This window comes from Chionomys nivalis, chromosome 12, assembly GCF_950005125.1.
Source record: "Chionomys nivalis chromosome 12, mChiNiv1.1, whole genome shotgun sequence".
Classification (NCBI taxonomy): Eukaryota; Metazoa; Chordata; class Mammalia; order Rodentia; family Cricetidae; genus Chionomys; species Chionomys nivalis.
The window spans coordinates 77,016,613-77,088,701 of record NC_080097.1 but is presented as its reverse complement, the minus strand read 5'-3'; positions in this window follow the sequence as shown (position 1 = coordinate 77,088,701).

Below are 72,089 nucleotides of genomic sequence, written 5' to 3'. Positions count from 1 at the left end.
GGAGGGACACCTCACCAGTGTCTACACACTTTTCTCCTACTTCATATGACAGTTCCTCCTCCCAGAGTTGCATAGGGTTCTCTGATTGAGTCACTGTGGAAGACCCTGCCCCTGCCTTTGTTCTCTGTTTTGGAAATTTGTTGCCTCCCTCAGCTTCCTCATGAGTCCAAACAATATGGCATCCTGTTGCTGGTTGCTTTTGCTCTACTCTTTGAGAGCCCACCGCCCAGCTCCAAATAAACACATGGACACTCTTTAGTTATGATTGTATGACCTTGACTTGGCTTATTTCTAGCCAACTTTTCTTAACTTAAATTATCCCATCTACACTTTGCTTCTGGGGTTTTATCTTTCTCTAATCTATATTCCTTTCTTTACTTCTTACTCTGTGGCTGTGTAGCTGGGTGACTGGACCTTTGCATCCTCCTCTTTCTTTTCTTGTTCCTTCTTAAACTTTCTCCTTCTCTTTATCCTCTCTGCCTGCGAGCCCTGCCTGTTTCCCTCTCTTGCCCTACTATTGGTCATTTAGCTCTTTATTAGACCAGACAGAGTAACACAGCTTCACCAAGTTAAGCAAATACAACATAAAAGAGTGAAACACATCTTTGCATCATGAAACAATTGTTCCACAACATATAAAAATGTAACTCATCTTCAATTGATATTCCACAACAGCATCCTCCACCCAGCCAAGAGGAAGGAGGGAACTCAGTGGAGGGGAAGCATGACCTGAAGGGTACCTGCCTTCACTGGGCACTATACAGGCTGACTCAGGTTTGGTGTACTGGTGGAATGACCTGGCCTAGTTGCCTCCCAGGATCTACATCCTACTGGGTTCTACTTCCTGGGTCCCTACACCTGTGAGTCTGACTCAGAGGGAGAGAAGAGAATAGCCCAAGACTGAGAGTGGGGTAGCTGTGGATGCAGTGTTCAAACAAAACAAAGGAGTCTCAATACAGATGAGGGATGAGGCTTGAGGGGGTGCTGGTAGGGTAGCTTCGCAAGGGTGTACTGATCATGCTGTTATGAGCACTTCTGCCATCAGGGGCCCCTTACTGGACTCGGCCAGACCGTATGGATATGAAACTGCTGGCTGTGCCAGCCACCAGCACTGTACGCTTCCACTGTGCAGCTGCTGGCAACCCCACCCCCTCCATCTCCTGGCTGAAGAATGGCAAGGAATTCCGAGGGGAGCATCACATGGGGGGCATCAAGGTAAGTCTGCGAAAGGGGCACAGATAGGTCGAGCCTGAATACAGAGGGTATAGCCCATATCATTTGTCATTGATCAGCCTTGACAAAAATACCTCTTGCCTGGGTAGGGGCATGAGATTTTAGAAATAGAAGTAAAGTAAAAAGTAATAAAACTGAAACCATAGAAAAGTACCAGGAGGGCATTCCAGTGAATACTGAAATTTTCCCTGTTTAGTTTTCCTTATATGTTTATATTCAAATACAAAAGGAGAAGGCGGCAACAAAAGACTTTTTTAACTTGATACAAACTACATGTAAAACAGTTAATTACTTTAACACTTTGAGGTGTCAAGTCATTAGCATTTTGTTGTTTAAGTAGCGAAGCCACTCTAGACCAAGTATCCTGAAAGCAGTCACTTCCTAAGTAACCTTATATTACAAAAGAAAGAGCAGAAGTATGTTTGCATAGCCTAACTATCTGTCAGGATGAAAACAAGCTCACATTTTTGGGCATCCACAGTCACTCACCTACTAAGTTTACCTGCAGCTTAGGCACCAGCACTGGAGCCTGGTCATGGAGAGTGGCTACTATACCTGCATGGTTAAGAACAAGTTTGGGAGCATCCAGCAGACTTACACACTGGATGTACTGGGTAAGAGCCAGACTGGGTGACTAAAGCAGGTCAGCCTCAGGGGGTTGGACCCACTGCACCTGACCTGTCTGTGTCTTACAGAGCACTTCCCACATCGGCCCATTTTGCAGGCTGAGCTGCCAGAAAACCAGACAGCCACCCTAGGAAGTGATGTAGAGTTCCACTGCAAGGTGTACAGTGATGCCCAACCACACATCCAGTGGCTGAAGCATGTTGAGGTGAATGGCAGTAAGACAGGCCCGGATGGCAAGCCCTATGTCACTGTACTCAAGGTGGGCTCTGTTGTTGGCAGCTGGTTGGGTGGATGGGTTAGCTGGAAGTGCCTTGCCCTGGTCCTTAAGTCCCTCTTTGGCTGAGGAATACCTTGGGACTGGGACCCATGTGTTGGAGTTTCTGTGAAGGGGCACCTGAGTCTCAGAACTTATCACCTGTTCTGAGCTGCAGGCAGGCTCTGTGTTACTTGTGCCCTCCCGTAGGACTTGTTTCCCTGTTTGCTCTGAGGCTTGGGTCTACAGAAGGCTTCTCTTGGGTGATAGTTTTGGTGCTCAGGACAGGAGGATGTCTGCTGTACTAGTGCCCTCTGACATCAGAGGACTGGCTGTCCACTCTCCCGCTGCCTGCACTGTAGCACTAGCTCCACCCTGCCTTGACGGACTCTTCCTGCCTCCCTCTGCCTGGAGCTTTGCTTCATAGCCTCAGGTGGGGGCCACGTGAGAGAGAGAGAGAGAGAGAGTTTGGGCTTTGCAGCACAGGAAAGAGAGACTTGGAGGTCTGATGGGAGAGAGGAACAGGTGTTGGCAGGAGTTGGTATCCTGGCTGTTGGGAGAGACCACTAGGGCCATGTCCAGTGTACCTCCCACTGTGGGTGTGTGGTTTCGTGAGCACAGGCTGATGTGATATGACCCTTGGGATGAAAATTTGAAGAGTATGGGTTCCCTTTCTCTCTCTCTCTCTCTCTCTCTCTCTCTCTCTCTCTCTCTCTCTCTCTCTGTGTGTGTGTTTCTCTCCCTCTCCATGTGTATATGGGTGTGTGTGTATGTGTGTGTGTGTGTGTGTGTAGGGAGAGTGGACATGAAGGAGGCCAGTCTTTGAAACCACACCCACCACTGCCTTTATGTGCCTCACTTCAGGCAGCTTTCCAGTGCTTCCTTCCCCAACCCATTCTTTGGCATCTCCCTTGCCCTGTCTTGTCCTCATTTTCTTCTAGAGATGTCCTGGATCAGTGACAATCTGAAGGCAGATGCACACCTTTATCTTTCAGTGTGTCAGAATGGGATGGGGCAAGAACATTTGTTGAACCATCAATTTCATAAGCATGGCTGAGAAGGCATTTTGGTGGTATGTTCACAGTCCTCAAGTAGGTGATAACTGACCCACCTCTGACTCATCTTCTGCTTCTGATGCCTTGATAATACTGGTAGCTCCCAGCCAGCACTGACTTCCTACCTCCTTCAAAGCCCCTCAGGTCTGTGCTGTTCTCTTGCTTAGAAGTTTTCAGAACCTTCCAGGGGCTGAGCCCTGTGCTGCTTCAGAACATCAACTTCCCACCATTCTCTGGCTGACACCAATTTCCTCTGGTTTTCTCTCCATACATCTGTCTGCCCATCTTTTTTCTGTACTAACTCTGCATGTTGCTTCTTTGTGGCACCATGCTGCCCAAGTGCCCAATGCTTACCTTGGGACAGGGAACTATCCACCAATAGAGGGACTGGTTTTATGCTCTGTGCCTTGGTTCAGGATGCAGAGGGCATCCATTGCAGTGGTAGAGCTGTAGGTGTCAAGGTGGTAGCAGAGGTGGCATTTTCCTTGAAGCCTGTCTGATCATCTCTGTGTGGATGGTGCTGTGGTACCCAAAGGGATGTGCTGGTGCTTGCCTATTGATTTCTGTTCTCTCTTTGTAGACATCAGGCGTTAACACAAGCAACAAGGAGCTAGAAGTTCTGTCTTTGCGCAATATCACCTTTGAGGACTCAGGGGAGTACACCTGTCTGGCAGGCAATTATTTCAGATTTTCCCATCACTCTTCATGGCTGGAGGTACTGCCAGGTATTTGTTGTTGCTGCTGCTGCTCCATTTGTCCTCTTATGGTGCTGGCTCAGAACATAACAAAGCTGCCAGGGACAGGGACAGCAGGGGTGCACTTATGACTTACTGCAATCCATCCTGTGGTAATCACCCTGGCCTTGTGCTTGGTATGGGAGTGTCACCCTTCCTCATCTTGATCTTGCAAAGGCCTCCCCCATAGTCCTCTAGTTGGATTTCTACAGTCTAGCCTTGAGGCTCTGGCATCTCCTGGGAGCCTTGGTGGTGGTGTGGATGCTTCTGGCTCTGCCAGGCTTCTCTCCTGAGTCTGGTCCCTGCTGACTCATAGATATTTTGGGCTACCAATGTGAGTTGGGGACATAGGTAACCAAACTCTGAGTATCCCAGTAGCTTTGCTCCCCAACAGGTACCTAGAGCTCAGGGCAATGGGAGGTCCCACAAGGCTGGATGAGGCCCCAACTTTTATGTCTTTGCAGCTGAGAGAGAGCTGGCAGAGAGCAGTGCAGCTGGCAGGTTATCTGCAGGCACCATCAGCTTCTGGGTGGGCTTCTCCATCTTAGTCTTGACTGCAGCTGTGACACTCTGCTACCTGCGTAGAGTCTCAAGAAAGAACCTGGGGGCTCCCAGTGTTGACAATAGCTTCTGCTTCACACCTGAGCAACAGGTAACTGAAAGTAGATACCAAGTTTTGATCTCTCTGTTGTACCTTGAACGTCCTAAATTCCCAGCAGTACCTGTGGCCTGCTTAGTACTCATTTCTCTGCAGTCAGATGAGCTGACCCTTCCATATTCCTATCCTCCACATGGATCCCAAGTTACTCAAAACAACTTTGAGTCTTCAGTAACCACTGTTTTAGCATCCCTCTTCTTGGCTCTACATACTGCCTCACATGGACTTGACCTTGCTACTCCTGGGAGTTACACCACTTCAATCCTTTCCCAAATACCAGCATCCATTGTCTGGCACCAACCTGTCCTCAATGATTCAAGCAGGTGACCTCCATGAACTCTGACATACCCTTGGTCCACATCATCCACCCAGTTTCAAGAGAACATACTGTAATGGCCAGTATTTCTGAGCTTGAGCTGCCAGCCAACCCAAAGTGGGAAATATCTAGAACTCAGTCAGTGCTGGTGGGGTTTTATGTATACTTGGAGGAGGTTCTGTGGCTGGGGGCTAGATGGCTACCAGGCAGAGGCCTGTTGGAGGTGGGGTCCAGGGTGAAATTCAGGTTACTCTGTCTTCATGAGCAAGAGCCCATTGCCAGCTATGAATGCAGTGGCACAGGGCCATGAGGGCTGGCGGTCCTGGGCACATACTCACTGCCTCTGCTTCTTCAGACAGGCTGACACTTGGTAATTCTCTAGAAGGCTGCTTTGGCCAGGTTTTTATGGCAGAGGCTGTTGGCTTTAACATGGACAACACTGTCAAGCCTGTCACTGTGGCTGTGTAAAGGCTGAAAGGTGAGGAGGGAGAGAAGTAGCGCAGGGCAGTGGGGGCTGCAGGGCCACCACCTGACATTCCCGCTTTCAACACAGATGGTGCCAATGACCAGGACTTGTTGGACATGGTGTCTGAGATGGAGATGATGAAAGTTATTGGCAAGCACAAGAACATTATCAACCTGCTGGGGGCCTGCACACAGGGTGGTAAGTACAGCAGGTGGGTGGACAGTTAGATCGGGACCCCTGAGTCACACAACATCTCCGAGGTATCTGTGCTTCCAGGACCATTGTATGTGCAGATGGAGTATGCTGCCAGGGGCAACCTCTAGGAGTTCCTGCAGGCACAAAGGGCCCTAAGCATGGAATATGATGGTGACTCCAGGCTGCCAGAAAAACAGCTTACCTGCAAAGATCTAGTGTCCTGTGCCTATCAGGTGGCCCGAGGTACCTGGCTTCTCAGAAGGTGAGCAGAGCTAGGGCACAGGCGAGGTAGGGTCTTTCTGAATGGAAGAGTGGATGTCAAGCTTGCTTAGGCTAGGGAGCTGTCAGTTTAGCACAGGTTCCTTTCATGCCTCTTCGGTGTATTCACAGAGACTTGGCTGCCAGAAACGTGTTGGTGACTGAGGACAATATGATGAAGATTGCAGATTTTGGCCTGGCCCGTGATGTGCACAATCTGGAATACTACAGGAAGACCACAGATGTGAGCCCCATTCCAGGGTGGTTTGGGTACGGTGCTCCACCAGGGGACACCTGACAGCCAACAACTCTCCCTCTGCCTAGGGCCGGCTACCTGTGAAGTGGATGGTACCAGCTTCCCTGTTTGACGGAGTCTACACCCACCAGAGTGATGTGTATGTGTCCCAACATAGGATGGGGATAGCAAGACTCAAGTCACACCTATCACAGCCTTTAGGGTTCTTGCCCACTCAGGCTGTATTCTGTCTTCTCATTTGAGACAACAGCATAGCCCTGCCATGCCTCTCATCCACATACCCTTCCTTGCCCATTGGTAACCTGTCCTGTTGTAAAACTGCTACAGTTATTGACCAGGAGTAACAGGCCTCTGCCCTCACTCCCATACAGATGGTCCTTTGGAGTCCTGCTCTGGGAGATCTTTACACTGGGGGGCTCACCATATCCTGGCATCCCAGTGGAAGAGCTTTTCAAGCTATTGAAAGATGGCTACCACATGCACAAGCCTGCCAACTGCACACATGACCTGTGAGCAAAGCATTTCTTACTTACTCCTCTAACTAATCCCTGGGAGTGGCTGGTTTCCTACCAGGGCTCCTGGTAGCCTTGGGTGAGGTAGGGATGGACAACAGGCCAAGAAACCACAGGCTGTGCTGGCTGCAGCAGGTGGAGGTTCCACTGAGATCTAGAAAGTGGGGATTTGTGAACAGGGTCCCTCAGTCCAAGGAGCATATTGGGGAAGGTAAAGTGTTTTTATTTTTCATCCCCAGAGATAACTCTGAGGGACTTCCTCCAAGAGATAAGCAAGTATAAAGAGGTAGGAGAGTGAATTGAAAGGCCTCAAAAAGTAACTGGAACTCTTAAAGCAACAAGGCATGGAAGTAACAAGGAAGACAGCCAAAGATTTTGTGCAGGAGGGGGTTTAAATGTTCCAGACTGGGAACAAACCAAGTCTGATTAAAAGGAGTATGTGTGTCTTCATCCCCAGAGATGCTCTGAGGGATGCCCTCTGGAAGATTAGCCAGTAGGGAAGAAATAAAGAGGAGGCAGGAACGTGAATTGAGGGCCTCAAAAGATAGAATGTGTAGAGATATATGTTATTGTGTTGATTGTGTTGTCTTTTGTGTTCTGGACTGGAGAAAGACATTTGATTCTGGGAACTGCTACAAAAGGTATTTTGACTTTAAAATACAGGCCTAAGGATTTGATACTTTGGAAAAGAGGTTCAGCTTTTGTCTCCACAGAGGATGAGAATCTGTGGATTCATTGCACATTTATGTGGTGTAAATCACTGAGAACTCCTGAAATGTTGATGTAAAATACTACCATGAATGCAGCGCCCCTGCTCAGCAGGAAGTAGCCAGACAGGTTGATGATGCCCAAATTCCCTAAAAAATTGATAAAGTGGGGCCCCTTCAATGGTTCCGGCACAGGAGCAGTGAGCTTGCTTCCCCGAGTTCTGCTCCACTCCATGCAGCAGTTTGGATCCAGAGTGAGTGCGGCTGGGGCCAGAAGGCAGCTGGAGCAGAGCTTTGCCACCACAGCTACTGCTGCCAGACTTGCTCTCTCACAGACTGTGCAGACAGCTGAGACTGTCAACCAGCTTGCTGAAAGAGTCAGCAATGCATTGGACATTCAAAATGATCTTATTGGAAATATTCAATTGGGCATATTGACCTTGAACCAAGAAGTAGCTCTGGTTCAGGAGCAAGTGGATTATCTTTGGACTTTTCAACAGTTGTGAGTTACTCATGCACTGTATTGTGTGCTTCTGCTACTGTTATGGAATTCAACCATCATATGAGAGGGTTTGGAATACTGCTTTTGTTAATTTTACCATCCAGTTAGTGCATGCTAGATGGTTACAGTGCTGGTCTGGCTCCTTGGCACTGTCAGTCCTGGGGATACTTGGTTTAGGGCTATGTGTCTGGGTAGCCACAGATGGGCAATACTTTGGCAGCAGGATGCTACTTAATACAGGGAATATTAGATGGCTATTCCCCATGACAGGCAAGGTATTATAAAATAAAATGGGGGGAGTTGTTGTGATCCAGCTGCCCTCACTCCCCCTGACCCACAGGGGAACTTCCTTGTGGTCTGTTATTGACAAGGATGTTTGTGTTCTTTCTGGCCAGTGGGTCTCCACAGAAGGAGAAGAGGTATAAAAGGTTGCTGGGCAAAACAAAGGTTGCTGTGCTTCCACCTGAAAAGAAGCCTCTGTGTCTCAATCCCGGCACCCCCCACCAGTCTCAGCTATCCAGGCTGCGCTGGCTGCAGCACCAGTGACTGGGGTTCTGAGCATTTGGTCTATCACCACTGTCATCGAAACCTCGCTCGAGCCTGGGGAGAGAGTACATTGGGGCAAGGCATTGTCAGCATGGTGTGTGGAGTGGGGTTCATAATGGGAGAAGGACTATGCACACAACCATGTGCATCAACTGTCAGGGTCACAGGTATAATTTATGTCATCTCTTTTTATTAATTGTTACATGCATGTGTGTGGGAACTGCAGCCCCGAGTTGATATCCCTGCTCCCATTTGAGGTGCTTATCTGCAAGGAAAACATAATAAATTCCCTCTGCTCCTGGAGCGGGGGAAGGAAGGAATTTTGAGTGCATGGTGACCATTCCTTGATCCCTGCCAGGGTCAGGTTACAGTCCCTTCGCAGCCCCCTCCTCATTTGGTGCCATGGTATAAAACCAGCCCAGCAGACTATTAAGGAAGCTGTTCCACCTCAACCTGCTGCTCTGTGTATTCATTCAACCTGGACACCCTCCACTGAGACTCTTGGTTCCAGCCCACGCTGGTGTGGCATCTGGAGGTCCCAACCGAGATCAGAAAGTGAGGTACAGTGGACTGGGTCATCCTGTACACCAGTGGGGATGGATTGGGGAGATATATATTAAAAAAATTAATTAAGAAATGGAAAATATCCCAGGTAAATGGGAGTTAAAGTTTCAGTTAAAGAGATTATTGAAAGAGCAGGGGACAGCTGTAAAAACTAAGACTTTAGAAGATTTTCTTAAAACTATAGAGACGTGGAGTCCCTGGTTCGTCACCAGTGGAGCCCTCAATATTTCTGAATGGGAACAGGTCCACAGGGATCTTCAGAAAACGTTGAGAAAGGAGGGGCCTGAGGTCCTGCCAATGGCCACATTCTCCCTTTGAAGACTGATCAGGGATACTTTGCTTACAGAGGAAAGTCTGGGTTAAGCAGGCTTTGGAAGCAACAAAAGAGGTATTATCTGAAATTCAAGAGAGTGAGACTAAGGCTTCCCTTTGTTCTGATAATGCCTCTGATGCAGAGGCCAAACTGCTCTCTCAGCCTGCTGAGGGGAGGCCCAACAAGGTAGAAGAGAGAAAGATTCAAAGAAAGCAAAAACCTCCAGACAGGGGGAAAGGGAAGTGAATCCTTGGACGGAGTTCCCAAGCAAAATTCTTCTGCGCAAACACGCCTCTACCCTTTTTGTCTGATTTTGACAAAAGCTTGGGGGAATCAACAGGTTCAGAAGAAGAAGTTTTGGAGGGAGAAATCGCAGTGCTACAGCAGGAATTATGCAGGGCCCGTTTAAAAGAAAAGACAAAGGAGACCTCTGGGGAGCAGGACAAGCCCCCTCCCTATCCTCTTTCTGAGCAATTCAGGACCTCTCCAGTCCCTCCCATTTGGTTGGGCTAGGAGGAGGCTCCACTAGGAGGAGGCTCCCCATGGAGGCGTTAAGTGCTGCCCAGTGATTGCCCCTGTGATAAAAATTCCTGACCCTAACAATCCAGGGCAGGGCTGCCAGTCTTCCAATTTGTCAAATGTATGTTGCAGCTTGTTTGGATCCACTTAGGCATAAGTTTTCCTCCTTCCATGTTGTCCTTTATTTGGATGATATATTTCTGGCAGCACCAATAAAAGAGGAAAGTTTATTAATGTTTGCAGAGTCACAGACCTTTCTGGAGGGACATGGGTTCATTTTGGCCCCAGAGAAGGTGCAGATGCAGGCACCCCCATTCCTATCTGGGCTTTCAAATCCAATTCATTGGGCTTCAGCCTCAGAGACTGCAGCTGGATTGCTCCCATTTACAGACCCTCCATGACTGGCAGAGATTATTGGGAGATGTTGAGTGGATCCATTCCTCCCTTTCCATTCCTACAGGAGCTCTTAAGCCCCTTTATGACATGCTGCCTGGGGACCCTTCCCCTGCCTCCCCCAGGATCATGACTCCAGCGGCAAAAGAAGTCCTATATGCCTTGCTTAATGCTCTTGAGCGAGCATATCTCCGTGGCCTTTTTATTTCATGGTCTTTTCTTCACAATTTTCACCTACTGGAGTTTTTTTTTGCAAGGGGGACACATTTATTGGCTGCATTTATCCGTTTCCCCTAAGAAGGTGGAGACTCCTTATTATGAAATGGTGCTACAGCTCCTATGGAAGGCATATGATTTCAGTTTACAAGTTTTTGGCAGGATCCCAAATAAATTTCTAATCCCTTATCAAAAAGAGGAAATAACAAGGCTACAGAGGGTTCAAGATGGATGGACCACCACTTGTTCATCACCACCACTGGAGCCATTTTTGATAACCATTATCCTAATTCCCATTTAATTTCATTTTTTAAGAATCATCCTGTTATTTTTCCAAAAATTATTAAAACCTCCCCCCTTAAAGGAGTGTGGTCGGTGTTCACTGACGGTTCTTCCAAGGGCTATGTAATGGTAGTCTCTGATCCAATTAAAGAAAAGCAGCCCCTAGGTCCAATTTCTGCCCAAGCTGCAGAACTCATGTCCTGCCTTATGGCCTTTTCTCTTTTCAAGGATCAACCCTTCAACTTGTATACTGATAGTATATATGTGGCAAGGATTGTCGGGCCATTGGAAACCTCACCATACATATTATCTACCTCTCAGGTTTTCCACCTTTTGGTTCAGCTACAAAGTCTTATATGCCAAAGAGTGTTTCCTGCCTTTGTTGGCCACATTCGGGCCCATACTGATCTGCCAGGGCCCTTGGCAGAGGGAAATAAGCTTGCTGATTCCCTCACCTGCCCAATGGCACTGTTCCTTTCTGAGGAACAACGAGCCTGTCATCTTCATGAAAAGTATCATTTAAATGCCTCTTCTCTAAAGTTTCACTCTGGGTGTTCTCTAGCCATGGCTATTCAAATCACGTCCCAATGTCCAGCTTGTGCTCCATTTCATAATGCCCACAACGAAGGTGTTAATCCTCGAGGCCGCCATCCTAACCACCTTTGGCAGATGGATATTACCCATTTGTCCCAAGATGGCAGACTTAAATTTGTACATGTCTCTGTAGATACTTATTCCAAGGTAATTTATGCCTCCCTACATTCAGGGAAAAAGATTAAGGACATTATTGCCCATTGCCTACAGGCTTTTGCCTATATGGGCATCCCAGACTTTCTCAAAACAGACAACGGACCAGCTTATACCAGCCAACAGTTTGCAAAATTTTGCCAAGAACAACAAATTATACATACCTTTGGAATTCCACATAATCCCACTGAACAGGCTATAACGGAGCGCACACATGCTACCCTTAAACAGCTTTTTTTGTAAAATAAAGAAGGGGGAGTATATCACCTCCCCAAATACCCAATTATCTACAATTTTATACATTTTAAATTTTCTAACAGTAGATAAACAAGGTCTAACAGCAATGGAAAGACATTGGCAGAACCCTCCCAATCTCTGGGCTGGGTTATATGGAAAGATAGTATCATGGGACAATGGCAATCACCTACACCTATGTTGGCTAGGGTGAGGGGAGCCATTTGTGTCTTCCCTCCAGGAACCAAAAAAAACCCATCTGAGTGCTGGAGTGAAATGTTCGGCCAGTGGAGTCGGGCCCTACTGGCCCTGATAATATGGGTTCAAGTGAAGAACATCGAGGGAGGCCTGAGCTGGGCACTGGTGAGGAATCCACCCATACTGATGCCGGTAAGTAAAATAAGCTCTGTTTTTCCATCCTTTTACTCCACCAATTATACCTTGGGAGTTCCTGCAGCAAATACAGCATTAGAAAGATCCTCACTGGGTAATTTAACATTTGATATATCCCATGCCCTCTGCTTCCGGAGGATTAACAATATTTCAGTGATGCCTAGTGTCTCCCTTTCTGGGCCATGTGTGGTCCTTAGTAATTATTCTCTGGGAGACTTTTCTTCTAAATCTTCTGGGCATCCCTGTTTTGGATTGAGAGATATCTTTTACCCAATAAATTTTAAAAGAAATGTTTCTGGATTCCCTACCCCTCCGAGACCAGCTCCCTTATGTTGGAAGACACCACAATCCTTCAAATTATACTTACCATTGCCTTGGGGAAATTGTGCTCCTAAGGAACCATGGAAATTGGAGGGAGATAAATATTTATGGTGGTTTGGTCACCGACCTACCTTTAAAATCTCCTTGGGAGGGGCCTTTGATTTTTCCCATAGAAATCCAAATATGGCAGGAGTTTCACCTATGTTCACAGGCATGTTTCTCTGCGGCCCTCATGCATGTACAAATATTAGACCTTTAGCCCTTCAAAGGGGCTTGGCCTTCAGTGCTGCAGCCTGATGGAATACAAATTGGACATCTTTGAAACCTCCCTCCAGATTAATTATGCAGTGGGAATGAATTTCTCTATTGTCAGCCTAGCTTGTGTTCTACTTCCCTTTATGTTTGTCTCCTTTAATGGGTCGGTTGGGGAGGATGGTGTCCTTAATTGTTCTTCCAGCTCCTGCTTTTTGAGCAACTGCTGGTCCCCGACAGATGAGTCCATGCTGATGGTGAGAATTCCTGCCCTGGTTCCCCTGGTGGTAGAAGACCCACAAGATGGACGAGAGCTTATCTTGTAAAGAGAAAGGAGAGACTTTGGGATCACCACTACAGTCATCACAGCTATCGCCATATCAGCCACAGCCACCACCATTGCAAGAATCACCGTGTCCCAGAGTGCAGCTACTGCAGAGACTGTTAACACTCTTGCTGCCTATGTTACCCAGGCCTTAGAAACCCAAACTACCATTAACTCACATATTCAATTGGGCATGTTAAATTTATATCAGCAAACGGCCTTATTACAAGAACAGATTCATGTGTTGTGGATGGTACAACAAGCCTCTTGTTCTCATTTTTATCATTCTGCCTGTGTGACCCTTATGGAAGTAAAAAATATGTCCTTTGAGGTGCAATGCCTTAATGCTTACCTTAGGGGACCTTGGAATGATTCCTTTGTAAACTTTACCCAGTCTTTGGTACATCAAATTATTGCAATTAATGAAACTCGTGTTAAACCTGTATCTGCTGAGGGATGGTGGAATACCATGGCCCAGATTGGGGGTTGGGCACAGCGATGGGGAGGTGCCTTATCCCTGGGGATCTTGGAACTAGTAGGGGTGGCAGTAGGCCTGCTCCTCTTAAAATGAGTCTTAAACATCTTCACCCTGACTGAGCTTGTCCACCATCAGGTGTTACTCAGTCTGGTGCATGACTCTCCCAGAAGTCATGAGGTGTGGCTGCAGATGCTGAAAAAATGAGGGTCTCCAAGGACGGGCAACCTGTGGGGAGACTCCCCACCTAAGACAGGGCATGGGGGCCCTATGACTGGTAAGGGAAGGTACTTCTCCCACAGGACCTAAGACAGGATCCCTCATTATAAAATAAAGTAGGGGGAATTGTGGGAACTGCAGCCCCGAGTTGATATCCCTGCCCCCATTGAGGTGCTGATCTGCAAGGAAAACATAATAAATTCCCTCTGCTCCTGGGGTGGGGAAGGAAGGAATTTTGAGTGCATGGTGACCATTCCTTGATCTCTGTCAGGGTCAGGTTACAATCCCTTCGCAGCCCCCTCCTCATTTGGTGCCATGGTATAAAACCAGTCCAGCAGACAATGAAGGAAGCTGTTCCACCTCAACCTCATGCTCTGTGTATTCATTCAACCTGGACACCCTCCACTGAGACTCTTGGTTCCAGCCCACGCTGGCACGGCACATGTGTATATGCATGCAGTTATGTATTGCTAACTGTAAACCAGTCATTCTGTATAGCTAGCAAGTATGTTTTCAGGACTGGCTATTTGATAATGGATATCCAACTTGTATGCTCTTCCTTTGGCTCAGAAAGTTCTATAAAAAAAGAAGGAGGTTCCTAAGTCTCAGGCATTAAACCATGGCTGGGAAAACTGAAACTGATAAGATTAATAAGGCCCTTCCCCTTCCAAGGTTATATAGGTGCTGAGCAGGACAGCTGAAGCAGTGAGTCATGCAGAGATACTCAGGCTTCTGATTTTCATGAATCACCCATTTTAATATGAGCCTTGGTGATGCTGTTGCATTTGAGTCATTCATATTACTGTAAGTAATTGCTTACCTATACTCCTGTTATTAACTTCAATAAACTCATTAATTTGAGGGACTAGGTTTTGCACTGTCTTCCCTGGGAGGCAGTCAGGTAATGAAAGGGGGAACTGGTAAATAATACCAATGGTCAATTTCTAGATTCCTTTTGATTTTCTATCCAAATACATTGCAGAAGGGTCGTGTTACCATCAACACAGATACAAAAGCATAGTGGGCTTTTTCCTCCACCTGCAGACTTCCTCTCCTAGTTGTTTGGTTCAGTACAGATAGATATGCTCAAGGTTAGTCCTGAAGATGTTTACCTGAAGCTGCAGGTGGTCATGACTCTTGTGAGTTAACTATGGCTGTGTCATGTCCAAAAGATAACATTTCACAGCAAGTACCCCATCCTCAGTCACAATATTCAGGACCTATTTCTATAATACTCTCTAAATCTATGGTGAGTGGCTTTTCTTCATGCCCCATACAGAACTTAGTGTTCATGGTCACTTCAGCATTTTGAGGTTTCGAGGCTGTGTATTTATGGCTACCTACTACAGAAAGAAGAACCTCTGACTAAGATTGAGAGCTGAAGAGATCTATTTTGTTCCACAAAGCAGAACTAGTAGTGTAATCTTAAAGGGCTATGACCCTTCCAGCCATGGTCTTCTGATCAGGTACTGTGTACTGTACTAATTTTTTGTAGTGCAGATCGGAAGGAAACTAATTATACACTAACTCTCATGTCACTGTTGCACCAGTGATTTTTTCATATTTTTTTGCCTTTTAATGAAAAGTTTTAATTTCATGAGATCTTATTTGTTAATTTTTTGTCACATTTCTTATTAGATGAGGATCCTATTCAGAAAACCCTTACCTGTGCTTAGAAGTGGGAATATTTTCTCTACCATATTATCCTGACCTGCGGGATATGAACGGGGGTCCTTGATAAACCTAGTGGAGAGGAATGAAAGGAGACACGAGAAATGATGGCAAGACAGGATTTCTGAAGCCGTTCCCTTTATTTCCTCTCAGAGGCTGTTATATAGCAAATGGGCAAAAATGGGGGAGAGGTGTCAGGAAACTCTGCTCTGCTGAAATTCCGGTCTGGAGACATACATTCCTAGCTGATAAGTAAATACTGAGGGTCTGCGATTGTTGACTAACAAAGGAAAATGCTAACTGATTCCAGAGCCTGGTGCCTGCAGGTCTCTGCTAGGAGATAAGAGGCCAGGTTGATTTCCCAGACCCTGCAGAGAGGATAGAAGTAAATTTTTTTCTTAACTTGTGAGCTCAAGTTGGCTGTAAACAAAATGCAGATTTTGAAATACAGGTCTCTCCCCCAACACCATGTCCTTTGGCATTTTCAGGGTGTCAGGTCTCATTCTGACATCCATGACCCATTTGTTGCAGAGCCTGTGTGGTAGAAGATAAGGGACAGAGTTTCATTTTCTGTATACTGAAAAGAGGTTTCCACAACCATCATATCTGAGACAGTATCTTCAAATGCAAACATTCATATAATGAAACACAAATATGTATGCAACATTACACTAGGTACTCATGAGAGCATTCTGCTTATCAAATGTAATAAGTGGTCAAGCTCTGACCACTCAGAGGAATGCATGGCAACCACTTGCATTAGAATAAATTTACTTCCTAATGTGAACAAAGTATCCCACTTATAAACCACATTTCATGAGAAACAGCAGCACCACAACCACATGAAGATTCTTTGGGAAGCTGGGTGGAGCTGGTGACAAATGCTTGTAATCCTTGCAAGGAGGAGGCAGAGGGGAGGCCTACCAGGTGTTCAAGGGCAACTTCTGTTATAGAGCAAAGCAGAGAGCAACTTGTGCTATGAGAGATTCTTAAAACACCAATGGGCTCAGTAACTTTCACTTTCTTATGCTGAGCAGTAGGCTAGGAAGCTTTGTAGCTTGTAGAAACTGCTGGAACCAACACCATTGCTTGTTCTCTTGGTCAAGTGCATTGACAAAAACAAAAACAAAGCTCTCTCTGCAATCCTCATCTGTCACTCCATTTAGCTGTATTCTTTTGCGACTGGAGCCCTAGATGGGGCTGGCCTCAAATTCTTGCATCTGTTTTGTCAGCCTCAGCAGGGCTGGGATTCAAGGCAGGAATTGCATTCAGTCACCTCTGAATCTTCACAGAGGACATCTCACCCTCATGAGAACATGGGCTGTGAGGAGTCACAAGACTCTGAGGAGATGGTGGTCTACCAGCTGTGAGACCCACCAGTCAGAGGCCCTGAGTCAGGTCTCCATGGCCTGGGGACTGCTCTCACCATGCTGAATTTCACAGACCTCCTTCTCCACTGCCTCAGCAGTTCCTTGGCAGCTCTTTTAACAGTCTCTAGTGTGCACATGCTCAGTGTTCCAGACCGAATGCACATGTTGAGGGAGAGGGGGTAGAACATTCCCTCCCTAGTTTCTCATTGGGCCAGAGTACCTCTGGGGTGGGCTTAAACCTCATGTTATTTATAGTGGATGTGTTTTGTGTGGCTCTATTTGGAGGCTGGCACTTTCTGGTGGGATGTAGTGTTGGTGGGAAGGATCTGGAGCATCTCAAGGGGGACAAACATTAAGGAGTATCTGAACACTGGGGGTCTGCACATTTGCAGGCCTCTGGCTCCACACAGGAAAAGTGAGACACTCTGGCCTTCCTGGCCTACTCATGAGTGACAAGCGAGGGCCTTGCGGTCAGCACTGCACACCTACCATCCCACAGTTCTTGCTCTGCTTCTCTTTACCTCCTCTCACCTCATCTCATTTCTCCCAGCCTCACAACACCTAGACCACAAAACCCCTTTGGCCATGTCTGGGAGGCTACCCTATAGCTCTGCTTTCTTGCAAAGAGGAGAAAATTAAAAGTAGCTAGTCACTTTCTCAACATCTTACTGCTTCTTGTATATGACAGGGACCCTAAGCAAGTCAAGTCCACACATAGGTAGAATAGACTTTGCTACTACTCTGCAGAACTGGCCAAACCTATTGTGTCAAGTTCCAGTGAGGATCCAGTACCTGATGTTGATTGTCATCAACTTGGTGTTCCTGTGACTCAGCATGGACCAGAAGCTTGCATGACTCAGCCTGCACCCATATCATTCCCCAGGCCCAGTAATTTGATAAACATTAGGAATGTAGAATGACATTGTCTTTCTTGTCTGAGAAATAACAAAAGCATAAGTTCGAGTGATTTTATGATAATTAAAATAGAAACTATCATTCCGAAGGAAAAAAGGAGAAAAAGGTTGTATCCTAATAAACTGATTTTTTAAAATTTACTGTGAGGGCCGGGCGGTGGTGGCGCACGCCTTTAATCCCAGCACTTGGGAGGCAGAGGCAGGCGGATCTCTGTGAGTTCGAGACCAGCCTGGTCTACAGAGCTAGTTCCAGGACAGGCTCCAAAACCACAGAGAAACCCTGTCTTGAAAAACCAAAAAAAAAAAAAAAAATTACTGTGAGGTTGCTAAATTCTACCTTGTCTCTTCCATCTGGATCACTTTTAGGACTGAAGTCATTGTTAAACTGGTTGCCAAGATAGGGAAATGATTTGGGACTAGGGATAATGTTTAAAGGAGGAGACATGTGCCACGTTCATCAAAGTGGCTTATTAAGAACTTAGTCCTTGCAAACTTTCACTCTATATCAGCATGACACCATGAAAGGCACAAATACAAAGTTTTGAGAGAGAGGAAACTGGAAGATGCTGTTAGGTCGATTTAAGCTCTGTAGTTGCTTCTAGAGAGGGCAACCTAGTAATAGTTATATAAGCTCACATTACATGTCCATTATAAATGCAAATTATATAGATCTGACAATCCACTTTGAGAAATACATTTATTGGGTATGATGGTACATGCTTCTAAACCCAGAAATTCTAAAGTTGAGGCAGAATGATTATAAATTTGAGACGAATTGAGAGTAAGATCCTACCTCAGATAACAGAAAACATGATATGATGAGGCATAATAACCAGGCTAACTTACTAATGAAATATGAAACTTTAATGAAGAAAATAGCTTACAACACCAGCGATCCAGCGATGAAACCAGAAGTACAAAAGGGCCAGCAGGGTTCACACTGCCAGATTTATACATAAACATTAGCCCAAGGCAAACATGCCCCCTTGGGCTGGGCTTCCCCTACAATGATAGGGTGTCACATAAATGCTGTCACAACAACAGAGTAGCATTCAGTCTAATTTTAAAATATAAATCACAAACACCATGAAGCCTCTCAAGTTGTCTACTCCATCTTCCACCAAGGCCTCTTTTATGACAGAAGGTGTTGTTGAACCAGGTGACATTTATGAATGGGATATTGTAGGGGCCGGATTATACAAGCCTATATTCCTGCGCTGTATGACAGTCAGAATGCTGAGCAACCTGGCAGGGCACAATTTGCACCTGCCACACAGACGGTGGTGGCTTAGACTTTTGATAGTGAGACAACCTGATGCTTTCCTAAGCAGGTGGTCAGGATATGCTAATATGTTTATCTGCTCCTTCTATTGTAATTTAGCTCTCAAGCATGGTTTTTCAGTCTATGTGACAGAACAGGCATAGATGTGGATGTGACCTAAGTCATTCTCCCTGCTACCTTGGAAACAGAATGCTAAACTTCTCCCTCAGTTTGCATTTTGATATAAAAGCTATTTGAATAATAAACGAGGATGAATTTTAGGATGTGAGTTTAGGATTTCATGAAGGATCCCTGAAACTCCCTCCCAGTATAGTTGTGTGAATTGTGTTTTCATTCCACACCTCCACTCTGGAATGAGAAAGAGTTTATGTCTGGGCTGATCCCTGAATATTGGCACCCCACAATGTGAGGCTGATAGATGAACCTCCAAACACATGGAAGAATCACCAGAAATATGGAGGAGAACGTGGGGAACCCATGAGAAAATTGCACCACAGATGGAAAGGTAAGGAATGAGTGCTCAGAAATAAGGGGTAGAATTTAAAAAAGCATGTAAGTGGGAGAATAAATCAGGAATAAAAATCATAAACTATAAGGTATATATATGTGACAAGGAGACAGTATTCAGTTATGTATGTTGGCAGCTAAAGGACGTTAAAGTGGAGCAGAAACAAAGGCAGAGATATTTAGAGTGTGTAGGCATTATGATCACAAAGATGCAGCTTTTAATGCTGCTGAATGGGTAGAAAGAATGAAGGGAATATGGCATTTGGCCCAAAAATGACCTAGGTTACCACTGAAATTGTCCTCGCACATGCACTGTAGCTAACTGAGTTTGACCCACACGAAGTAGTGAGCTGAGTCTAACCTGCCTGTATGTAAGGCAAGCAGGAGACAAAGTTCAGAGAGCTAATATTACCTCCCATAGTCAGCACCCAGAGTCGGCCAATAGGACAGAGGAGAAGATTCAGGAATTCTCCTAATTTTATGATTACAAGTTAACATAAATAAGAAAAGATAGCAAGCAAGAATCAGCACAGCTACACCCACTGGAGCTTGAATGAGGAATGGGCACCACCTGCTCCCTAGAAAGACAAAGACCCAGAAAGACAAAGCCAAGTGGCAGATGGAGGGAGCATGTCCTGCCAATATCAAGCTGTTTTCAGTACTGTGGCTCTGTAGTGAAGTTTAAAGTCAAGAGATTGTGATGCTTCAGAAGTTCCATTATTGTACAGGATTGTTTAGGCTATCCTGAGGTTTTGTTTTCATTATGAATTTGAGGATTATTCTTTTGCGGTCTGTGAAGAATTCTGCTATATTTTTAATGGGTGTTTGCATTGAATCTGCAGATTGCTTTTGATAAAATTGTCATTTGTTGCTATGTTGGTTCTACCATCCCAAGAGCATGGGAAATCTTTCCATTTTCTGATGTCTTAACTTTGTTTTTTCAAAGATTTAAAAGTTCTTGTCATACAGACTTTTTTCACTTGTTTAGAGTTACTCAAAGATATTTTATGCTATTTGTAGTTATTAGTAAAGGATGATGTTTCTCTGATTTCTATCTCAACTCATTTATCATCTGTGTAGAAGAGGTGAGTTTATGTTATTTTCAGGTTCTGGTTATGACAAAATAATTCTGTTAACATAGTTGAGCACATGTCCTTATGGTAAGGTGGAGAATCTTTTGTGTATAGGCCCAAAAGTTGTATTCCTGAGTTTTAAGGTAGTTTATTGTCTAATGTTCTGAGAAATTGCTATACTAGGGGCTGGAAAGATGGCTCAGTGGTTAAGAGCATTGCCTGCTCTTCCATAGGTCCTGAGTTCAATTCCCGGCAACAACATGGTGGCTCACAACCATTTGTAATGAGGTCTGGTGCCTTCTTCTGGCCTGCAGACATACATGCAGACAGATTGTTGTATATATAATATATATATATAATGTATATGTATATATATACATAATATATATATATATATATATATATATATATATATATATATATAAATTGTTATACTAGAATCCAAAGTGGCTGTGCCAATTTGCATTCCCACCAGCAGCACAGGAGTTTTTGCTTTACCCCGCATTCTCTTTAGCATAAGTTGACATCAGTGTTTTAAAACTTGGCCATTCTTATAGGTATAATATGGACTCTCAGAGTTGTTTGATTTGCATTCTTTAAAGGCTAAGGATGTTGAACATCTTTTAAATGTCTTTCAGTCATTTTAGATTCATCTGCTGAGAGTCTTCTGTTTAGGTCTGTACCCTGTACTTTTGTTGGATTATTTTTTCTTTTGATGACCAATTTCTTGAGATCTTTGTATGCTTTGGAGTTGATTAGTAAAGATCTTTTCCCATTCTATAAGCTGTCATTTTATCTTGTTGAATGTATACTTTGCTTTAGAGAAGCTTCTCAGTTTTAAGAGATATTGTTTATTAGTTGTTTCAATGTCTGTGCCACTGGGGCTATATTTGAGATACACCAATGCATTTTAGTGTACTTGTAACCTATTCTTCTGTGAGGTTCAGTGTGTTTGGTTTTATGTTGAGGACTTTGATTCATTTAGACCTGAGTGTCACGCACAAAGATAAATATGGATCTATTTTCATTCTTCTACATGTTGATGCCCAGTTATGCCAGCACCATATTTTGAATGTGCTTTCTTATTTCTACTTTCCTGTAAGCTAGGCAGACTTACAACTTATAAGGAGCATAGTTTAAAAACTTTTAAATAGATACAATGGCTAAAGTCTTCATAATATTCTTATTCCTATAGCCACTAAGAAAAATTCTTAGAGGAAGCATTGAGCCAATTTCCAATAGACAGCTTATAGAAGCTGCCAAACAGGTACTCAAGCAGATAGAATATACTATACAATAATCAAAGAGTACATTATATTAATTTTGATTCAGCCTTTGCAAGCATGTATATTGAATACAAAACTTACTTATATAGCAGTTTTATGAAAAAAATGGTTTGCTTTTTATGACTGCACCTTCCCATTCTGCCAGTTAGACATTAAACTCTTAATTTAAAGCAGAGAATTGAACAGAACAAAAGAGCATATGGAATCTAGGGGATGTTTTAGCAGAGTACTGACTATGACTGATGTTTCTTATAATAAGCACTAAATTAATTGATAATTTTAAAGTAAAGATTCTTGGACAATTGTGTTTGTTCAATTAAAAGCCAGATTAATAATCTTTTCCCAGCTGATTGTTGCTGTTATTTGCACAGCTATATTTTGGTAAAGATTCTTTAAAGGATATTCTGCTAAATCTTACAGATGGTTCATCCAATGGAAGAACTGCATATATGGTTAATAATAAAAAGGAATTGGGAGTGTGCCTGTAACTTCTTTGAAAACAGCTTAAATGGATAAACGTTGCAAACAGATTCTGACATGGTGGCACCAAAGTGACCTTTGTTAAGGCAAGGTGAAAAAAATGCTTGCGATGAATTACAAAAAGACCCAGCCCTATATTAATTTGGGGTCCAGAAAGTGTTTGTGCCTTTTTTCACAGAAAGAAAATAAAGCTGGATGAGATGACTGCATGTACAGGAAAGGAGTGGCAGTCCCGATGACGTCATAGCTGATGACATCCCCATAGGGGAATCGGAGTGAAAGGAGTTGGATAAAAAGCCCACAGTCTTCTCCACCCCCATAAAGAAGAGTGCCTGATTCACAGGACCTGATGACAACACTCTGCATTGCTGGATGCCATTCTGAGCTGCTTCCAGATACTTGGGACACACACACAGTCACAGAGGTCCTGCTGTATGTTGACTACAACTTGTTTGCAGTCTGAATCCTGTTTACTTTGGAGCTCAAATGTAGACTGAACATTTGACTGTTTTAATCTTTGCGACACAGAACTCATTTTGATTAAAATATTGGACCTGCAAACTAAGACCTAAGCTTTCTCCTCATGGAAGAAAAGACACAAAATAAGAAATGATTGAAGCCCTTCTTCACTCAAGAGGGGGGCAGGCCTGAGGGTTTAACTGTGGCTCAGAGACTGGAACTGGTATTTGATAGCAGCAATGTCATTGGACTCTCACCTATCGAAAAATCTTTTATTGTCTTTTGATTACTATGGATTTAAAAAAAGTGTGATATGTTAAATTGTGGGTTTATTGTTAATTCCCATTCTAGAATTATAGTATTGACCTGATAATGTTTGTAACTGTTTATAAGATGTTGAGAAAAGTTTTGACATGTCCTATAAATGTTTGGACTTAATGCATGTGTTAAGAAGTCTAGATTTTGATAAAATTATCAAGAGGTGCTCTAGACCAGCAGAAGAAACATTTTCAACTCAGGCAATCTTCCTCTCCTTTAAATAGGAGACTATAGCCTTTAGGAGCATGATTATTCATAAACATTATGATCTCTCCTGACAAAAAAAGTATGGCTCCGAGACACAGAGCCCAAAGGTATTCTCTCCCTTAATCTATTTTATTCACAAAGGTCAGAGATGGGTTTGAAGCTTCTCCCCAGATGCCTAAGACAGGAACTCGCATGATTAGAATGCTAGTTTCTGATGGTAAGCGTCGGTAGATCTTTGCCTAAGGCAAACACAGTCATCTACCCTGTTGCAGAAGCACAGGCTTTATTAAAGTTAATATAAGGGAATGGATTGTAGAGGGTGGATTATACAGGCCCATTTTCTTACATTGTATGGCATTCAGAATTCTGAGTGACCTGGCAAGGCACAATTTGCATCTACTACACAGAAAGGAGTCTCCTAGCCTTTTGAGAGTGAGACAACTTGACACCATCCTAAGTAAGTGGTCAGGCTATGCTGATGCCATTCTGTTCCTTCTATTGTGATTTAAGAGATCCCCTGGGGAAGAGGTGTTTTTCAGTCTATGTGACAGAGCAGGCATAGGTGTGGATGTGACCTAAGTCATTCTCCCTGCTACCTAGGAAATGGAATGTTAATAAACATTACCCTCAGTTTACATTTTGATATAAAAATGGTTTAAATAGTAAATGCAGGTGAATTTCAGAATGTGAATTTAGGATTTCATGAAGGATCTCTGAAACTTCCTCCCTATAAAGTCATGTGAGTTGTATTTTTAATTCTACACCGAATAGTTTCAAGAATTGAATAGTTTGGGAAGATTATGAGACATACATGTCTTTATGGAAGTGTAGGGCTCACTTCTCTAGTTTCATTAGGAGCAGGATTATGAAGTTTCGAGGTTAATTTACATGTAACTTCAGGCTAACCTGCCCTTAGCTCTCCATATCTTCTTCAGTGCTTGTTGTTTGCAGCATAGTCTCGTTATAGTTTTCAGTGGTATTTCCCAAATGGGTAAAAATGTTGAATTATCTGCAGATATGCATATTTGTCACCTGTCAATCTTTTGTAACGAAGTATCTGTTCAGAATGTATGTCTACTTTTATTGGCCGGTATGCACATTTTTGTAGTAAATTTGTAGGCATAGGTTTAAAGTTTTCAAAGACCTCGTAGACATCTCATTCCTAAAAATTTCCTTTATGCTTTTGTTCAGCCTCTTGGCAACTCAAATGGCTTCATTTTTCTCATCCAGTGGCTCTCCAAAAAATAATCATCCTGCATACAGCTTAGTGCCTGAATGAGCTCAGAATGAGGTCACATAAAGTAAATCCCAGTAAACAAGGGTTAGTGAGATAGCTTATTGTGCAAAGGTGCATGCTGCCAAGCCTGACAAGCTGAATTCAAGTTCTAGGACCCAGATAGTGGTACAAAAGACCTGACACTAAATGTGCGATTTAGGAAATGTACATGTGTGTGCACACCCCCATGAGCACACACACTTAGACACAAAATTAATAAGCTAATTAAGTAATAAATTAATATGAAAAAGAGAATCTCTGTAAATAAATCTTTTCCATGTAGCTACTGGACTGATCAAGTGGTATAACTATCTGGAGAGGGTGTGGGCAAGAATCCCAAACCTCTTCCACCCCCTCCAGTGGTTTCTAGGGTGTTGTTTTTTGCATGGATTTTTTGTTTTCAATGCCAGAGTATAGTCTGTGCTATTAAAGCAAACTGGCAGCATGACCTAGAGTTTAAAGCAAACTAAAATGACATGATGGTTACAAGAATGAGGAACCCTTGTTTTCTGTAAATGATGTGTATATAATATATGCATTGTGAATGATTTAATAAATTGATAACAGTCCATTACTTCATATAGTCAACAATCATGAGAACATTTGAGATGCCCAATCTAACCCTTAGAATCTATAAGTGTGTTAATAGCACATGAAAAGTCAGAATTAAAGTTGTGTAAGGTTTCATTAGATGGCCCTTGGAATAGATTATCTGTGTGGGTTAAGTATAATCTCTAGGTTGCTTTTAAATGCAAGAGGGAAACATGAAGGGAGTGCCAATGTGATACCATATGAGAGATTCAACCAGACTCAACACTCTTGCCCTTTAAGGGGAAAGGGGCTGTTAACCAAAGAAGGCAGAAAGTTTCTAGAGATAGGAACATAGATTTTCTGCTAGAGTTTCAGAAAGTTCAGCCAACACCTTGACTTTAGTGATGAGAAATGAAGACTGATAGGCTTCATCTTACTTTCATACACAGTTATATGCAGAGTTCAGTATCTCAGTCTATTGGGCTGAGGACCTAGTTTCTTGTTGGCTCTTGACCAAACACTTCTCCCCATTCCCTGTCACATGTTCCAAGACATTTCACAGCATTGTAACTGACTTTAATCAGAGGAAAGGGAGAAAAAAAACAGTTTGTTTATAGCCTAATCTTATGAATTCTTTTTCTCACCCAGACTTTGATGGGAATAATTGACAATTAAATGTTGCATTTTATAAGTATAGCATATTTGATAGGCATGTGCATTGTTCTGAAGACGAAGGCTAGAAGCCTCTGAAAGCTACTGCTGTAGGGCTGTGCTGAGGGACTGGAGAATGAGATGACATCCAAGGGCAACAGCAACATGTTGATGTGCTCTCTGCAGAACAGTGGAGTTAGCATGTGATGGCTGTTTCTCCTCTTTCACACTTATGCTGTTGCATGGCACTGTTCCCATTCATCCTGGGTCCTCCCCTGTCCATTTACTGTCTTACATGTCAATCAACTCTAGAAATGCCTTCAAAGACACAGAGAGATGCTTTATTAATCTCACAGATCACTATCTAATCACATTGACGTTCAAGATGAGTCATTACACAGCCCAGGCATGGAGGTTAGAGATAACATTTGTCTTGAATGAAAGAGTTTCAAATTCACCTTGAGCCTGAGGATAAAGTTCAGGAATGTTTGTAAAACAGAGTGAGAGTGGCCTGTGCATGTGTACTCAAACCTCACAGCTCTCATGGGTCACAGATTCAGAAAATGTTGGTGTTAATGTGAGGTGAGGTCCCCAGGGGACACTTTGCACAGACTATGTGAAGGGTTGATGATTTTAACAGAGACATCCTTCACTCAATTCCTTCAACATTAACCATCACAGATGCCCTAGAAATGGATAAAGCATGACCATTCTGAGGTGGCTAGGTTTCCAACTAAAACTTTATTTCAAAAACTGGGAGAATAGTCCTTACTAAAGAGAAGAATAAGCTCTTTTAATTGGTACAATGACCGTCTAAGATGGGTGTTCTTATTCCCATTTTACAGATGAGTACACTGTAGCTCAGACTGGCTGAAGCAACCTGTTGCTAGCTGAAGGACAACCCTGCAGTCCTAAGAGGATTTGGCTCAGGCTCAGCTACTGCTTCCTACAATGTCCTGAACAATGTCTTTACTCTGTGCACATGGTTCCTTTTAGCTCCAACCTTCCGCAGTCACACAAGAAGTCTGAGGTAGCACAGCTTCAGAGATCCAGAACCTACTCTTTCCCAGACAAGGATTACTCTAGGGCTTGTAGGAGTCTAAGCCCATGTTAGTAGACGCCTGGTCTCCATCACTCCCACAGAGGACCCTGACCTCAACTATTCCTGGGAGAACTTTATCCCCACTTCCATATGAGTATTCATAGGCTTCATCCACCACTCTGCAGCATCCTATGGCCCCTGACCAGACTCCTAGAGGGGAAAGTGGACACTGTCCTGCTGAGTGTGGATCAAGAGTGGAGCATGGGGAGGCAGATGCTGCCAGGTTGTGCATGGATCAAGAGGCTAAAAGGTGATGAGGATGTTCAATGGTTTTTGCATGTCTGAACCTGCGTGTCTAGTCCCCCCCCCCAGACCATCTGTGTTCTGCCTGCCTCTGACCTGAGCTGCAGACTGAGACAAAATACCTCCTTCACCTACCCACTATCACCCCCTTATGCCTTTGCATAATCCCCAGGGACACTGCCTGGCTAGCTCCCTAAAGCATCTATGAGGTCCATCCACCCAGCCCAGAATTTCCCTATTGTCACCATCACATCTAGGACACAGATGAAGAGTCAGAAATCTCAGGCCACATTTGGGGAGGAGACTCCATAGAAGAAACCACACACTCAAGGGTCAGCATGATCAGAAAGAGCAGCTAACTCATGCAAAGTAATTTGGACTGTAGCCTAAGTAAGTGGGGAGCCAGTGAAAGTCATTGTATAAAAGAGGGTTATGGCTCATTGGAAACTTCTTTGACTGTGGTGTGGAGCCGGATGGGGGAAGGGTGGGCAACAAGGGCCACAAGAACAAGTCCATTCTCCATTTTTCTCTCATCCCCAAAGTAGCTGAACAGTTTAAAGCAAGATTGCTTGAGGCATAGTAGGTGCTGAATAAACATGTCTTAGCTGATTCTATTTGCTTAAGTCAATATGATGTCACAAATATCCCAGAGGAAAAGCAGGAAGGACACTTGGCCTGAGGATACCTTATTCAAATGCTTAGCACCAGAAATGCTTCAAGTTTTATATGTGGGGTATTCTGCAAATAAATGATGAGGGATCTTCAGGGAAGGTTCAGGTGTAAGCGAGGAATGAACGTTTTTCATGCACACTGAAATACATAATCTGAGGTTGCTCTTATATAATGTGTTTAATAACTCCATGAAGCAAAGTGCTATTTAATCATCCACTTGTGTCTTGTGATGGTCCCAGAGCATTTGGATTACCTGTGCTAGAGAAGGTGGGGTTGAGACGCCTGATCCTTCACTGGTCAGCATTACCAGGCATTGTTGGACCCCCTGCTGCTTCTGGGACACCCTTTAGGCAACATGAGAGGAAAGTCTAATAAGCCAGCACTAAGATAGGAGGGTCATGGGAGCTAGCCTGTGTTTCTGGAAGTCAACGCATCTCCCACCTGGCCAGTTGAGATGGAAGAAGCAGTTTTCTGGGGTCCTGAGGGGTGGGAGGCCTAACTGGAGAGGGTCCTGATCTCCACTTACAGAAGGAAATAGGAATGGAACACTAGTGTTTCTGTCCCTGAATGGAATAAGAAATCAGGTGGGGTGATTTTCGTTACCTGTCCTGTGGAGCTGGGGACAGTGCAGTGTTCAGAGAGTGAGACAGTGGGAAATTCACCTGGAAAACCCCAGACCCAGTGTCTGGGAGATGTCTGGCCAAAAAAGACATCATTCTTCTGAGAGAACAACCCTGACCCATGGGGTGCTGCTTTCTCCAAAGGAGCCACCTAGCCACCAATGTCTTCCTGGTCCTGCAGGATAGGGGGTGAGTCAGGTGTGGTTTGTTGGGAGGAGGGAGGTGTTGTGCTGGTTAATTTGTCAACTTGATACAAAATGGTCTCACTTGGGAAGAGAGAATCTCAAGTGAGGTGTGGCCTCCACCAGATATACCTGTGGACATGTCTGTTGGCTATAGTCATCATGAATGATTGATGTGGGAGGGCCCAGCCCACTGTGGGCTAGTAAGGAAAGATGCGTGTTGTACAGAAGGTATATGGGACAGGTCTGAACTGAACTGGGTGTTCTCCTTTTTTTTTAAAGTTTTCTATGGGTGTTTGGTTTGCATGTATGCCTGTGTACCTGTCGTGAGCTGGTGAGTTTAGCCACTTCAATCACTATGACTTCCTCAGCTCATTGTTCTCTTGTGCCCTTCTCCCCAGAGATCAGTGAGTAACCACGCCAAGTGAAAGAATTGTCTTTACCAGAAATTTCAACATCCAATGCATCAATGGGGTTTACAATCTTAATAGGCATGGGGGACTGATGAAGGGAAAACACAGGCAATTCAATATCACAATTATTAACCCTACTAATCCTAATACTTAAAACCAATTCATAACCTCAATTCAGCTCATCAATTATTCATGAAGCACTTCTTTAAGCTTAATGTAACTTATAAATTAACATTTCCTAATACTAATACCAAACATTAAACATATGTATTAAAATATTGATTTCCCTTAACATTTCATGCTCTAATATTAATACCATTGTTTCAATAACTTTTAACAACTCACACTCTAAACACATGTTACAAAGTGCCCTACTTAAATAATCCTGCTAACACACACACACACACACACACACACACACACACTATATGACCTGATCTGTTCTGTAAAGGGATGAAAGGGACTGTTAGGTTTCTTCCATCTGGAAGTCCAACTGCACTGTGTGCTTGATCATGAAGCTTGCTTTACAGCGTAGTCTGTGTGGTCTGGTGATAGTATCTTATCTTGGGATGCTGGACGTTTGGAGGATTCTGCTCTTGGGAGGCAGGCATTCGATGTTCTGCTCTCTGGCTGGTACTGGGTGCTGGATCATGAAGTTAGTCTGTATTCTGGTACCAGTCTTACCTCGGGATGCAGGCCTTTGGAAGATTCTGCTCTTGGGTGGCAGAGTCCTGGAAGACAAGGCTTTTGGAGGATCCCTATGAGGCTCAGCAATTTGCCAGAGCCATCGTGATGGTGAGATGACTGTCTTACTTTTGCTTCTCTTTTATATACATTAGCAACTGCTTGTTTACTTGCCTTCCAATAGCCCGATATCCTAGGCTATTGATATCGACTGGGCACTGAGGGGAGAGGTCCCTCTCATGTCCATGTTTCTGGTAAACATGTTTCCTCCAAGTCTGTATCAGCTGGGCACAGAAGGGTGAGGCCCATCTTGTGTCTTACTGGAAAATACATTTACCTCAAAATGGCAAGGGTGTTTTTCATACATGTTTTACTTAACATTGCCTCTTAGTAATTTTCCACACCACACACAAGAAGAAATATTTTTATACTACACCAAGTTGCACTCATTCTTATTCTATAAATTTCCTGCTCTATCTACACTACAGATTTCTCTGTATTTATTCATTCAGAGGGATCTGTTTCTATGCTCATTACTGTACCACAGGTGTTCCTGGTACCCACGGTGGCCCAAAATGTCAGAGTTCTGAGACAGGAGCTATAGAAGGTTTTGAACTGTCATGTGGGTGCTGGAAATCAAACCTGGATCCTGTGAAAGAGCTGCCAATGAATGCCCTTAACTGTGGAAATATCCACCCCTAACACACACCGGGTGAGTTCTTGACAACTCTTTTACATCCCCTGAGCCTGCCTTACTCTCCTGGTGAGATGAGGATTCAGTAAGGCAAACAGGGCTATCCCTCGCTCCTCAGCAGCTGCCTTCATTTTCCATTGGTTGTTGATTAAACATCATGACAAAAAGAAGCTCAAGGAAAAGCCTTAGTTTACAGCTTATAGCAAGCAGTCCATTATCCCGGCAAGGCAGGAATCTGGAGGCAGGAACTGAGGCAGACATGATGGAGGAACTCTGCTCACTGGCTTGATCCTCATAGCTTGCTCAGGTTGCTTTCTTACGCACCCCAACACTACCTGCCCAGGAGTGTCACCACTCACTATGGGCTGGACCCTCCTGCATCAATCATCTGTCAAGAAGATGCTGTGGTGGAGAAGTTTTCTCAGCTGAGACACCTCTTCCAAGATGGCACCAGCTTGTGTCAAATTAACAAAAAGCTAAACAGCATTACAGATATCTGAGAGACTGTGACCTCTCATGTCGTGGGAAGCCCTTTATTTTTGTCCCAGCCTCTTTTTATTTTGAGACAGGTTGTCATTAAATTACTCATGTGGCCTTGGAACTTGTGAGCTTCCTCCCTTAGTCTCCCAAGTAGGTGGGGTTATAGGAATATGCCTCTAGGGCCAGCTCACCCCTTTCTTGCACCAGGACTACTCTGAGCTCCCTGCCCCCCAGTGAGTCCCAGTACCTCAGGCAGGTGTGTGAAAAGCCAGACATATTGCGGTCCTCCTCTGGCCACAGCGACCCGGACAGGAATGAGCACCTGCCTCAGGCCAGTCTTCTATTGTAAGACTGAACTGTAGAAAAGGGAAACTGCTTTTGGCAGATGCTAGAGAAGGAACAGATGAGCCTGCTGACTGGCAGCTGCCCACAGAGACTTGTTTCTTGGTGCCTCATTCTGCAGGTCAGTGTGAAAAGTAAGACTGAAAGCCCTATGCATCTCAGCCATGGCAGTGATGCTGAGAGTCTGTGCCTTCCAGATGGCAAGCCTGATGTGTTGCATGAGCTCACCAGGGGATCCCTTTGAGTCCTGGAGCAGGAAGCAGAGATGAGGTCCCAGGGAGGAAGGACCCAGAGGGCATGAAACAGCACCCAAGTCCTGCTGCCGATCTGCTGGAGGCAATTCCTTAGTGGAGGTCCCCTCTTCTGGTGTATGCCTGGGTTTGTTTCAGGCTGCTAACTCTAACTGGCCCAGGATAAAGTGCCTGTTTTAGCTTCCTCTTTTCTTTTTTCTTTTATTGAAAAAAAAATTTTCTGCCTCCTCCCCGTCTCACAATTCCCTCCCCCTCCTCCCGCCCCTCTCCTCCTCCCCCCACTCCTCTTCTCCTCCCTCTCCAGTCTGAAGAGCAGTCAGGGTTCCCTGCCCTGTGGAAAGTCCAAGGTCCTCCCCCCTCCATCCAGGTCTAGGAAGGTGAACATCCAAACTGTCTAGGCTCCCACAAAGCCAGAACATGAAGTAGGATCAAAACTCCGTGCCATTGTCCTTGGCCTCTCCTCAGCTCTCATTGTCCGCCATGGTCAGAGAGTCCGGTTTTATCCCATGTTTTTCAGTCACAGTCCAGCTGGCCTTGGTGAGCTCCCAATAGATCAGCCCCACTGTCTCAATGGGTGGGTGCACCCCTCGTGGTCCTGCCTTCCTTGTTCATGTTCTCTCTCCTTCTGCTCCTCGTTAGGACCTTGGGAGCTCAGTCTGGTGCTCCAGTGTGGGTCTCTGTCTCTATCTCCATCCATCGCTAGATGAAGGTTCTATGGTGATATGTAAGATATTCATCAGTATCGCTATAGGATAGGGTCATTTCAGGTTCCCTATGCTCAGGTGCCCAAGGAACTAACTGGGGACATTGCCCTGGGCACCTGGTAGCCACTCCAGGTTCAAGTCTCTTGCCAACCCTTAGGTGGCTCCCTTAACTAAGATATGTGCTTCCCTGCTCCCCTATCCAACCTTCCTATATTCCCAATCATCCCGTTTCCCCAAGTTCCCCTCATACTCTCCTTCACACTTTTCTCTCCCAATCTCCCCTTACCCCCATCCCACCCCACCCCCAAGATTCCAATTTTTTGCCCGGCAATCTTGTCTACTTCCCATAGCCAGGTGGATAACTATATGTTTTTCCTTGGGTTCACCCTCTTATTTAGCTTCTTTAGGATCACAAATTATAGGCTCAGTGGCCCCTATCCATGGCTAGAAACCAATTATGAGTGAATACATCCCATGATCTTCTTTTTGGGTCTGGGTTACCTCACTCAGGATAGTATTTTCTATTTCCATCCATTTTTAGCTTCCTCTTTTCATTATGCTTGTAACTACAGTAGTTGTGATCGTTTTGCTCTCAAATTACAGAAACCTGATCACAGGGTTTACACAGGATCTATTTATGTTACTTAATAAGTCCTTTTATTGTTAGTTCAGCTGTCAGAACCCTCCGAGATGCACCTTACTTTCTGTTTCCTCTCTGCTGTTCTTAGTGCATTAGCTTTTATGTGCACAGGTATCTTCTCTCCATTACAGAAAAGCTGCTGCTGCTGCTCCAGATATCACTCAAACACACTAGAGAGAAAGAAGGAAATGTAAGCTGTGTGCTGGAGAGACGGCTCCGTGGTTAAGAGCACTGGCTGCTCTTGGAGAGGACCTGGGTTCAATTCCTAGCACCCACATGGTAGGTGGACTCTCCAGATCCATGGGATCTGATTCCCTCTTCTGACCTCCAAGGACACCAGGAACATGCTGTGCACAGACACATGGACAGAACACTCATACACACAAAATAAAACAAATCCTTTTTCTTTCTTTCTTTCTTTCTTTCTTTTTTCTTTCTTTTGATTTTTTATTTTTTTTTTGGCCTTCAAGACAGGATTTCTCTGTGTAGCTTTGGAACCTGGCCTGGAACTCACTTTGTAAACTAGACTGGCCTCGAACTCACAGAAATTCACTTGCTTCTGCCTCCCAAGTGCTGGAATTAAAGGTGTTCACCCAGCAATAAAATAAATCTTCAAAACTTTTTCTTTAAAAGTGTAAGCTTTTCAGACTTCCTCCTGTCAACCCCACTTCAATCTTGTTTAAGTTGAATGGTCTCACATAGCTACATGGGAATCATGTATGAAATAGGGAATGGACACCATTGACTCAGGCCACAGGCCCTCACCCCTGACTGTGTCTTCTAGAAATACTTTTAGTGTACTGACTGTACATGGTATTAACTGAGTCTGGCAGTCAAGGGTGATTTGGAAAATTGGATTGGTTTTCAAAATCTGTGTGGTCGTGTGTATGTATGTATATGTGTATGTGTATGTATATGTATATGTGTTTGTGTCTGTACATGTGTACATTTGAGTATATGTATACATGTGTTTGTGTGTGTTTAGGGGGAGGAGGAAAAGAGGAGGAACGTGTTTTCCAGAGAACATGTGTGACAGTCAGAAGGCTACCTTGATGGTTGACTCTTATCTTCCAGTGGCTGGAGACTAGGCCTCTCTCTTACTTTTCCCCTGAGTGAGTCAGGTTAGCTGACCAGTGAGTGAGCTTTAGGGTTTCTATATCTTCACCTCCCATTATTTCCTGTAGGAGTGATTGGGTTACACATGTGTGCTGCCATGCTTGGATTCCAAACTCAGCTCTTCATGCTTGTGTGCTAAATTTGATTTACCCAATGAACCATCTCCTCAACCCCTGGGCACATTAAAATTTAAAAATAAAAAAAAATTTTTAATAAAATGGACTTGCTTAGTGTGGAGGGGAGAAAGTTTGATTATTTCTTTCTCTCCCCTTCCCCCTTTTTTGAAGCAAGGTTATGTGAATCCAAAACTAGCCTCAAGTTCACTTGTAGCTGAGGACAGCCTTGAAATTCTGGTCCTTCTGCCTCTACTCCTACTAGGATTATAAACACAAACCACCATGCCCTGTTTAATGTGAGTTCTAGACCTAATTATAGATTCTAAAGTTTGAAACGTAACCAATATTCACTGTAGGGTTTAGAATATTTTTAAATTACCTTTTTATTTACATTTTTTCCCTGGAGTTTCAAATCACACCCCCACTTCACCACTTGCCTTGGACCATTTTATTCATACAGCCCCTTTGCTATACGGTATGAAATGCTCAGAAAAGAAGTCAGAGGAACTAAACTAGACAAAGGTCCTGGGGAACTGGGAGGCTGTTCCTTTCAATTAGATGGGGGGGTACTGAAGGAATCTAGCTGATTCAGATTAGGAATATAAAGTAAATTTCTAAGACTACCTGTCAATCTATACTCTTGCTAAATCAACTAGTCAATCAGTATAGTCAAGGTTGTTCAATGTTTGTGTCAGTTTGTGAATAGTCTTAATGGAAGCTTCTATTCCTGCCCCTGACTTCCATATTCCTGGAGCAACCAACTTCTAATTTAAAAAGAAGCAAAGGCCTTCTTTTCACTTGCCAAACACATGGTGATTCAAACACTTTGCATTGACGGTGGTAGCCTGGACATGATGTCACATGTCCAGTCAGTGATCCTCTTCCTATCTCTTCCAGTCTGTGCTTTTAAACATGTTTAATGACCATGGGTATTTGTCATTATTGGCTGCCCAACAGCAGATCATGAAGGGCTTGGGTGGAAAGAAGGGGTAGAATGGTGTCTCATTTCAGAGCCCAGGTTGACCTCAAACTGCCAATCCTCCTGCCTCTGTCACTCCACCCATCTTAAAAACTGTTACATTGCCGGGCGGTGGTGGCACACGCCTTTAATCCCAGCACTCAGAGAGGCAGAGGCAGGCGGATCTCTGTGAGTTCGAAACCAGTCTGGGCTACAAGAGCTAGTTCCAGGACAGGCTCCAAAGCCACAGAGAAACCCTGTCTCGAAAAACCAAAAAAATAAAAAATAAAAAAAAAATAAACAAAACTGTTAGGTGGATTATACTCAAGCTTCCTGGGTCTGGAAAGGAAACCCTTGACAACATGGACACGTGGATACAGCATGGTGGGAACACATGATGACCTCTGACACAGAACATCTGTCCCCATTCTAACTCCACACCTGAATCCCTCTGAACTCTGTGGAGGTGTAAGGGACTGTGGTGTGCTTCTCAGAGCTGACAGAGCACAGCAGACAGAGGACCTGGCCCACCAATCAGCCCTGCTGGAAAAAAGATCACATTCCCACAGATTCAGAGATTTCCCTTTCAGAATGTAGAACTTCTCCTGTCACCTCTGCCCAGGGCCATGCTGATTGCACTGCTCAGGCTTTAGGGTCGGTGATGCCAGCTCAAGCACTGATTGGTGAACTTTTAACTGAGGCAGAGTTTAGTGAAAGAGTTCCGACAAATGTATGCACTTGGACAGTTACCATTTTAGTTGGTTAATTTTCTCTTTGGGAAGGAGGAGTAAATTTTGATTTGGGATAATGCCCACATATTCCTGAATTTTTCCCCTTTTGATTTTTATGAAAACTTTTTGTGGTAAAATGTGTATTACAGAAAATATGCCATTGCTGACATCTAGCACTTTCTCAAGCAACCGCTGTCTAGCTCAGCATTCTCATCAGCCCAAAAGCAAGCCACACACTTAAGTAGCCAGTTCCCAATCCCTTGACTTTTTGTCTATTTAGCTTTTCCTATTGACAGCATTTTGCATCAATAGAGGATACAATACTGTCCCTTTGTGCATAGCCTTCATTTTCCACCCAGCACAATGATTTCAAGGTGGCATGTACCAGAAATTCACTTCTTTATATGGCTAGGTAACATTCTAGTAGATGAATGGATATGCCTCAATTTATTTATCCATATTCATTCATTGATAGGCATTTGAGTTGTTTCTACCTCTTAGTTTTGGGAAAGTTCACATATGAATTTCATGTGGCCATTTATTTTCAATTCTGAAAAGGATATTATTTCATTTAAGCAACTCCAGTGCAGTGGGTTATTGAGGTAACTGGCACTTAGGCCTTCTGGTCGATTCCCGTCACTGGTGAAACTGTCAAGGAAAAACTGTCAGCAGTGCTGATGTCATGCTGGGCAAGAACTCTGCCACCGAGTTGACAACTTTGATGGTGCTTGGAAAGAGGACATACATACAAATGGGAAGCAGGAAGGAGGGGCCACTGCCTTTCCAGTTGATAGAATCACACACTTTGCTAACATTGCATTTAAAAGGCTTTAATTCTGTGTAGATGTCCGGAGCCCTGGCCACTTGAAGCAAAGCAGCTTTTAGTGCCTGGTTACCTTCCAGACTGGAATGTACGACAGTTATAAAGTGACAGCTGTCCACTGAGCAGTCTGGTGACAGCTGATACCACACTGACTGCAGTGGGCAGACTGTAGAGGGACAGAAGGAGCTAGAGGGGAAGTCTGGCCTCACCAGTGGAAGTGCTGCCTACGGGATATGTGTCTGGTAGTTAGGAGTCCCACTACCTCTCTGTCCTCAGACCTTGCAAAACAATCCCTTCCCCAAGCTTCAGGAGACAAAGAATTCAAGAGCTCCAAGAAGGAGCAATACTGGCTCTCCATTCACTCTGAGAATTCCATTTGCTCAGAACACAGCTACAGACAGATAAGATTTGGGATATGCACATGGGGGCTAGCAGCATCCTAGCTCAGCAGGTGTGTGTTGTGAGTCTTACTCTATGCAACTACCCAGCTCCCAGATCATGATACAGGGCCTTATTAATTATGAAAGTTTTGCTGATAGCTTAGGTTTGTTTCTAACTAGCCCTTATAACTTAAATAACCCATTTCTTTTAATCTACTTCTTTTATGTGACTTGGTTACCTTTACTTTGTAATGCCTATACTACTTTGTAATACGGCCCTGGCATTGGCTCCTCGCTACTCTATCCTTCTTCTTCCCAGCATCCTCTGTGCCTGGAAATCCTACCTAGATATTGGCCATTCAGCTTTTTATTAAACCAATCTGAGTGACACATCTTCACAGTGTACAAAATGATTATTCCACAGCAGGTGTGTTGGCCAGCTGGGTCTGTACAAGTGACCCCCTCCATTCCTATGGCTTTGGGTCTCCACAAACAGTTTCTTTTCCTATTGCTCAATTCAGGAGAGAGTCAATCCCATACAATAGGCCACTGGAAAGTTTCCTCAACTATAAGACATCATTACTGAAAGGCTCTACTGTTTAGGGTAAAGAGACAATTGATTAGCCTGTCTCCAGTACTCAGGAAGAGATGACATACCATCAGTATGTCTGCTGACAAAGTGGGCCAGGCACAGCCCTACTACAGATTTAGTAACCTCCTGGGCAGGGCTTGATGGAGCTCAGTGGTAAAGCCATTGCCTGGCATGTCCAAGACCCTGGATTTTATCTCAGCACAGCAAATACACAATAATAACAATTAACTTCCTGGGCACCCTGAGGTTTTTCTAGATAACCATAAATGGGAAAGATATGAGAAGGAACAATGTCCCCAAATGCTCATGTGTCTTGGACCAACTTGAATGGAAGCTTGCCTCTGTATCCCAGCTACTTTGAGTACACATGGCTGTAGCTCAATTGGGGGACATCCCAACTATGGAATCCCTAGGTTGTAATCATTACATAAGTGAGATCACACAATCATTCATTCATGCACTGATGAGGAATAATTTATGGGCCATTCACTATGTTTTTTCACCTCTTTATACCTCAGCTTGCTAGTCCATGAAATGATAATGTGACAGTGAGAGAGTCATCATGAATTTTAATGAATTGCTGTTGTCAAGTATTTACAAAAGTACAAAGTCAGCCTGAGGAGATAGTTCAGAGGGCGAAGGTGCTTGTTTTCCAAGCCTGGAAACCTGAGTTTGAGTCCTGGGACCCAAATATAGGTGGAAGGAGTGAGAAAGTTGTCCCTTTGACTTTCATATGCACATGTTGGTACGTGGGCACACCACACACACACACACATACACAAAGAATAAATGAGTATTTGGGGTGTTGGTTCCTTTTTTAAAGTGAGGAGAGGAGGGAAAGAAGGAGGAGGCACAGGGCTGCATCAGCACTGACTCATGGTTTGGAAAAGGTTAAATGAGAAAAGAAACTGCTGAGGATGAGATCCAGAGCTTCCCTCTGGAGTGGAAGGCTTACATTCTGAAGTGTCTATTAAACATCAAAGTCGAGGCTGTAGATCAGGAACTCTCATACACATGCCTGGAAGTTGAGGGTTGGTCTCTATTGGATATAGAATCTATGGACGAGTAGCATTTAAGGCCAGTTGCTTTTTAAAGTCGTAAGATTGTGATTTCCAGTGGAGAGGGCATACAGAGAAGATCTATTCAAAGAGCAAGCCCTGGATGGCCTGAGGCTTAGGTGTTACAGATCTCAAAGACAGAAGAGCAAAGGAGTCTGAACAGGGACAATAGAAAGGGATAAACCCTGTAGAGCCAATGTCCTGGAAGTTCAGGACAGAAGAACTTTGCAAAAGTCAAGGAATGGAGTCAGTCACAGGATGTGGAGACTGGAGACTTAGGAGTTCAAGATCAGTTTCCATGTTATAATAAACTCAAGGTCAGCCTGGATTATATGCAATGATGTTTGAAAAAAAAAATGAAAGAAATAGGAAAAGGAGAGAGAGGGAGTGTGGGTTATGATGTTTGGTCCTATCCTAGGTGTCTGTGAAATACTGAGTAGTAATAATAGTGATCTTAGTAAGACCACTGGTTCTGTGGGGATGGTGGAAACCAGTGATATACTGCAGTGTGCTTAATAGAGAAAGGGAAACTGGTCAGGGTAGCACATGCCTTTAATCTCAGCACTCCTGAGGCAGAGGCAGGTGTGTCTCTATTGGTTCGAGGCCAGCCAGTCTATGAAGTGAGTTTCAGGACAGCCAGGTCTACACAGAGAAACCCTGTCTTGAAAAACAAAACAGAAAGCAGGGAGAAAGAGAGGGAGGGAAGGAGTCCTGAATTGGAGGCTGCAGTTCTGAGAACTTTTTTGAAGATATGAATGTAAAGGAGCTCAAAGAACTCGAGATTCTCCTGCTCCTGTGTCCCAAGTGCTGGGATCACAGGTGTGCATCTCTTCCTCTGAAAAGTATTTTCACCTAGTGAGTAAAGTGGGGAAGCTAATTCAAGTGGGTGAGCATACAAGCCACTAGTGTTCATTGCTGATGTTACAGAATCACTGATGAGTTCTGCCCATGATACATATCCATGTAATTGCTATGGCATACATTGTTCTATACCATACTTGGAAAAAGCAATATATGTGTTGGACAGATCTCTCAGCAGCTAAATGCACTGGCTGCTCTTCCAGAGAACCTGGGTTAAACTCTAGAGCCCACATAGTGGCTCACAACTCTTAGAAATTCTACTTCCTGAGGACCTGATACCCTCTTCTGACTTCCTTAGGCATCAAGCACACACATGGTGCACAGGCAAATACACAGGCAAAACATCCACAAATAAAAATTCACTTAAAAAATAACTAAAAAGCACTGACAGTGTCATCATTATTGTCTAAGCAGGTGGTGCATGGTCAGAGTTGTATATATGCAGATAGCACACACATACCAGCTGCTCACTCAGTTCAAAACTCTTACGTAAAGAATGGAGACAGTGTGCTTTACTGGAGCCCATGACTATCACCAAAGTGAAATGGAACAGTGTTCTGGGGTCACTCTATGAAATAAATAAACACATCATTATCAAAGTTGTGACCTCTTATGGTATGGATGTAGAGTAGCCTCCTAAGGGCTCCTGTGCTTACTCTCTGTCTGGTGGCACCACTGAGAGGTGATTGAAGTGTGTTTGTGCTGACCTTCTCCATGGATGACCCATTGGTGACATCACAGCAACTGGGCTGTTAGGACATGGGTCCTAGTCAGAGGAAGTGGGTCTTAGGCTGTTCCTGTAAGGGAATTATCTTCCGCATCACTCCTCCATTTTCCTAGCAGTGAAGGGGCCTGGTGGTCAGCACTGTGCCTTTCTGTGCTGTATGTAGGCTGCTTCAGACACTTTCATGGGGGACATGTTTATGGTTCCTGATGATCTGGGAAGAAACAAACAGACCTCGCCAAGAAGAATTTCTTCTAAAGGAGGGCTTTTTTTTTTTTTTTTTTTTTGGTTTTCTGCTGGGCTATTTTATTTCTTTTTTTTAATTTTTTAACAGTTTTATTTTTTTAATTTATTTATTTACTTATTTATTATTGGTTTTTCGAGACACAGTTTCTCTGTATAACAGCTCTAGATGACCTTGAACTCACTTTGTAGACCAGACTAGACTTGAACTCCCAGAGATCCACTTATCTCTGGGTACTGGTTTTCAGGCATGCTCCACCATCCCCGACCTTGGGGTTCTTTAAAGTGACTAAGAATGCAACATTTTCACCTTCCCTGGAGGCATATACAAGTAGTTGCTAGACACAGTGGCAAAGTACTTACAGGTTCTTATCCTAATTTTTTTTTTTGGATCAAAATTTTATTTATTTTTTTTTATTCTTTTTTACTTAAAATTTCCAACTGCTCCCCGTTTCCCATTTCCCTCCCCCTCCTCCCACATATTGCCCCCTCCCCCCGCTCCCCTCCCCCTATCCCCACTCCACTTCTCCTCCCCCTAGTCCACTCCCCCTCCCTCTCGATACTGAAGAGCAGTCCAAATTCCCTGCTCTACAGGAAGACCAAGGTCCTCCCACTTCTATCTAGGTCCAGGAAGGTGAACATCCAAACAGGCTACGCGCCCACAAAGCCAGTTCATGTATTAGGATCGAAACCTAGTGCCATTGTCCTTGGCTTCTCATCAGCCTTCATTGTCAGCCTTGTTCAGAGAGTCCAGTTTCAACCCATGCTTATTCAGTCCCAGTCCAGCTGGCCTTGGAGAGCTCCCAATAGATCAGTTCCACTGTCACAGTGGGTGGGTGCACGCCTCGTGGTCCTGATTTCCTTGCTCATGTTCTCCTAAAGGAGGGCTTTTTAAAGGTATTTCCATGTATTCCCTTGTATGTGAAAGGTTTTTTTTTTTTAATTTTAACCAATTGTTGTGCTTTGCAACAAATGCTGTCCTTGAAAACTAGAAATGGCACTTGAAATTTTTCTAAGCCTTAATTAGACTTTGCGATATGTGACTGATGTAGAAGCCAGTCAAGCAAGCACCACAGGGCTACTCTTTAGTGTGATGTTTTTCAGTGTTTTTTTTGCCTGCCTGCCTGCCTGCCTTAGACTGTTTCCTCTGAGTCAGCAGGCTAAGCTCAAACTCTGACCCTCTGCCTCTGCATCATGTGCCAGGGTCTAGGCCTGCCCTGTGCGGGGATCCTTTTCATTTTACTCTAAGAGCACGCAGACATTCATGAGGATCTCAGAAGAAGCAGGTTTTCAAGCTGGTGATAACAGTCACTACTAGTTCTTTGTGTGGGATGGGATTTTTTCCCATGCACTTTCTGCAGCCATTTGTTCTGAGTGTCCAATGCTGATGTGAACTTGTGTCCTGCTCAGAAACCACTGTGGGGGTGGGGGTGAGGGCTGACAGCTACTGTTTACCATCACTGCATGGGAAAGCCTGCTTGCTTTTCTGTTTGACATTGATAAGTAGAAGTTATTTCTACATTAAGAATTCTCAGGTGACTTTGTTAACCACAGACTCCTTCATGCTAACCTAGAGGCAGACCTTTTTTGTTTTAAAACCAAAATGTGCTATATTTCTGTGGATCTCCAGGCATGTTTGCATGGGGTTGGTCTAAGTACCAAAAGGAGAAGACACTTTCTGTCCCATCTTTCAAGGCTGCAAGCTGGTCATTTGTAGCCTGAGCCTTTGGGATCATCAGTTTGAACTTGATGGAGCACTGTGGTGGGTTGATTTTCACCCAGGCATCTCCTTCAGTGGAGACCAACACACTTGGAGTGTCCTGGCCTTGTTGTCATTTCTCTGGGAGTCTTTGGGTTTTTTGAATTTTTATTGAACTCTACATTTTTCTATGCTACCCTCCCTGCCTCTTCCCTCCTGTTCAGCCCTTCCCCATTGTTCCCATGCTCCCAGTTTCCTCAGGAGATCTTGTCTTATTCTACTTTCCATATACATTAGACTATGTATGTCTCTCTTAGTGCCCTCATTGTCTAAGTTCTCTGGGATTGTGATTTGTAGACTGGTTTTCTCTGCTTTATTTTTAAAATCAACTTATGGGTGTGTACCTGCGATAATTGTCTTTCTGTATCTGGGTTACCTATTCAAAATGATGTTTTCTAGCTCCACCCATTTGCCTGCAAAATTCAAGATGTCATTTTTTTTTTCTGTCGTGTAGTACTCCAACGTGTAAATGTACCACATTTTCATTATCCACTCTTTGGTCGAGGGGCATTTAGGTTGTTTCCAAGTTCTGGCTATGAAAAACAAAGCTGCTATGAACATAGTTGAGCACATGTCCTTGTTGCATGATTGAGCATCCTTTGGATATAGGATATATACCCCAAAGTGGTATTACTGGGACTTGAGGAAGGTTGTTTCCTAGTTTTCTGAGAAATTACCACATTGACATCCAAAGGGACTGTACCAGCTTGCATTCCCACCAGCAACGCAGGAGTGTTCCCTTTTCCTCCGCAACCTCTCCAGCATAAGTTGTCATCAGTTTTTTTGATCTTGGCCATTCTTACAGGTGTTAGATAGATTCTCAGAGTTGTTTTGATTTGCATTTCTCTGATGACTAAGGATGTTGAGCATTTCCTTAAGTATCTTTCAGCCAATTTAGATTCCTCTGTTGAGAGTTCTCTGTTTATGTCTGTACTCCATTTTTTATTGAATTATGTTTTCTTTTGGTGACCAATTTCTTTAGTTCTTTGTATATTTTGGAGATCAAATCTCTGTCTGATGTGGGGTTAGTGAAGATCTTTTCCCATTCTGTGGGCTGTCGTTTTTTCTTGTTGACCGTGTCATTTGCTTTACAGAAGCTTTTCAGTTTCAGGAGGTCCCATTTATTAATTGTTTCTCTCAGTGTCAGTGCTGCTTAAGTTATATTTAGGAAGTGATTCCCTGTGCCAATGCATTCAAGTGTACTTCCCACTTTCTATTCTATAAGGTTCAGTGTGTCTGGCTTTATGTTGAGGTCTTTGATCCATTTAACTTGAGTTTTGTGCATGGTGATAGATATGGGTCTATTTGCATTCTACATGTTGATATCCATTATGTCAGCACCATTTGTTAAATATATTTTCTTTTTCCATTTTATATTTTTTGCTTTTTCATCAAAAATCAGGTGCTTGAAGGTGGGTGTATTAATATCCATGTCTTCAATTCAGTTCCATTGGCCCTCCTGTCTGTTCTTAGGCTAACACCAGGCTGTTTTCTGTACTGTAGCTCTGTAGTAGAGTTTGAAGTCAGGGATTGTGATGCTTCCAAAAGTTCTTTTATTGTACAGGATTGTTTTGGCTATCCTTGGTTTTTTGCTTTTCCATATGAAGTTGATTATCATTATTTTGAGGTTTGTAAAGAATTTTTCTGGGATTTTGATGGGCACTGCATTAAATTTGTAGATTGCTTTTGGTAAGATTGCCATTTTAGTATGTTAATTCTGCCTACCAATGAGCATGGGAGATCTTTCAACTTTCTGGTGTCTTCTTAAAATTCTTTCTTTTTTTCTTTATTTTTTATTTCTTTATAAATAATACCATTCAAAATTTCCACTTCCTCCCCTCCTCCCATTTCCCTCCTGCTCCACCAGTCATTCCTTCCCCCTCCAGTCCTAAGAGAGGGCAGGGTACCCTGCCTATAGGAAGTCCAAGGCCCTCTGTTTTCCCTCCAGGCTTAGGAAGGTATGCATCCAAATAGACTAAGATCTCAAAAAGCCAGTACATTCAGTAGAGACAAATCCCAGTGCCATTATCATTGGCTTCTCAATCTGCCCCAATTGTCATCCACATTCAGAGCATCCAGTTTGATCCCATGCTTGTTCAGTCCCAGTCCAGCTGGCTTTGGTGAGCTCCCATTAGATCAGGAACACTGTCTTAGTGAGTGGACCAACACCTCGCAGTCCTGATTTCCTTGTTTATATTTTCCCTCTTTCTGCTCTTCAACTGGACCTTGGGAGCTCAGTCTAGTGCTCCGATGTGGGTCTCTGTCTCCATCTCCATCTGTCTCTGGATGAAGGTTCTATGGTGATATTCAAGATAATCATCAGTCTGACTACAAGACAAGGCCATTTCAGGCATCCTCTCATCCACTGCAGGGTCCTAGCTGGGGACATCCCCATGGACACCTGGGAACCCCTCTAGAGCTAAGCCTCTTGCCAACTCCAAAATGGCTCCCTTAATTAAGATATATTTTCCCCTGCTCCCATATCAGTCCGTACTCCATCTCAGCCATCCCATTCCTCCAAGCTCTCCCCAACCCTCCCCTTCTCCCTTCTCTCTCCCCATCTCCCCTTCCCCCCACCCCACTCCCACCCCCATGCTCCCAACCTGGAGATCTTGTCTGCTTCCAATTTCTAGGAGGATGTATTTATGTTTTTCTTTGGGTTAACCTCATTACTTAGCTTCTCTAGGATCACGAACTATAGGCTCAGTGTCCTTTGTTTATGGCTAGAATTCACTAATGAGTGAGTACATACCATATTCATATTTTTGGGTTTGAGTTATCTCACTCATGATAGTATTTTTTATTTCCATCCATTTGCATGCAAAATTCAAGATGTTATTGTTTTTTACTGCTGAGTAGTAATCTAATGTGTAGATATGTCAAACTTTCTTTATCCATTCTTCCATTGAGGGGCATCTAAGTTGTTTCCAGGTTCTGGCTATTACAAATAATGCTGCTATGAACATGTTTTAACAAATGCTTTTGTAGTATGATAGGGCATTTCTTGGATATATTCCCAAGAGTGGTATTGCTGGATCCAGAGGTAGGTTGACTCCCAATTTTCTGAGAAACTGCCACACTGATTTCCAAAGTGGTTGCACAAGTTTGCATTCCCACCAGAAATGGATGAGTGTTCACCTTGTTGCTCTACATCCTTTCCAGCATAAGCTACCATTAGTGTTTTTTATCTTAGCCATTCTGGCAGGAGATGGTATATCAAAGTTGTTTTGATTTGCATTTCCCTGATAGCTAAGGAAGTTGAACATGTCCTTAAGTATCTTTTGGCCATTTGAAATTCTTTTGTTGAGAATTTTCTGTTTACTTCAGTACATCACTATTTAATTGGGTTATTTAGAATTTTAATGTCTACTTTCTTGAGTTCTTTATATATTTTGGAGATCAGAACATTGTCTGATGTGGGGTTGGTGAAGATCTCCCATTCAGATGCCTTTTTGTCTTAATGACTGTGTCTTTTGCTTTATGGAATTTTCTCAGTTTCAGGTCCCATTATTCATTGTTACCCATATTGTCTGTGCTACTGGGTTTATATTTAGGAAGTGGTCTCCTGTGCCCATGTATTTTAGGCTACATCTCACTTTCTCTTCTATCATGTTCAGTGTGGTCAGAGTTATATTGAGGTCTTTAATCCATTTGGACTTGAGTCTTGTGCATGGTGATATATATGGATCTATCTTCATTCTTCTATAAGGTGACATCCAGTTATGCAGCACCATTTATTAAAGATGCTTACTTTCTTCCACTGTATAATTTTAGCTCCTTTATCAAAAATCTGGTGTTCATAGGTTTGTGGATTAATATCCAGGTCTTCAATTCGATTCCATTGGTCAACATCTCTGATTTTATGCCAATACCAAGCTGTTTTCATTACTGTAGTTCTGTAATAGAGTTTGATGTCATTGACGGTAATGCCTCTCGCAGTTCCTCAATTGTATAGGATTGTTTTGGCTATCCTGGGTGTTTTGTTTTTCCAAATAAAGTTGATTATTATTCTTTCAAGATCTGTGAAGAATTTTGTTGGGATTTTGATGGGGATTTCATTGAATCTATAGATTGCCTCTGGTAGAATTGCCATTCTTACTATGTTGATCCTTCCTATCCAAGAGCATGGGAGATCCTTCTATTTTTATGGTACCCTCTTCAATTTCTTTCTTCAAAGCCTTAAAGTTATTGTCAAATATATCTTTCACTTCCTTGGTTACTGTTACCCCAAGATACTTTATGCTATTTGTGGCTATCGTGAAAGGTGATGTTTCTCTGATTCCCTCTCTGCTTCTTTATCTCTTGTGTATAGGAGGGCTACTGATTTTTTTGACTTGATCTTGTATCCTGCCACATCACTGAACATATTTATCAGCTGTAGGAGTTCTTTGGTAGAGTTTTGGGGGTTACTTATGTACACTATCATATCTTCTGCAAATAACAAAAGTTTGGCTTCTTCCTTTCCAATTTGAATCCCCTTGATCTCCTTATGTTGCCTTATTGCTATTGCTAGAACTTCAAGCACTATATTGAAGAGATATGGAGAGAATAGACAGCCTTGTCTTGTTCCTGATTTTAGTGGAATCGTTTGAGTTTCTCTCCATTTAGTTTGATGTTAGCTATTGGCTTGCTGTATATTGCTTTTATTATATTTAGGTATGATCCTTGTATCCCTAATCTCTCCAAGACCTTTATCATAAAGGGGGTGTTAAATATTGTCAAATGTTTTTCCAGCACCTAATGAAATGATCATGTGGTTTTTTTCTTTCAGTTTATTTATATAATGTATTACATTGATAAATTTTCATTATGTTGAACCTGGGATGAAGTCTACTTGATCATAATGGACAATTTTATTGATGTGTTCTTGGATTCAGTTTGCCAGTATTTTATTGAGAATTTTTGCATAGATGTTCATGAGTGAGATTGTTCTGTAATTCTCTTTCTTGGTTGAGTCTTTGTGTGGTTTTGGTATCAGGGTAACTGTAACTTCATAAAAAGAGTTTGGCAGTGACTCTTCTGTTTCTATTATGTGAAACACATTAAGGAGTATAAGTATTATCATCTGGTCCTGGGCTTTTTTTTTGTTGGGAGGTTTTTGATGACAGCTTCCATTTCCTTGCGACTTATAGGTCTATTTAAATTGTTCACCTGGTCTTGATTTAATTTTGGTGTGTGGTATTTATCTAAAAATTGTCCATTTCTTTTAACGACGGCAGAAGTCGTGTTATAGGTCCAGGCCCCACCAGCCACTGTTTTCATGCAGGAACCACAGTGCCAGATGCCGATGGCTCTTCTCTTAATCTTGTTCTTGCCACAGAAGGAGCACGTGTACTTGGTGTGCTGGCTGATTTCAATTTTCTTCGCCATTTTCCGGAGGGAGGCACCATAGCGGGTCCCACATTTCCTGACAATCCGGACCTCTTGGTGCATTTTGCCATGTTGCCTGTACCTAAGCCAAGCATGGAGAGCTGTTTTTAATTTTTGAGAAGGTTCCATGAGATGCTGAGAAGAAAATATATTCTTTTCTGTTTGGATGGAATATTTCAAATATGTCTGTTAAGTCATTTGAGTCATAACATGCTAGTTTTCTTATTTCTCTGTTCATTTTTTGTCTAACTGACCCGTCCAGTTGTGAGAAGGGAGTGTTGAAGTCTCCCACTATTAGTGTGTGGGGTTTAATGTCTGATTTAACCTTTAGAAGTGTTTCTTTTACATATAAGGGTGCCCTTGTATTTGAGGCATAGAGGTTCAGTATTGAGATTTCCTCTTGATGAATCTTTCCTGTGACTAATATGGAATGTCCTTCTTTGTTTCTTTTGATTGATTTTAGCTTGAAGTCTATTTTGTTAGCTATTAGGATAGCTATACCAGCTTGTTTCTTAGGTCCATTTGATTGGAATATTTTTCTCAGCCCTTTACTCTGTGATAATGTCTGTTTTTGAAGTTGAGATGTGTCTTGTATGCAGAAGAAGGAAGGATTCTGTTTTCATACCCAATCTGTTAGCCTGAGCCTTTTAATAGGTGAGTTGAGTCCATTTATATTTAGGGATATTAATGAGCAGTAATGGCTATCTCCTGTTAATTTAGTATTCATTTTTGGCAATATTAATTTGTGCATTTTTCCCTTCTTTGGGGTTTGCTGCTATGAGACCATCAATTGTCTGTTTTTATAAATTGATGTAGCCCACTTCCTTGGGTTGGAGTTTCCCTTCTAGTATTTTGTGTAGGGCTGGGTTTGTGGCTATTATTGGTTAAATCTGGTTTTGTCATGAAATATCTTGTGTTGTTCTTCTATGGTGATTGAAAGTTTTGCTGGGTATATTAGTCTGTGCTGGCATCCGTGGTCTCTTAATGCTTGACCAAGCCCTTCTGTCTTGCATTGTCTTCAATGAGAAAGCAGGTGTAATTCTGATAAGTCTACCTTTATATGTTACTTGGCCTTTCTTCTTTGCAGCTCTTAATATTCTTTCTTTACTCTGAATGTTTAGTGTTTTGATTATTATGTGGCGAGGGAACGTTTTTTTGGATCCAGTCTATTTGGTGTTCTGTAAACTTCTTGTATCTTCATAGGCATATCTTTCTTTAGGTTGGGAAAGTCTTCTTCTATGATTTTGTTAAATATATTTTCTGTGCCTCTTAGTTGAACTTCTTCACCTTCTTCTATACCTACTATTCTTAGATTTGGCCTTTTCATGGTGTCCCATATTTCCTGGATATTTTGGGTTAAGCTTTTGTTAGATTTAATATTTTCTTTAAATGATGAGTCTATTTTCTCCATTGTATCTTTAGCGCTTGAGAGTCTGTCTTCAATCTTTTGTATTCTGCTGTTCATGCTTGCATTTGTGGTTCCTGCTCATTTTCTCATGATTTCTGTTTCTATAATTCCCTTGGCTTGTGTTTTCCTTATTTTCTCTATTTCAGTTTTCATGTCTTGAGTGGTTTCTTTCATATGTTTGATTGCTTTTTCTTTGTTTTCTTTAAGGGATTTGCTGATTTTTTTGTTTGTCTTTTCCTCCATTTCTTTGAGGGAATTTCTCATTTCTTTAAGAGTTTCAAACATTCTTTTGAAGTTACTTTTAGATCATTTTCTTCTGCTTTATCTATATTTGGTTGTTCAAGTCTTGGTGTTGTAAGGTCTTTAGGTTTTACTGGTGTTGTGTTGTTCTTTGTGATGTTGCGTGAGTTCTTGCCTTTTCTACTCATCTTTTCCTCTAATATGTGGTTGGGTCTGTGTGAGATTCTGTTGATTAATCTTCTATGTGTCAGTGCATCCAAATCTCAGATGGTTGTTCTTCATAGTACAGTCAGTGTCACAGTTCTAGTTACCCCATTGGTTACTTCATGTTCCTGGAGATAGTTCAGCACTCATGGGCTTTGCTCTGCTCCTTTGGAGTTTGCTTTCTCAAGCCTACTATGTCTTAAATTACCATCTTTGACCTGTTTCTGTAAATCCTGTTCTGGATGCACTCCTGCAGAGGTCTCTGGCTTGGAGTTGGTCCTGCAAAGGTCTCTGGCTCCAGTCTACTGCCTCAGAGTTCCCAGACTCAGGTGCACTCAGAACTTCAGAGGATCTGGCTCAGGCTGACTCCCTTAGAGGTCCCAGACTCAAGCTCGGATCTGCAGAGATCTCTGATTTCTGCCTATTCCCTTTGATGTCCAGGCCAATGCTGGGACCCACAGAGGTCCTGGCTCAGGCTTACTCCCTCTGAGATCCCAGACTCATGCCTGGCCCTGCAGAGATCTCTGATTCCTGTCTATTGCCTCAGAGATTCCAGATTTCTTCCCAGACTGGCAGAGGTCCTGGCTCAGGCCTAGTTCCTCAGAAGTTCTAGATTCACACCCAGACTCACAGGGGTCCTGACTTAGGTCTACTTCCTTGAAGGTCCCAGATTCATGTGTGGATCCTCAGCAGTTACTCCCTGTACCTGTTCTGGTAGGGTTCACTGTTTCTAGGCTGCTCAGGATCAGGTCGCTGGCTCAATCCTGCTCTGCCAGTGTCCTGGGACTAGATTAGCTCCCAGCTCGCACTCCTATGGCACTTGCTTCCTCAGGCCCACTCAGACCTAGGTATAGCCTTTGGGTTTTATCACACTGGTGAGGCATTGATTCGAGCCAAGGAAATGGCAGCTTGCTATAAACTAGTCCATTTCACCTCCTCAATCCCACATCTTATGTTGGAAATCCTCGTAGCATTTTAGGCCTCAAGGCCTGTGTTTGAGGCTGTGTGTGTGTCCTATGATGAGCCAAGGCCCAGGTCATACTAGAGGTGAATTCTTTGCTACCTGTTCCATTCCTTCAGTAGCCTGGTGGCAGGATCAGGCCTGCTGGTCATTTTTCCTCTCACCTAATGTCATCTTCAAATGCTTGGTGACCACTAGTCATCACTCTTTCTTGAGTGGATGCTGCTAATGTTAATGTAGCATTTGCAGGTTGTCAAGCTTCTGATGTTGATGTCACTATTAGCCCCAGTTCTTAGCTGCAGCTAAAATCGGCAAAAGTTTCTAAGCAGGACAGGTGTCCCCTGGATGCATATGCATTGAGAGTACACACGCCCCATCCAGACCTCACTGGAGATAGGGATTCCAGGAGCCTCTTGGAGTTGCCTTCTTGCCCAGAGGCAACTTTTCCCAGTCAGCTGATACTGCCTAGAACACCCCCCCCCAGAAGAGCAGGAGCATTGCAGAACCAACCACCATGGCCCACCCTCAGACAGTAGGCTTGGGAGGGACTGTCCATCCCAGGAGCTCTTGTTCCCTCATTGGTCTGGAAATGGACCAGGTGCCCTATAGGCCACTCTATGGGGGCCGATTTTACATCCCCTTGGCTCTCTGGCCTTCAGAAAACATGGAACTACCTAGCATCCAGACCCTCAGTGTCAGCCATATGTGCTTTACAGGGTTTCTCCCTGCCGTTCTCACCATGGTCACTTCATCTATAGACACATGCACTGCTACTCAATGCCCTGCCAAATGTGGGCTCATTCTTGAGCCCCACAACCCAAGTAACCAACACCAGCCACTGGCCTCCATCCCGGAGCCAGTGGCTCTTGGCTTCCTCAGCAGCCACACTTTACACCCCTGGCTACTGTTCCCAGAATACAGCAGAACTCTCTCATGTCAGCACAGAGATCTTCCACAGATACCAGTGACCCGAGGGAAGCACTGCTGAAGATCTTCCCTGACTCTGAGCAAAAGCTGAAGATCAACCAGACCCTGGTAGCTCATCCATACATGAAAGACCTGAATGCCCTTTCTGCCCTGGTACTGGACTGAAGGCTGAACTGCTGATGGGGACCAGAGAGAGCTGCCTACTGTGGAGCACCATAGTGGAAAGAAACCTTCCAGAGTGCACAGTGCTGCTCTGTGTATGTCTTGGCATTCCTCCCTATGTGGACTGCCTCTGCCTCCTGTGTATCCTGACATTTGGGTGAGGTGGTCAGTGTGGCTGAGGCTGGTCATTTTGGTCATTGGTCAAGGTGTCTGATGCTTACAGAGGTTGAAATTATAGTGTAGCTGATGGAATTCCAGCCACTGTGTGTTTGTGTGCATGTGTGCATAGTGCATGTGTCGCTGTAGCTGTCCTGGTCCAGTGTGGTGGCACCATGGTTGGAAGACTCAACTGTGTTCCTGGGGCTTGCTGTGAGACAGGATGGAGATGTGTTTAAACAGATTTGTGAATGTGTAAAGCAAGAAAGAGGACTCCACCCCTTCTTGCCACTGCCAAGTACCTAGTCCCTCCCCCTGGTAGGGGCAACTGCTGCAGACCCTGTGCCCTCTGCACCATGTTCACCCAGGTCCTAACCTGCCTCTTATATCTCTTTCAATATTGCCCATCCTCAACATTCTGAGCCATCTCAGCTGGGTACATTAGTGGCACTGTTTGCTGGCATTACTACCTTCCTGTTACCTTTGATCCTTGAGGTTAAAACACCCTGCATTTTGTTGCTAATGCTTTACTCTACCTTCCCACATTTTCACTCCCCGGTTTGCAAACTTGGCTTCTGTCCACCACATGGGAGTTGCCTGGGAAATCCCTGGTTACTGTTTTATTGGGAGTGTAATAGCTGTTACAGGGAGGGTTAGCTTACCTGCTTTGCTCTGTCCCACTTTCCTAGAGGATTCAGCAATGCTATCCTGGTCAAGTTTCCCGGACCTGGAATCCTGACCAGATGGAACCGTCCAAAGCAGACAGTTAACTTAGACTACACCCGCCAGTCTTTCTCAGAGATTTTCCCCATTGTGGCGGGAACCATGTGGTGACCTACCCATAGCCATTAGCACCATTTTTGGCCATGGGGAAAAACATGAGCAAGAGACTGGCCCTGCGTTCTGAACTCACTTTGTCAAGGAAACTTTCCTCAGGTGTAACAAGGCTCAGTATTCTCTAAGTGTGCCCTGTTGCTGAAGCAGTTTCATGTACTGTTGCTGTGGGAGGAGAGAGGAAGCACATTAGTTAGTTTGATTTGGTTTTAACAAATTTATGCTAAATAGTTTAGTCTGAGCTGGAAATGCTGACCTGAAACACTGTCCTTCGGCTTCTTCCTCAGCCTTCTGAGCACTGGGATGACAGGTGTGTGCCCAGCAGCTTTTGTGTGCTTTCATACACTCTTCATCTTGTAGTCCAGGCTGTCCTTGAATTCATAGCAGTCCTCCTGCCTCAGCCTTTTAAGTGTTGGAGTTACAGGTGAGACCCACCATGCTTTGCTCCACTGGTTTTGAGAACCAAAAGCAGCTCAGGTTTCCATTCTCCAGACACATGGACTTCTGGGGAAGAAGCTGAGCCAGAGTCCTTCAGCCAGTGCCAGAGATGCATCCCAGGGGCTGGACTTTCCCCTCCTGCCTCCTCCTGTTTGGTGGCTTTTGATGCAAATCAGGACTTTACACTGCAGACTGTAGCTTCTAGGGTTTTGCTTGTCATCTCTCTCCAGGGCCCCAGCTAGCCCCGCTCAACCATAGTCTGGAACCGAGACCTGAGTCAGACCCTTCCTCTGTCATTGCTCCTGGGAGAGGAACCAGACCTGTCTTGCTCTGCCACAGGCTGGCTCCTGATCAGGCTCAAGTTGCAACCACCCAAACAGGCAGCAGGAAGAAGGATCTTCTTGAGTGGCCTACAAGAGCTGAAAACAAGGTTGTGTATCCACAGCTTTCCCATCTATAGGGGCTATACCAGCAAGTCACTTGGGTCCTCTGAAAAGGGTTGGACACCTGCAGAAAACAGCCCCAATACCACCTCCACTCTGCATATGTATGCTTTATCTGTCCCCTGAGTCCCTTCTACCCAAAAGAAAACACAGAGACAGTACTGGAGGAAGGAAGGAGGCAGTCAGAATGACCCTAAGGTGAGTGTGTGGGCCCTGGTCTGACACACCTAGTGCTGTGTGACCCTGAGAAAGTAAACCCAGCCTCTCTGGAAGGCTTGGTGCTGACAGCTGTAGAGGGATAGCATGCTGCTGCTGTGTGTGGAAGGCTTGTTTCCCTCCCAATGCTCAGCCAGCACTGCCTATCTATCAGCTCATAGTGACCCTGTTCTATAGTAACCAGAAGAAGAAGCTGAGCAGAAACAGTTCTCAGGCCAGGTGAGTAACAACTTTTCACTGGATTCGGAGGAGACTGCTGCATTCCTGCAGGTGTCTCTTATTTTCAGGGAAGCAGAAGTAATATCTTGGGCCAGAGCTGAGAGGAAATGGATACCTCTGCTGAGATGTTCCCTTAGGGGAGCAGAGCAGAAGAAATGGATACTTCTGTAGTGATACTTAGTTTGTGTTTTAACCAAAGCTTGCCTGAAGATCAGAGTGCAGAGCTAAGCCCCTAGAGGTCAGGCAGTGGTGGCACTAACCTTTAATCCCAGAACTCAGGAGACAGTGGCAGATGGATTTCTGTGAGTTCAAGGCCACTCAGGGATACACAAAATTGAATCTATCTAAACGAGAAACAGACCACACACAAAGGTGATCCCAGCACTTATGATCACACGCCTTTAATCCCAGCACAGGGAGGTGGAGACAGGAGCGATACAGCTGGGAGGAGAGAGGAATATAAGATGGGAAGAGACAGGATCTCAAGGCAGTCTGAGGAGACAGTCTGAGGACAAAATTGCCCCTTTGGTTTGAACATTGGTAGAGGTAAAACATCTCTTTAGTGACTGGCAGCAATGTTCTGATCCTTTAGCTTTCATCCCTTAATATATGACTCTGGATTTTATTTATTAAGAATAATTAGAATTTCTGCTATATACCTCAGCTGGGAAGCTCTCTTGGAAGGTTGGAGCAGAGCTCAGCTGTACCAGTGCACTCTAAGAGAGCTGTAGGATTTGCTACATCTGATGGGGAGACCATCCCTCACCATACCCCAGATTTAGGTATAGCCTGACTACCCGTCAAGTAGGATTCCTTTTTTCTCACAGCTGTAGGTGTCAAGGACACCTCCCTTCACTGCTATAGGTACAGCCTGACTCCCTGACAAGTCAGGATACTTTTCCCTCAGATCTGAAATACTTGCAGGTATAGCCTGGCTTCCCAACAAGTCAGTGTACCTTTCCCTCTGGAGCTGTAACACTTGTAATGTGTCTACCCGCTGAATGTGCCAGAAGCCATAGGCAGGTGTTCATAGTCAGCCATCAGTCATGCCATGATGTCAGCAAGCCTCCATGAATAGCTAGGCCAAAACATCTGTGGTGTGTAACCCGATGGGAGTCTAGGGAAGTGTGGATGAAACATGTGGGAAGGAATCAGACTAGGCAAGGTAGGCACTGCCTAAGACATCTGTACCAGCAAGGAAAGGGGCATCATGAGGGAGATTCAAAGAGCTCACACACTCCAAGGCTGGAGAGATCAGGAGAGAGGACCTGGCTGTGGCTTGCTTTCCTTCTTCAGGCCGATGCCTGTGAAAAGTCAGCAGGCTCTGAGCTCTGCTGTTTGAAAAGCCCTTCCAGGTCCCTATTTTTCACCTCAGAGACATCTGATGTAGGAATAGGAGCATGGCCTTAGTTTCCTTCCAAGCCATCTCCATTGCAGCATGTGGAGAGGCTTAGTGCCAGGGTAGCTTCCACAACGTGCACTCATGAGTTCCAGGAAGGTATCCTTAGTGGCTTGGTCTGTCAGTGGTATGTGGTAGCGCAATGGTGTCTCTGACCAGACAACAAGTGCATTTTCCAAGCCCCCGATATGGGTCATCACTCCCACAAGAACCGTCACCAGTCTCCATTTGTGCATACCATGGTTGGCCAGTCTGAAATCCTTGCTGGTTGGAAAAAATACATGATTCCTGTGTGTGAGAGTTTGGAAGTGAAGCTAAATGGTGTGTATCTGTTAGAGAGCAAACACAGGCATTGGGATCCATCCCCAGAAATATTCCCCCATCTCTCTCTCTCTCTCTCTCTCTCTCTCTCTCTCTCTCTCTCTCTCTCTCTCTCTCTCAGACACACACACACATACACACACACACACAGCCAATGTAGGTTTGTTAAGGACAGAGAAAGGGAGTAAGGAAGAAAGTGAGTCAAGACAAAACAAAACACACTGTCAGATTATCTTTCCAAAGCCCAAATCTCAGTGTGGGCGAGTTCCTTTCTCTCTAAACTCTGTGGACACATAATTGACATATGGGAAAGAATACTGCTCATAAGAACATGTCTTGCCAAATTGTCAAAACCCAACATTTTACATCAGTGACACCCAGAAGGAAAGACTGTCAACTGCCAGAGTTCCCTCCACCTCTCATTTCTCACTTGTGCCATGATATCCATGAGCTTGGTTCTCTTACAGGCCTTTAAAAGTCTTTTCTGGCTCCTACAAGGCTGTCAAGGATCCTAAAAAAAGAAAATAATGAGGCAGAGTACAATCCAGGTAGGCTGTAAGTCCCCTGGGCAGGACTCCAGGTCTGTGGCCAAGTGGCACTTACCTTCCATAGGACTCTTTGGGGAAAAAAGGGCATAGACTCAAATCTGGCTACTTCCTGCAGGCATGGGGCAGTGTGGGGAAGGGGAGAGCCAGGTGTCCATGTTTAGCAAGAGGTGTGGCTGGAAAGGCATCCCATGAAGTGTCATCCCGGAGAAGGCAGGCATCTGTTCCTTGGGGGAGAGGAGAAGGCAGGTGTCTAGGGAAAAAAAAACTTGTTATTGCTAAAGATGAGTGTGCCAGGATGAGGAGCAGGTAGGCCCTTCATTGTGGCATCCTGGAAAAATGGAGGGTGGAGGATCTTGTCTGCTGGACAGACCAAGTGTCTTGAGTAGGTGCCCGCTTGAGCCTGGAGAGATGGTACCAGCATGGGTGTCCCAAGAGCTTGGCAGCTGAGGGTGTGGTGAGGATTACCATGTGAGGTCCTGTCCATCGAGGTTCAAGAGACCTAGGAGTTAACTGTTTGAGGGGTACTCTGTGCCCTGGGGAGAGCAGGGCAGGTTTAGGGGCATTAGGGTCCACTGGTGTGGTGGCAGGAAGACAACTGTCAGCGTGTGAATGGAGAAGGGACCTTAAAAGGGAGCCCTACCAGTGGAGGAGCTTGAACTGGAAGGTGATGGTTAAGGAGAAAGGGCCTGCCATAAAGCAGCCCAAAGGGGCTAAGGCCCATAGGGGAATGCCGGTTGGCCCTGAGGCGAGGGCCAAGATAACCTGAGTTCAATGGAAAGGTTGCTCAGTTGTTGTTTGATGAGTCCCATTGTCCAGGAGATGTTGAGCTCCACCACATCTGCTGTTTCCCTGGAGACTGGAAATGCTTTTATCCACCTTGTAAAAGTGTCCACAAGTATTAAGAGATAACGAAGTTTTTTCATGAGTAGGCATTTAAGTGGAATTAACCTGCCAATCTTTGCCCGGTTGGTGTCCACGCAGCTGGTGTATGTGGAGAACTCCTTGTGGGTTGGCCTGGGCACACGTCTGGCAGGAGGAATGAAGCTGTAAAATAGAATCTTGGAGATGGGCGGGGTTAAAAGGGACTCCAAGAAGTGGAACAAAGCTTTGGGGAAGTGGCTAAGGATATAATTGTCCTAAAAGAATGTAGGGCAGTGGCAGAGTTTTAAGTGGGGAGGAACAGGTCCTGTCTACCCCCATAGCTGAAATTGGTGAGAGAAACTAAAGGCCCAAGTGAAAATAAAAATAATGGATTTACCCACCACTTGTAGCATGACCCTAGGCTAGGAGAGGGTTACGGGATATACCAAGTCTGGGCAGCGTCAATCCTCTGCCAGGCTGAGACATTTGAAGGCTGGCAGAGTTTCACTTGCCAATGGTGATGAGGCCAGACCTCCATGGCATGGCCTAGAGGACAAGCCAGCACAGGGGCATTGTGATTTCCAGTGTCTGGGTTGCTGGCAGATAGGGCACAACCTCGGAGCAGCTGTAGTGCAATATCGTGCCATTTGACCATTTAGACCACCTTTGATAGAGCCCCGTGGTTGGCTTCCCTTGTCCCCCTTCCTGTGACCTTAGGGCAGCTGCTAAGACCTGGGCCTGTAGATTGTTGTAGCTTTGTCTGTCGGGAAGACTCAGCTGATTCCTCTCGGGCATTAAAAACTTTAAAGGCCATATTCTCCAATTCCCATATAGGAGTTTGGGGACCATCCTAAACTTTTTTAAACTCTTTCCTAATATCTAGTACCGACTGAGGAAACAGAATGATTAGTAGAAAAGAAACCTAGCTGCTTTTCTACCTGAGGGAGATTTGGAAGAGAAAAGGGAGCATGGAAGGGGCTAGCCCAGTGTAAAGAGAGAGTTCAGCATGGAGCAGTGAGGTGGTAGGGGAAGGGAAAGGTGGAAGTTGAACCTCCAAATTGGGAAAGCAAGGGGAAAGAATGTAGCTCCATAGGAGGGGGTTGGGGAGTGTGGGCTTGAGGGAGTGGGGGAGGGGCCAGTGCCTCTGGTAGCATGGTGCTATGAGAGACTGGCTACTAAGGGAAGGGAGGGGTGAAAGTGCAGAGACCAAAAACCATGGGCACATATATATATATATACAAACATCTTTTTAAATTGAGTCTGTCTGATACAAATGAACAAAGTAGGCTCAAGGCTTACAGGGGGAAAAGTGGACCTGGCTTTGAACTGTATAAAGCAAGCTCTCCGGCGATGCAAAAATTCCCAATCAAGTTAAATCAAAACAAGCCAAATTAAGAAATACCAGGTTTAGCCAGATGGTGGTGGCGCACGCATTTAATCCCAGCACTCGAGAGGCAGAGGCAGGTGGATCTCTATGAGTTTGAGGTCCGCCTGGTCTACAAGAGCTAGTTCCAGGACAGAAACCAAAAGCTATGGAGAAACCCAGTCTCAGAAAATCCAAAAAAGAAAAAAAAAGAAAAGAAAAAAAAAAGAAATATCCAGGTTTAATAGCAGATCTGCACTCTCAGATGGCCCCAAGTGGGAACCTGGAAGCTGCAGGAATACAGCCCCTGAGAGGAAGAAAGGGAGACCAAATGTTCCTCTTTCTGGAAATCACTTAAGTACCCTGGGGATGTGTCGCGGCCCCCCTCGACCAGCATGGAGGATGCGCAACACCGGAGCTCTTCTTGCTAAGCAGTTTATTCCAGGACTTTATTCACAGCAATCTTTTCCCTTCTCTTTCTCTCCTTCTGTCTCTTCCTCTCTCCTCCGGGCAAACCTCTCCCAGCCCTTAAGTAGGCCTGGGCCGCCAACCTCAGATTGCCAGGTGGGCACTGCCCATAGGTCCACGCATATGCAAGCAGCTGACAGTCATTGCATGATAATAGCATAAGTCAGGCTTTAGCCATAGGAGTTGATTATCACAGAGAGCACTCGCTTTCGGGATTGCAGAGGGCGGGAGCCAGCATCATCAGGTGCGACTCCACGCAGCTCTCTACATTGCCATCAGGTGTGGCTTCATGCAGCTCGCTACAGGGATGGGGTCAGGACCTGGCCTGCTGGGATTTGGAGTCCAGACCAGGCCTTGGGGCTGGGACAGATGTGAGGGACTGGGGCCTATGCTCCCAACTTGACACTGTGTGTGCCTATTATGCTTTAAGTATTTGAATGTGGTATTGAGCCCAACACCATCCACTCATGCATTCATGGTTTTATATTTTTAAGTTGGAACCTTAAAGAATCATCCTTCAAGCTTAAATTCCAGATCCATTTATGGCACCCTCTCTGAGCTGCAGCCAGCAAGCTTGTTCTTCCATTGTCCTCTGAAGCTCTGTAATTGCTGCCATCAGTCCAGAGTAGATCAACCTGATTCCAGAGCCCAGAGGTGTCTTCTGATCACAGGAAAATGACTAGGTCAGCAACAGTACGAGGCCCTTACCTGTCACTCAAAAGTCATCTCCTCTTTGCTCAAAAACACCCCAATCCTGGCTCCAGATTTGAGATTCCTTTGGCCACTGCCTCAGAATGTGACACACGTGAGGGGGCAGCACTGCCTCAGAATGTGACACATGGGAGGGGGTCACTGACTCAGAATGTGACACATGGGAGGGGTCACTGACTCAGAATGTGACACATGGGAGGGGTCACTGACTCAGAATGTGACACATGGGAGGGGTCAATGTCTCACAATGTGTATCTTATAATCTTAGAGTCAGAGTGAACGTGGGTGGGTTGACCAGTTTACATGTTTATTTCCATGTTTTGTCTTTTATGTATTAATGGATGTGTCTCATTTTTTTCATTATTGCTTGCTTGCTTGCTTATTGATTGATTGATCGAGCAATGACTTCTTGTGTATTTCTTTGCTTGCTTACTTACTTATCTATCTGTTCAGCCCATCTCATTTACTTACTTCTTTAAAAAATGACCCACCTAGTTATTTACTTACTTACTTACTTACTTACTTATTTGTTCATTTATTCCTTCACTTCCTTATCTTCTTTCATACATCTGTTTATTTATTTGCTCAGCCTGACTCATTTATTTACTTATTGAATGTTTCAATTAAATAATAATATTTTATTCATTTATTCATTCTTTGTTTGCTTATTTGTCTATTTTTTTTTTTTTTTTTTTTTTGTCAATTTTACTTATTTATTTTTTTTATTAATTAATTAATTTAATTATTAAAGATTTCTGCCTCTTCCCCACCACCACCTCCCGTTCCCTCCCCCTCCCCCAATCAAGTCTTCCTTCCTCCTCAGCCCAAGGAGCAAGCAGGTTTCTCTGCCCTGTGGGAGGTCCAAGGACCACCCACCTGCATCCAAGTCTATTAAGGTGAGCATCCAAACTACCTGGGCTCCCACAAAGCCATTACATGCAATAGGATCAAGAACCCATTGCCATTGTTCTTCAGTTCTCAGTAGTCCTCATTGTCAATTATGTTCAGCGAGACCGGTTTTGTCCCATGCTTTTTCAGTCCCCGGCCAGCTGGCCTTGGTGAGTTCCCGATAGATCATCCCCATTGCCTCAGTGTGTGGGTGCACCCCTCGCCGTCCTGAGTTCCTTGCTCGTGCTCACTCTCCTTCTGCTCCTCCTTTGGATCGTGAGACTTCAGTCCAGTGCTCCAATGTTGGTCTCTGTCTCTGTCTTCTTTCATCGCCTGATGAAGGTTAATATTCAGGGGGATGCTTATATGTTTTTCTTTGGGTTCACCTTCTTATTTAGCTTCTCTAGAGTCACGAATTATAGTCTCAATGTCCTTTATTTATGGCTAGAAACCAAATATGAGTGAGTACATCCCATGTTCCTCTTTTTGGGTCTGGCTTACCTCACTCAGGATAGTGTTTTCAATTTCCGTCCATTTATATGCAAAATTCAAGAAGTCATTGTTTTTTACTGCTGAGTAGTACTCTAATATGTATATATTCCATACTTTCTTCATCCATTCTTCCACTGAAGGACATCTAGGTTGTTTCCAGGTTCTGGCAATTACAAACAATGCTGCTATGAACATAGTTGAGCATATACTTTTGTTGTATGTTTGGGCATCTCTTGGGTATATTCCCAATAGTGGTATTGCTGGGTCAAGAGGTAGGTTGAACCCGACTTTCCTGAGAAACCGCCACACTGCTTTCCAAAGTGGTTGCACAAGTTTGCATTCCCACCAGCAATGGATGAGAGTGCCCCTTTCTCCACAACCTCTCCAGCAGAGGCTATCATTGGTGTTTTTGATTTTAGCCATTCTGACCGGTGTAAGATGGTATCTTAATGTTGTCTTGATTTGCATTTCCCTGATTGCTAAGGAAGTTGAGCATGATCTTAAGTGACTTTTGGCCATTTGAACTTCTTCTGTTGAAAAGTCTCTGTTCAGCTCAGTGCCCCATTTTATAATTGGATTGATTAACCTTTTACGGTCTAATTTCTTGAGTTCTTTGTATATTTTGGATATCAGACCTTTGTCAGTTGCGGGGTTGGTGAAGATCTTCTCCCAGTCAGTGGGTTGCCTTTCTGTCTTAGTGACAGTGTCCTTTGCTTTACAGAAGCTTCTCAGTCTCAGGAGGTCCCATTTATTCAATGATGTCCTTAGTGTTTGTGCTGCTGGGGTTGTACGTAGGAAGTGTTCTCCTGTGCCCATGTGTTGTAGAGTACTTCCCACTTTCTCTTCTATCAGATTCAGTGTGTTTGGACTGATATTGAGGTCTTTAATCCATTTGGACTTGAGTTTTGTGCATGGTGATATATATGGATCTATTTTCATTCTTCTACAGATTGACTTCCAGTTTTGCCAGCACAATTTGTTGAAGATGCTCTCTTTTTTCCATTGTATACTTTTAGCTCCTTTATCGGAAATCAGGTGTTCATAGGTTTGTGGGCTAAAGTCAGGGTCTTCTATTCTATTCCATTGGTCGACTTCTCTGTTTTTATGCCAGTACCAAGCCGTTTTCAGTACTGTAGCTCTGTAATAGAGTTTGAAGTCAGGGATGGTAATGCCTCCAGACAATCCTTTATTGTATAAGATTGTTTTGGCTATCCTGGGTTTTTTGTTTTTCCATATAAAGTTGATTATTGTCTTCTCCAGATCTGTGAAGAATTTTGATGGGATTTTGATGGGGATTGCGTTGAATCTATAGATTGCTTTTGGTAGAATTGCCATTTTTACTATGTTGATCCTCCCAATCCAAGAGCAAGGGAGGTCCTTCCATTTTCTGGTGTCCTCTTCAATTTCTTTCTTCAAAGACTTAAAGTTCTTGCCAAATAGATCTTTCACTTCCTTGGTCAGAGTTACCCCAAGGTATTTTATGCTATTTGTGGCTATCGTGAAAGGTGATGCTTCTCTGATTTCCCTCTCTGCTTCCTTATCCTTAGTGTATAGGAAGGCAACTGATTTTTTGGAGTTGATTTTGTATCCTGCCACATTACCAAAGGTGTTTATCAGCTGTAGGAGTTCTTTGGTAGAGTTTTTGGGGTCGCTTATGTATACTATCATATCATCTGCAAATAATGAAAGCTTAACTTCTTCCTTTCCAATACGGATCCCCTTGATCCCCTTATGTTGTCTTATTGCTATTGCTAGAACTTCAAGCACTATATTGAAGAGGTATGGAGAGAGTGGACATCCTTGTCGTGTTCCTGATTTTAGTGGGATGGCTTTGAGTTTTTCTCCATTTAATTTAATGTTAGCTGTCGGCTTGTTGTAAATAGCTTTTATTATATTTAGGTATGCCCCTTGTATCCCTAATCTCTCCAAGACCTTTATCATAAAGGAGTGTTGAATTTTGTCGAATGCTTTTTCAGCATCTAATGAAATGATCATATGGTTTTTTTCTTTCAGTTTATTTATATGGTTGATTACATTGATAGATTTGCGTATGTTGAACCAGCCCTGCATCTCTGGAATGAAGCCTACTTGATCATAATGGATAACTTTTCTAATGTGTTCTTGGATTCGGTTTGCCAGTATTTTATTGAGAATTTTTGCGTCGATGTTCATGAGTGAGATAGGCCTGTAATTCTCTTTCTTGGTTGGGTCTTTGTGTGGTTTTGGTATCAGGGTAACTGTAGCTTCATAAAAGGAATTTGGCAATGACTCTTCTGTTTCTATATTGTGAAATACATTAAGAAGTATAGGTATTAGCTCTTCTTGGAAGTTCTGGTAGAATTCTGCATTGAAACCATCTGGCCCTGGGCTTTTTTTGGAAGGGAGATTTTTGATAACTGTTTCTAATTCTTCGCGACTAACAGGTCTATTTAGATCGTTCACCTGGTCTTGGTTTAGGTTTGGTATATGGTACTTATCTAAAAAAGTGTCCATTTCTTTTGCATTTTCCAGTTTTGTGGCATACAGGCTTTTGTAGTAAGATCTAAGGATTCTCTGAATTTCCTCTGTGTCTGTGGTTATGTCCCCCTTTTCATTTCTGATCTTATTTATTTGCGTGTTCTCTCTCTGTCGTTTAATTAGTTTGGATAGGGGTTTGTCAATCTTGTTGATTTTCTCCAAGAACCAACTTTTTGTTTCATTGATTCTTTGGACTGTTTTCTGTGTTTCTATTTTGTTGATTTCTGCCCTCAGTTTGATTATTTCCAGTCTTCTACTCCTCCTGGGTGCGTCTGCTTCTTTTTTTTCTAGAGCTTTCAGGTGTGCTGTTAAGTCCCCAATGTATGCTTTCTCCGTTTTCTTTAAGTGGGCACTTAGTGCTATGAACTTTCCTCTTAGCACTGCTTTCATCGTGTCCCATAGGTTTGAGTATGTTGTCTCTTTGTTTTCATTAAATTCAAGGAAGACTTTAATTTCTTTCTTAATTTCTTCCTTGACCCAGGTGTGGTTCAGTAGTTGACTGTTCAGTTTCCATGAGTTTGCCAGCTTTCTGGGGGTAGCTTTGTTGGTGGCTTCTAACTTTAATCCGTGGTGATCTGATAAGACACAGGTGGACACTGATATTTTTTTGTATCTGTGGAGGTTTCCTTTGTTTCCAAGTATGTGGTCAATTTTCGAGAAGGTTCCATGAGCTGCAGAGAAGAAGGTGTATTCTTTCCTATTTGGGTGGAGTGTTCTATAGATGTCTGTTAAGTCCATTTGATTCATTACCTCCAACAATTCTCTTAATTCTCTATTAGTTTTCTGTCTGATTGACCTGTCCATTGGTGAGAGAGGTGTGTTGAAGTCTCCTACTACTAGTGTGTGTGATTTGATGTCTGCCTTGAGTTTTAGCAATATTTCTTTTACATAAGTGGGTGCTTTTATATTAGGGGCATAGATATTCAGGATTGAGACTTCATCCTGCTGAATCGTTCCTGTTATGAGTATAAAGTGTCCCTCTCGATCTCTTCTGATTGATTTTAGTTTGAAGTCAGTTTTGTTAGAAATTAGTATGGCCACACCTGCTTTTTTCTTAGGACCATTTGCTTGAAAAACCTTTTCCCAACCCTTTACTCTGAGTAGATGCCTGTCTTTGTGGTTGAGATGAGTTTCTTGCAAACAGCAGACTGTTGGATCCTGTTTTCGTATCCAATCTCTTAGCCTGTGCCTTTTTATTGGTGAATTGAGACCATTAATATTAAGTGATATTAATGACCAGTGGTTGTTAACTCCGGTTATTCTTACTGCTTTTGGTAGAAGAGTTTGTGTGTCTCCCTTCTTTGAGTTGTGCTGTTGAAGGGTCGCTAGATGCCTGGGTTATTGTAGGCAGTGTTGGCAATGTTGGATTCCTTGGGTTGTGATTTTCCTTCTATTACTTTCTGTAGGGCTGGATTTGTGGCAACGTATTGTTTAAATTTGTTCTTATCCTGGAATGTCTTGTTTTCTCCATTGATAGTGAACGATAGCTTGGCTGGGTATAGTAGTTTGGGTTTGCATCCATGGTCTCTTAGTTTCTGTAGTACCTCTATCCAGGACCTTCTGGCTTTCATGGTTTCCATAGAGAAGTCAGGTGTAAGTCTGATCGGTTTACCTTTATAAGTTACTTGGCCTTTTTCCTTTGCAGCTCTTAATATTCTTTCTTTAATCTGTATATTTTGTGTTTTGATTATTATATGGCGAGGGGACGTTTTTTTTTGATCCAGTCTGTTTGGTGTTCTGTATGCTTCTTGAATATTCAAAGGAATATCTTTCTTTATGTTGGGGAAGTTTTCTTCCATAATTTTGTTAAAAATGTTTTCTGGACCTTTGAGCTGTGCCTCTTCTCCTTCTTCTATCCCTATTATTCTTAGGTTTGGTCTTTTTATTGTGTCCCATATTTCCTGAATGTTTTGTGATGAGAATTTGTTGGTTTTGGTGTTTTCTTTGATCAGTCCGTTTATTTTCTCTATGGTGTCTTCAGAATCTGAGATTCTTTCTTCTATCTCTTGTATTCTATTGATTATGCTTGTTTCTGTAGTCTCTGCTCGTTGACCTATATTTGCCATATCCAGCTGGTCCTCAGATTGTGTTTTCTTCCTTGCTTCCATTTCAGTTTTCAATTCTTGGACTGTTTCCATTACCTGTTTGATCGTTTTTTCTTGGCTTCCCAGGGTATCATTTACGTATTTACTCATTTCTTCAAACTTTTTGTTATACTTCTCATCCATTTCTATGAGGGCGTTTTTTACATGTTGTTTAAGGGACTCTATTGCTTTCAAAAAGTCAGTTTTTTCCTCTTCTCCTGTGATCGGGTGTTCAAGTCCTTGTGTTGTAAGATCATTGGGTTCTGGTGTTTTCATGTTGTTTTTCAGATTGTTGGGTGAATTCTTGCCTTGGCGTCTGCCCATCTCCTCTTACCGATGCTATCTATTGGGTTTGATTTAATTGTAGCGGGGCAATCTGTTCTCAGTGCAGGCTTCACTGTTTCTTGCCCGCACTATCCTGTATCCAGTGCCTCCGCCGCCCGGGCCTGCCTGCCGGTGCCTCCGCCGCCCGGAATTGTCTGTGCGCCGGTGTTTCCGCCGCCTAGGCCTGCCTGCCGGTGCCTACACCACCTGGGCCTGCCTGCGCGCCGGTGCTTCCGCCGCCTAGGCCTGCCTGCCGGGCCTGACTGTCGGTGCCTCCGCCACCCGGGCCTGCCTGCACGCCGGTGCCTCTGCCGCCCGGACTTGCCTGCGTGCTGGTGCCTCCGCCGCCCGGGGCCTGTCTGTGCGCCGGTGCTTCCGCTGCCTAGGCCTGCCTGCCGGGCCTGACTGCCGATGCCTCCGCCACCCGGGCCTGCCTGCACGCCGGTGCCTCTGCCGCCAGGACTTGCCTGCGTGCTGGTGCCTCCGCTGCCCGGGCCTGCCTGCGCGCCATTGCTTCCGCCGCCTAGGCCTGCCTGCCGGTGCCTCCGCCGGCCGGAACTGTCTGTGCGCCGGTGCTTCCGCCGCCTAGCTTATTTGTCTATTTTTATGTATGTATTTACTTACTTTCTTAATTATTTTTTTACTTTTTAAAATTTACTTAATTTTTTTTTTCGTTGGGAATGTACATCATTTATTTCCTTCCTTCCTTCTTTCCTTCCTTCCTTCTTTCTTTCTGTCTCCTGACTTTCCTGAAACATAACTGGCTAAGAAAATGGTGGCCTCCATCTCACTGGTGCTGGGTGAGTGTCAGCAAAGCAGCTCCTGAAATGGAATTTGACACACACACACACACACACACACACACACACACACACACGTATATGACATGTACAGATGGGGGGGTTCCAATGTTTTCAGAGGAAGGTGCTCACTGATAATAATAAATGTGCTGATAAAAAAGGCTGGAAATCGCTGAATATTAAATCATTAAAACTCTTCAAATAAATAGCAATTCCGTTTCTCTCTCTTTCTCTCTCTCTCTCTTTCTCTCACTCTCTCTCTCTCTCTCTCTCTCAGACACATACACACACACACACACACACACACACACACACACACACCATAGACCAGCACATCTAGACTGACTGCAACAAACAAAAGAAGAAGAAACATGGAAAGAAGACACCCCTGTTGGACAGGATCTGATCTGATCTGAGAATAAATTCATCGAATGGCTGCGAACAGCATTTCATTGAGAAGAGATTCCACATCTTAAGCTGTATAGTAAGTTAGTTAGTTAGTTAGTTGGATAAAGAGGAGCCTGTGAACTGGGTTGGGGTGTGGCTCCTCAGGTCAGGTCAGGTCAGGGAGGGGCTGAGGAGTGTACCATTGGCCTTGACAATAGGCACCAGTCAGGTGTTAGTGTCAGGGCCTGAGAGTTCCTCAAAGGGAATGAATGGAGACCCTTACTTGTCTAAAAACTGCCTGAGCTTGGGGAAAGAACTTGTGTATAGCCACACTGGCTTGTTTCTTAGGTCCATTTGATATTGAGGGATATTAATGACCAATGGATGTCAACTCTGGTTATTTTTATTTATTTTTTTTGTGGTAGTGTTTGTGTGTTTTCCTTCTTTGAGTTGTGGTGGTGGAGAGTTGTCAGATGTCTCTGTTATTAAGGGAGTTGTTGGCATCCTTGGTTTGTGCTTTGCCTTCAAGTACTTTGTGTAAGGCTGGGTTTGTGGCTACCTATTGTTTAAATCTGTTTTTGTCCTGGAATATCTTTTTTCTCCATTGATGTTGAATGCAAGCTTTGCTGGGAATAGTACTCTGGGCTTGCCTCCATGGTCTCTTAGTGTCTGCCAGCACATCTATCCAAGACATTCTGGCTTTCATGGTTTCCATTGAGAAGTCAGGTGTAATTCAAGCACCTACGGACACCTGATCTTTGATGAAGAAACCAGAAATACATGGAAGACCATTCCTCTCCCTTATTAGAGATCATGTCAGCACAAAGAAGCCACCCTATTGCTGAGACACTCCACCTCACCTCCCAAAATAAATTTGGTAGAAAGGAATTCCCACACAGACCTCAACCTAAAACCAGATATCTTGAACCTAACAGAAGAAAAAGAAGGGAAGATCCCTGAAATCAATGACATAGGAAAAGACTTTCTGAGCAGAACACTATTAACACAGACACTAAGATCAACAATTAATAAATGGGATCTCATGAAACTGAAAAGCTTCAGCATGGCAAAAGATCCCATCATACAGACAAGTGGCAGCTTACAGAATGGTAAAATATTTTTTATCAACTACACACCTAATAGAGGGCTAATATCCAAAATTATATTAAAAAAATCAAACAAAATGAATAAAGAACTCAAAAGGCTAGATATCAAGAAAACAAATGACTCAATTAAAACTGGGGTATAGATCTAAACAGAGAATTCTCAATAGGGAATCTTAAGTGGCTGAGAAAGACTTAAATGTTCAACATTCTCAGTCATTAGTGAAATGCAAACCAAGTATGCTTTGAGAGTCCATTTTACACCTGTCAGAATCCCTAAGATCAATAACACGAGTGACAGTTCCTGCTGGCAAGGACGTAGAATAAGGGGGACACTCATCCACTGCTGGTGGGAGTGCAGACTCATACAGTCACTATGGAAATGAGTGTGGGGGCACCTTAGACAGATGGGAACTGATCTACCTCGTGATCCAGCTCTATCACTCTTGGGCATTTACCCAAAGGAAACTTCATCCTACCACAGAGACGCTTACTCAACCATGTCCATTGCTGCTCTATTAATAATGCCCAGAAATTGGATAACATATTCAAGACATGAATATGAATGGATAATAAAAATTGGAACCTTTATACAAATGAATATTACTCAGCCATTATAAAGAATTAAATTCACAGTAAATGGGTAGAACTAGGGGGAGAAATCACCCTGAGTGAGGTACCCAGACACAGAAAGCCAAATGTGGCATGTATTAGCTTACATGTGGATATACAGAATCACAGAGATTAAGCATAGAGTAACAGACTAAGGAGGAGAGAAGCATCTCATCAGGAAAGAAGAAATAGAATAGAAAGGTACAGGCTGGTGAGGGGAGGTGCAAGGAGAGAAATAGAGGGACGAGGGAGTGTATACAGGGAGAAACAGCTAAAACTAAGGCCACGGAAGTAGTGTGCAGTGGCATGGGTATTGATACAGTCGATGCTTCCTGAAATAAATGCATATGTGAAGGCAATCTAACAGAGAAATCAAATAACAGGGTGATGAGACTGTGTCTGAGAGCTTTCTCCTTCTGTCTTGCATTCCATTCTTTAGGTTGGGATTAAAGATGTGCACCACTGGGATTAAAGGCGTGCACCGCCAGGTTTCTATGGCAAACTAGTGTGGCTACTGAGATTAAAGGTGTGTGCTACCACTTACTCTCTGATCTTCAGCTAAACTTTCTTTATTAAAATACAAATGAAATATCACTACACGTAAGTATCACGAAACATTGTAAAGGAGGGGACACATAGATTATAAGAGCCAGAGCATCATGGAGTTTGCTGTGACATTGTATCTCCTAGGAATGTCAGAATCTACACCAATAAAATCTTATTAACATGGCTGCTTAAGTATGAGCTGAATAAGGACAAGAGGCAATCTATAAGGGACAAGGGGCCAACCAGCCCTACACAAAGAACTATAGGGAACTCACAAATGCCGGGAGTGGAGTAACAGGTTTAGTCCTACTGTGGGAAGAGTATACGAAATGCTTATCCAATACCAAATGGTGAGCCCTGAATCATACATACAAATAACATTATACTAAATTAAAGTATGCGTGTGTTATAGTTTCTTAGGTACTTAACAGTATGAATCCTTGTGATTTTTTTCACATATCCATACTATTATTTTGCTCTCCTTTCTCCCTGTGTATTTATCTCCCTTCAACCTAATTATAACCCTGACAGCATACAGACAAGTAACATACAGATTGGGCAGGTTACATACACATATGCATGTAACAAAATTAATGAAAAATCCATGAATTTGAAAGGGAACAAGGAGGCATATAAGAGCGGGTTTGAAGAAAAAAAGTAAAAGGAGAAATGATATTTCATTGTTACAAAATATTTGTATAACTATGTAAAGACGTGTTGCATTTGTTGAATTATATGTAAAAATGTGTTGCTGTTTTACCTTGTCTGCCTAAGGCACCTGATTAGTCTAACAAAAAGCTAAATGGCCAATAGCAAGAAAGGGGTATAGGCAGGACTTGCAGGCAGGGAAACTGAGTAGCAGGAGGAATTCAGGCTTAGAAAGGAAGAAAGAAAAAGAGATACCAGGGAGAAACCAGTGGCCAATCAGACACACATGGAGGAAGCAGGAAACCAAGACATACAGAATAAAAGAAAGGTAAAAAGCCCCAAGGAAAAATGTAGATGAATAGAAACAGGTTAAATTAAGTTCAAAAAGCTAGCAGGACGAGCCTAAGCTAAGACTAAGCACTTATAATTAATAAGAAGCATTCATAATAAATTATTTGGGAGTTTCTTGGTGGCCCAAAGGAAAATTCCAACTACACATAATACAATAAATAAAATAAAGAAGTAGTTGTTTTTAAAGAATTAACATAAAAGGTAAAAAAGGGACACAGCCAAGACTGTTAAATAGACAAGCTTGTCTCAGAAAAAAAAAGAAGATAAAAAGAGATGTAACATATCCCTATTACCTGCTCTGAAGAATTTTTCACAGATACTGCCACGGCATAACCACATGGGAATAAGGTGGCCTGCATTGACTAAAAGAGTTTCTAATAGTAAAGTATATTACAGTTGCTTATGACTTAAAATGTCATTATAAAATATCTAGCAAATTAAATTCAACTTGATTACATTATCATTTCTTCCCACTACATTCCTTAGCATGAATTTTAATTTATTAACGCCATGTATCACTAAGCTAAAATCCTGATACAATTATCTCACTTGATCCTGAGTGGCATTCAGAAGTAGACATAGAAAGCAAGCTTGTCAGGTTTTTGTGTGTCTATGACTACCAGCCTGATGACTGTAGACTTCAACTTTTTAAAATTTGTACAAAAAAAATGTTTCAATGAGTTCTTTGATGAGGAATGATTTTAGAAGGACTAGTATGTGAAAACTTGCTTTATTTAAGCACCCGTAGAACATTAATCCTTTCTCACTTCAGTCTTCTATAAAAAGAATCCAGGAGTAGTTAATGCATAAGCAATAGCTATTACAATAGTCTTGCTAATTGACCTTGTAATGACAAAATATGGGAGATCTTGGTCAAACAGAGATAATACTTCCAATTCAAATGTCTTAGCTAAAGTGATTTTGTATTTCTTCTGTAGACTCTTCTCAAACTCACAGAGATCCCCCTGCCTCTGCCTCTTGAGTACTGGGAGTAAAGGAATGTACCACCACTGACCAGCAAATTTTGTACTTCTTAAGGCATCTTGAAACTAAGATGAGTGTTGAAATGAATTTTGAGAACTTAGGTCCTGATAAAACTGTACAAGAATACTTTTTATTTGCCTTTATTTTTTTAAAAAAGATCTTTATTATTTTTATTTTATGTATAAAGTGTTTTGCCTACATGTATGTCTGTATACCACACGTGTGTCTGGTGCCCACCAAGGCCAGAAGAGGGCATCAGACCTCCTGAAATTAGAGTTATAGTTATGGGTCCTGGGGATTTAACCCATTTCTTTGGAAGAGCAGGCAGTGCTCTTACCCATGGAGCCATTTCACCAGGCCCAGGGATATTTTACAAAACAAAACAACAATAAAAGATACTATGGAAAACAACTGGGCACTGCTGCAAAAGTACTTGATTGTCTCAAATACAGATGAGGAGACACACTGATGGCTAGGAAAGACTGAAACTCAAAAGGGCTGCTAGGGACAAAACTACAATTCTAGCCAGAGGCACAACAGCTGCAAGATTTAGAAATCTAAGCTTTTGCCCTAGGACTTCCCACCACTGTCTGGGAACTGGCATAGCCTTCTTGCTTAAGAGTACTCGCAAGAGGCTTTCTGACGTCACGCAGGCGGAGACTTTAAAATCCAAATGGCTCCTGGTTGGCATTGGTGGGTGTCTTCCTAAGCAGTTGTGCATTTTACTGGAAGTGGGCGCTGGGGGTCAAGAACCAGAGAGAAAGGTAACTGCTGGCATGGGGTTAACTCTGTTCCTGCTAAGAAATTCTGTGGCATCAGAGACCTGGGGCGGCATCTGCCAGGTTCTGGGTTCAGGGATCAGTAAGTTTGTGTGGGCAGCGCCTGGAGAGGGAAAAGAGGATGCTGATTGCTGACCAAGGTGTTCCGCAGGGAGGGGGAGAAGGGGAGGACTGCCTGGGAGGGACAGGTTGAAACACTGCGTTCCTGTGGTAATGCAGCATCTGAAAAGCCATGTAAGAAGAAAAAGTCTGGGAAACTGAAGGCTTGAGAATAAGACCTAAGTGGAATGTAAGCAGTCGAACAAGGAGTGATGTGACTCAGTGCACAGCCTATTGTGCTA